This window comes from Citrus clementina, unplaced genomic scaffold (genome assembly GCF_000493195.1).
Source record: "Citrus clementina cultivar Clemenules unplaced genomic scaffold, Citrus_clementina_v1.0 scaffold_2, whole genome shotgun sequence".
Classification (NCBI taxonomy): domain Eukaryota; kingdom Viridiplantae; phylum Streptophyta; class Magnoliopsida; order Sapindales; family Rutaceae; genus Citrus; species Citrus x clementina.
The window spans coordinates 7141354-7211565 of NW_006262688.1; the positions used below are offsets into that span (position 1 = coordinate 7141354).

The following is a 70212-nucleotide window of genomic DNA, read 5'->3' on the forward strand; positions in this document are numbered from 1 at the left end:
CATCTACAAAGTTTTTTATTGTAATCGAATCAAATTTTTAACCCGTTTGAGATTATGGTTGAGAAATTCAAAAATAATTTAAAATTAATTTTATCGTTTTAGAAAATTTTTTAGTGATCATTTTTAGTGAAACTATGTGAACTACTTCATTTTGAAGCAAATTTTAAAAAGTAATAAATGACTAATTTTTTAAATTTGATTTTAAGAGTTCATTTTGTCCTTAATATAATTCCATATAAGTCTACATATATTTTATGTAAACTCAAAATTATCAAAAAGAAAATTAAAAATATGCTCATGATATGAGTTATAGATATTTTTATCATAATAAAAAGAAGAGAGGTCCCGATAATATCAATTATTGATACGCCACAAATGGCCAATTGATCAATTACGAGATTGATTATTGATAAGCCAACTGATCAATTGGCCGTGACATGAATTTTATGCCAGCTTATCCTGCATTATTAATTCGATTATGACTCTTAGACATGTGTTTGTTATACAAATGATCAATTACGAGATGGATCTTTAATTCAAGAAATTAAAGAGAAAAATATAAATAATTAAAAATAATAACAATAATAAAAACTACATTGCAGGATTCAAAAGGACCAAAAACCATATTTTGCCACATAAACCTTAGCTGATAAAAAGCTGAAGCTTATCATCTGGGTATATGGACAGCCTGTATTCATTTGTAGTTCTCATTAATTGCTATAACCACTAGTAGAAATCAAAAACTAAAGAGGAAAGACCATGATATATGAAAGTTACTGTTTGTGATAATACTAAAAAGAAGGAGCTTGTCAAATATAAACTGTAGCCTAAAAGCACTTGAAAAAAATAATAATAATAATCATGTGTTGGAAATCCAAATCTCTTGCCATTTATATTTATGTGAGAGGCAGGGGTGGTTTTAAACATAGGTAATTAGACGGTCATTTAAGGCCCCATATATTAGAAAGGTCTCATTGTAACCACTTAGGCCTCATATGTTAGAAGGCTTTTTTTTTATTTCCTTAATATACTCAAATTAATTTTTTTAACTTACTTAAAACAAGAAAGCCTATTTTTTAAATCTCTCTTTAATTGATAATTATCTTACAATTAAATTTTTTTACATAAATTTTATATTTGATAACATTAATGTCAAAGAGTTATAATTAATAGCATTAATTGTTAATTCATTATTTTTTTCCAAGAAAAATATTAGAAAATTATTTATCTATTTTTAAAAACTTAATTATTTAATATTTTTAAATTTCGTGCACTTTTCTCTACAAAGAAAACTATTACATTTAATATTATATATCTGTTTAAAAAAACCTTAATCATTTAATATTATAAAATTTCTTGAAATAATTGTCTCAGGAAATTTTTTTTTTAAATCTTGATTACTTTTCTTTTTTGAAATTTCTAACTATCTTATTGATTGTTAATTTTATATATAGTTAAAAAAAATTGATTAAATTTGGACTTTTTTAATTTTTTTTAGTTTTGAAGCTAGAAGCTAGTAAATGCAAAGAAGTTTCATAAAGAAATTTTGCCTAAGGCCCCTAATACTCTAGAGCCAGCCCTGGTGAGAGAAGGTTGGAATCCTTATTTTTTATCATACTTTAATAAATTTTATTAGTCTAAAAATATATATTTTATCGGTTAAATTAATTAGTGCCCACAATTCAAAAATATTTTGAGGCAAATTAGTACTCTAATGGTATAAGTATTTATATCTTCACCGCTAAAAAATCAATTTGATCTTTAATTTAAAAAAATAATTCAAAGTGCTAATTAATTAAATTTAGGGCAAGTTTGGTATTGTTAGATTTTAAAATAATTGTTGTTAACTATATCGCATAAATAATAAACTGCAAAGAGAATCAATTAAACGTTTGGTAAAATTTATTTTTAGAATAACCATGAGTTTTAAAGGTAGTCGTTTATATTTAGTAAATCTTATTGTTGAACTAATAAGAATGCAAAACACTAAAATAGATATAATATTGAATAAAATTTATTTACACATTTATAAATATGTATGTATGATATTTTTATTGTGTGTATGATAATGGATAACTAAAAAAAATTATTTTGTTAATTTTTATTTTTATTTTATTATCTCAATATTATTAATAATAATGATAATCTTCAAATTTAATAAGTTTATTTCCTAATTGAATAATGATAATTTTGACTTTTTATAATATATGTGAGGATATATATGAAATTATATTAATTATAAAAACGATCCTCAAAATTTAGATTTTGAAAAGCTACTCTTTCCTTACTTTTCAAAATTTACTGTAAGATAAATGATTTTACACCAAAATTAATTTTTAATTTTTCAAAATCCCAAGTGGCCATGTCTCTGCCCTCAAAAAATCTGCTGCAAGATAAGTGACTTTACACCAAAACTAAATTTTAATTTTTCAGAAATATTTTTGAATCTCTTAAAAGTAATCTCAGGGTCCTTAGAGTAAAAACTAGTTATATGCTTTTATCAAATCAAAAGCAAACTTCAATTTTACCATACCGAAAGAAAAATTACATATAAAATCTGAAATTGACAGAATTCTTCGCGACAAAGCAATGAATGTGTTTGGTCAACTGTCTATCATTCATATTAATCAGCCCACATTTATTTCCTTCACTTGCCACCCATAAGAGTCTGATCTGTTTAAAGTAATACCATTAATTTCTCTCTTCTCTCCTTACATATCCACCATGCTCAACAGCATGACTCTCCATTCATCAAATCATCATTGATAGTTAGTTGTTTGTTGTTTGTTGTTCATGTTCTTCTAACAAAAACCCTAGTCATTGATATTTCATGTTCTTGTTATCCATGTTCTTGTTATCTTAATCATTTTTGAAGTTTCAACTCAAGCTTGTGACATGGACTCTATGGAGATAGAAGGAGCAAGCAGCAATGCTTACAGCAACAGAAATGGTGATAATAAAACTATTTCGTTTGATCGAGCCGCCGCTAGGGGAACATTCTTAGTATGGGAAAATCTATTTGCTGTTCTGCCAAATTTTGGAAACAATAAACCAACAAAGAGATTGCTTCAAGGACTTTATGGCTATGCTGAGCCTGGAAGAATTATGGCTATTATGGGTCCATCTGGTTCTGGAAAATCAACTCTTCTTGACTCACTAGCAGGTTTGTTCTTTTATTACTTCTCATCAAATGTAATTATTTGCAGGTTCTTCTAATGTGTGAACAAGCCGCGAGAGAAATTCTTTTTCTTGTTTTAGAAATTTTGTGGGATGATTCTGTTTTTTCTTTTTCTAAAAAAACTATCGATATATATGGGCTGTTAGGAAAATTAAATTTGAGTTTCCATTTTAGGGTTTTAAGATTGCCTTTGCATCCAAATAAGAGAAATCCCACTTGTGAAGAAATTATTTTGGGATGTGTGAAAAAGTATGGGTAGCTAGCTGTCACTTAATATTATATCACGGACAATTGTTATTTTTCCTTTAAAATCTCTTCTCCTTTTTTCTCCCTCTTTTATACTAACGTAATAAAACAATCAACATCTTAAGTAATAGTGACCCGTTTGATTAGAGAGAAGACTCAGCATGAAAAACTAAGAAGAGAGTCATAGTACGAAGGTGTTTCTTCATTTTTGTTTTTTCTATTCTAGGTGACACTTTGATATATAGGATCAAATGTTGAGAATTTTCGAAGGCTAACGCAATTTGCCGATCTTCTTGCCTAAATTTTAATATTGGTAAAAAAGAAATATAACTTTTCCAACGCTGTGTTTCAAGAACATAATATCAAATGCTTTCCTAATCCTAAACAACATTGCTTGATTTTGTTGCTTATTTCAAAGTAAATTTCTAAAAACAAGTTAGGCCTATATCTCATTGATACTTCAAGCTCAACGGTATGAGATAGACATTTGGCAATTAATGCATTTGATATTGATAGGCAACTAGAAACTACATACATTGGATAAAAACTTATGTGAGGTAGGCATCACCTCAACCTGCTCTAAGTAGTGCCACCACCCATTAAAAGCCTGTTATTTAATAGGTCTATTGGATCCTATAATGAGATCCACAAATTAAATAATATAATTTTATATGCTTTTAAATAAAAATTTATGAATTCCGCTATAAGACTCTTTAAACTTGTTCAATGATGAGTCTTTAAAGAGTACGAGTCTGCTGAGATAATGCATTTGGACAACAAAAAACTTTTTTTTTCCATACATTGAAAATGGGTGGGGCAAAGCAAAGTCATTGTGTCATGTCCAATGGTCCAACAAAGACAAAAAAACTTGATATCAATGACATGTAATAAAATGACTTTAAAAATTAAAATAGGGAAACTAGACTAGTAGGTAGGGACACATTCCATCTCTACGATATTAAATGAGACAGCTGGATTGCTGTTTGAGATAAAATGATTTTAAAAATATTAGCATTATACTATATTTAATTTGACTCCTTAGTAGTTTACACAAGGATAATGTCGTTCAATAAGCCTCATAATATATAAGAAGTTTATAGATTGAATTCTCCTCACAATAACTTCTAGAGAGAGATTAGTGTAATTTTTGTTTATATCGTGAAAGTTTGGAGTAGGGTATGTGACAAAAGAATAATTTTTTTTTAAAAAAAATAACTCTTTAATGGTCTATATTTTATCTCCCTAGTCCCTTCATGGCTACATGCTCCAAATTTCGGATTCAATTATTGAAATCAATTGTTTAATCGGATCACCAATAATTTTGAAAAAAAATAAAACTTTGGTATGAAGAAGTTATTTTTTTTTCTAATTTGTTTATTCTTCTAATATATTATTTTTATTATCCCTCTATTTAAATAAAATTTATATTTATCCCAAGAGACTTGACCGCGTGGTCGAATTCAAATTAAGGAAAGGTAGGAGCTAAAAGTATTTATTTCGAATTTATCAACCAAAAATGTCATTTGTATTTATCATACTTCTATATGAATAAATTTATGTTTATCATACCTCTATCTCAATGTTTTCGTTTATTTAAATTGTCACAGGTAGACTCTCAAGACATGTGATCATGACAGGAAATGTTCTTTTCAATGGGAAAAAGACTAGGGTCGACAGTGGTGTTCTTGTAAGTATTTTGGTTTTTTTTTTTTTGGGAAAAAATTAGTCAGTAATTCTGATATTTTCGAAGTGAAAAAGATAAAGGACTTCCAATTCACTTTTTAAAAAAATTTAACATTGAGTTTTACCTTCCATTTTGTGTTAGACTAATTCCCAATATCATGTATGATTTTTAAAATAATTACTTGAAAATTAATTTGAGTTTAATGGCATAGCTAGCCTTTTCTATCAATAATTACTTGAAATTATAGATTTTTTCTAAGATTTTACTATTTCAGTCTAGTTTATTTTTTTTTAAAAAAAGTTTACTATTTGACTCTGGAGACCTATGCGATATTACAAAACATTTAATTCATAATTTTAAGAATTTAAAGTATAAATAAAATAAAATTTAATAAAATTAAAATTATCGGAGAGGAATGAGGCGACATATATCTTTAGGGTGGCCAAGTTGTTAAATGAAAAAATAATAAAGAAAATAAAATTGAAAATTTTAATTGATCCATTTTATATGAACTTCATCTTTAGCACCCTTTTTCTTTACAAAATTATGTTATAGCCTAAAATTTAATATTTATTCATTATAGCCCCCACTATTGGCAAATTTGACCTCTTGAGTTTTGCAAAAATTTTGTTGTAACTAATCGAAGTTATAGTTTCTCCATTATTACCACCGTTAAACGAAAATCCTGATACTATCGCTGAGTCAAATGAGGTGAATAATGTTACAAATCAAAAAAATGTATCTCGTAAAATTCACTCCAAATCACATGGCCTGTACCGATGCAACAAATATTTTAACCTTTTACGTTTCTGTTATGTAAATTTCAGGCTTATGTGACCCAAGAAAATGTGCTGTTGGGAACTCTAACAGTCAGAGAAACAATAACATATTCAGCTCACTTGAGGCTTCCAAGCTCCATGAGCAAAGAAGATATAAAGAGCCATGTAGATGGAACAATCCTGGAACTAGGTCTCCACGATTGCGCCGATACGGTGATCGGAAACTGGCACTTGAGAGGAATAAGCGGAGGAGAGAAAAAGAGACTTAGTATTGCCCTTGAGATCCTCACAAAGCCGCAGTTATTGTTCCTTGATGAACCTAGCAGCGGTCTTGATAGTGCCTCAGCTTTCTTTGTGATTCAAACACTCAGAAATATCGCCCGCGATGGAAGAACTGTTATCTCTTCAATTCACCAGCCGAGTAGTGAAGTTTTTGCACTCTTTGATGACCTTTTCTTGCTATCTGGTGGTGAAACTGTTTATTTTGGAGAAGCAAAGTTGGCTGTGGAGGTATGTCAAGAAGTTTCCTTCAAGTAATAAGCATGATTTTTAGAATTGATATCTTGATGTCAACATTCAAGTATTGACGCAAAAGTTATTAGAGGGAAAAAACAATAAACAATAAGCCAGGTCTTCTCATTTGCAGTATTAATCATATTAGAACTATTATTAATGAAGTTTCTATTGTTAGAGTATAATTAGACAGAAAACTGTTAGAAGAGACAGAGAGCTGACAAAAATAAGGTAAAATCAATGTCGGTTTAACTTGATTTTAAATTAAATTGGTAAACTGACAACAGATTTAACTTGCTTCTGTCAACATTTTATCAACGTTTTATTAAATATCATCGCTTAATTAATTAGGAAATCTGATTTTGAAAGAGTTGTGACGAGGGGATTCTCACGCTAGTCTTGACCGTGACACCATGTTATTAACCACCTTTAATCCCTTGGGTAAGGATAAGGCTAAGGCCAGCCATAGTAAACATTAATGTTAAAATGTAACAGTTTGAGTTGAATTATTTATTTTAAAGTTCAATTATTTTATAAGCATTGTGATGCCTATTTGAATACTGCGAATGATGGCTAGTCTTGCGCATTTCAATCTGATTGTTTATACGGATTTTTGCAGTTCTTTGCTGAAGCTGGTTTTCCATGCCCAAGTAGAAGGAATCCTTCGGATCACTTCCTGCGTTGTGTAAATTCAGATTTCGATGCTGTAACAACAACATTGAAAGGATCTCAGAGAATTCGAGTAAGTACATATTACCTTTTACTAAAAATGAGATTAAATTTATATTCCTAGTAACCCATCCTAGTCCTTGAATTTAACTTTTCCATTTGTGTAATGAAAGGATGTCCCAAGTTCATCAGACCCTTTCATGAACATGGCAACAGCTGAGATCAAAGCAAGGCTTGTTGAAAGCTATAGGCGTTCTAAATATGCCAAAAGGGCAAGAGCTAGGATTCAAGAGCTATCGGCCATGGTAAGTATTTCTAATCATTCTTGGGCTCTCCAATTTTAATTGCTTCATTAATATTTCACATCTCCGCTAGTTACATTTTCGCTTCTTTTACTCTCTAAGTTTCTAAATTAAGAACACAACAAGAGAGGTTTATAAACATATGAATTGCAGGAAGGGCTGGAAATTGAAATCAAAACTATAAGTAAAGCAAGTTGGTGGAAGCAACTTTCAACATTAACCCGAAGATCATTGGTGAACATGTCAAGAGATGTGGGATATTACTGGGCAAGAATAGCAATCTATCTAGTTGTATCTATTTGTGTTGGCACCATCTTCTTTGATGTTGGCACTGGCTACACTGCAATCCTGGCTAGGATTTCTTGCGGTGCTTTTATTACAGGCTTTATGACTTTTATGTCTATTGGGGGCTTCCCATCTTTCATTGAAGAGATGAAGGTAATCAACGGAAATTAATATATTTTAGAAAAAAATAATTTAGTTTTTTTTTTTGGGAGAATGACACCTTAAGCTATATAACGGTAACAAAATAATCAATTATTAAAGGTAAATGTGTACTTTTCAGGTCTGAGATAATCTGTTTGCATGTGAAAATATTACAATTACCGTTTAATTATGTTTTTTTTAACTGTTCAATGAGAAGTTAAAAATTGATCAGATACCGTAGTAAAATAAGGATGTAAGTATCATTCTTCGTATATATTTTACGCTTTTGATTCATTTTCGTTATTTTCTTGAAACAGATTTTTTATCACGAAAAATTAAATGGGTATTATGGAGTTACGGTTTACATCCTATCAAATTTTCTCTCTTCATTCCCCTTCTTGGTGGCAATTTCTCTAATGAGTTCGAGCATAACGTTCTTTATGGTGAAATTTCGGCCGGGATTTTCATATTTTGCCTTCTTCACTATGAATATTTTCCTCTGCATTTCTGTGATCGAGAGCCTGATGATGGTTGTGGCTTCATTGGTTCCCAACTACCTGATGGGAGTTGTGGTTGGCGCCGGAGTGCTTGTAAGCAATGTTATTAAACATTAAATCTCAAGCATCTTATTATTATTATTATTACTACTATAATTAATTATGTATTTAGTTATAGATGTTAACAATTTTTGCAATTAATGTAGGGAATCATTATGATGACTTCTGGTTTTTTCCGATTGCTGCCTGATCTTCCCAAGCTCTTTTGGCGCTACCCTATTTCGTATCTCAGCTATGGTTCATGGGCAATCCAGGTACTTCTATGAATCCCAATCTTGTTCTGATCCTCTTTTGAGCTAGTTGCTAGTGGAAAGTCTATTGACTTATATATGCGGAAGAGTAGTGCTAGAGAGAGAGAAGCACGAGAGAAAGACGAGAGAATTTTATCCTCTCTCTCTACCCACTCATTCTCTCTCTACCTCTTTCTTCATTGTTTCTCTCATCTTTCTCTCGTGTTTCTCTACACCAAATATTGTTTCTCTCGTCTTTGACTGATTTTGGTGGAGGGGCAAAAATGGAAATATGACGGACTTACGGAGAAAATAATATAAGTACAAACTTAATGGGCTAAACGTAAATTTCAAATGGAAATTGGCAAAATTTCAGTAAGACCCTTAATCTTTGAAAAAAATAAAAATCAACTTGGGACTAAGTATGCCCCTACCCTCAACCTTTCTTTAATGTAATCCTACCCCATTAATACATTAATTTATTACCAAAAAAAGATGACTAAATTAACTATACATAACTCTTGTAACATAAAAAAGACAAAATTGCCGATAAAAACGCTGGCTATGGAAGAATTAAATGGTTATTGTGCAAATTATTGCTCGGTGTTACATTTCTTGATATTTGTAGGGTGCCTACAAGAATGATTTCCTGGGCGTGGAGTTTGATCCCATGTTTCCTGGTGAGCCAAAACTGAAAGGCGAAGATATAATCAAGAACACATTTGGTATCTCAATAGATCGATCAAAGTGGTGGGATCTGTCAGCCATTGTTGTTATTCTTATATCTTATCGGCTTCTTTTCTTCATCATTCTCAAGTTCAAGGAAAGAGCTTGTCCAGTATTCAAGTCAATTTATGCCAAGAAAACTCTTCAGTATCTCGATAAAAGGCCTTCCTTCAGGAACATGCCATCAAGAACTTTCTCTTCAAGGCGGCACCAACCTCCCCATTCACTGTCTTCTCAAGAGGGTCTCAGTTCTCCACTGAATTAGAAAGCAGCTAATTAACAAAAGTGATTATTTTTAAGTTGAAAGCTGCTTATTGCAGCGGTTGCTACTTTATTTGTAATATTCTTCCTTATACAAAAGATACTGCCAAAATTTCAGATTTCCTTGTTGAAGTTTTTATTTACAGGAAATGTTTGAAATTGCTTCTGATTGATGAAAATAACGAACTTATTTGTATATGTAGCATAATGTATGAGACATATCGGTCCACTTGAACTTCCATGAATGTTATGATCTTAAATATCACTTTGTTTGATCGTTTGGTAGCAAGGGTTCAACTTGGTTTCTTTCTTCATTTTGATAATAGACAATAATCAATTTCAATAGCAAAGCTATTTTTTTCAGTTACTTGCACCCCAACCCCTCGCTGCACCCTCAAATTAAGTGTATGATATCCATCTTTGTGGTGATTACAGCGCCATCATCGTCCATCATAGTGATGTTCGTTCACCTTGGGCAGGCTTTTAGTTCCATTAAGGAGCCGCTTAAGATCATTGGCACGAACAATTGGCAAAACTTGAGACTTTGGTTTGATTTATTTTATTGTAGCTTGCCATTGAAAAGATTCTGATAACTGAATCTTTGCTGAATGTGTTTCATTACATCAATCATTAATACATGTTATGTTTTATAAAAGAGCCAAGTCTCAAAGTAAATAACCAGTGAAATAATAGAGATGTGTAAAGACAAAGCCTCATCTTCAAACATCCAGCTTGCTGTGTAAGTGTTTTCTTATGTCACAACGCAATTCAAAGAGCTTCGGTGTTGGCCCTCTTTCGGCGTCACTTCATCTGGGCTTTGTCTTGGGCTGTTGAATGCTATGGACCTTGAAACTATTTCAACCTAAAAAAGTATATATTTCTTTTAAGTTTTTACTTATAAATGCATACAAATCCTAAAATTTTAAATTATTTTCTTCTTATTACATAATCTTTATCTCCATAATTCTTAATTTTTTTAAAAAATTTCTCAAAAAATTTAATTAAAATTCAAAACATAAAGAAATATTACCAAATGGGATGGGTGTAAAGAAATATTAAAAGAATAATTTATTTAAGAGTTTAATTGAATTTTGAATCAAAACAAAAAAAAAGAATTAATTTATTTTTGGTTATTTAGAAAATTTTATAAGAAATTTAGAGGGTGTCAAAAGGCCTACTGTGCATATCAAACTTTGAAAAAAAAAAAAAAAACTAGAGAGAGACACAAAGGAAAAAGGGTTATAGAAGTGCTAAAAGAGAAAGATAATGCGGAAATTTTGTTAATTTCGTATAAGAGTATGATAAGCGCAGAAATAGATTTGTAAGGTGAAATATGAAATTTTAAATTTTCTAATTGAGTTTATTTAAGTAAAATAGGTTTAATGAACATTTTAGTAGTTTCATATAACTCCACATTTTTTTAATATGGAGACATAAGCTTGATATATATGGTAAAGAGCAGCATACTAAGTGCTATAATTTAAAGCATTGTTGTAGCATATTTTCCTTGCCATCATAGTCAATAGCCTTAAATAATGTACCAAACTTGACATATGCAATTGCATCTGTTTCGAAAGAAAGTAAACATTATTTCCAAAAGCAAAAGATGAGTCGTCACCTTTGTCTCGCCATTGGTCATAGCATTTATATTGAGCGAGTGAGCCAGATGCCGAATTTCATGACCAATTAAACTGATCATTTCACATGATTGAAATGATTATACGAGAAATTTGAGGCCACATTTGAGTTCCCTTACTAGAGCATAGAGACATGAAATAAATGCTATACCAGCTTCCTCATAATGTTGTTGGCTTTATTTATTTATACCTAAACTATTTTTTTCTTTGAAAATTATATTATTAAATTAATGTTTAGGACTTGTCGTAGTCAGTACCGAACCCAACATGTTTTATTATCCTAAGCTAATTTACAAATTTACTGTAAATATTTGTTTAAATGTCAGTACATGTAAAAAAGTAAAAATAACACATATATTCAGTAAACTAATATCAAAACTCTTAGTATATATATTTAGTAAAAAATAATAATAATAACAATACAACAATAAGTTTATAATACAAATCATTAAAATTATACTTAAAAATATTATTTATGAAATTCATTTTAATGTGAAATTCTTGAATAATTAAATTTAATGAAAAGAAAAAGGATAGTATATATGATTGTAAAGGAAATAAACTATGAAATTATAAATTATTGTTAAATGATACGTGTTTCATTTTGTAACTTTCTATTATTAGTGATGGCGTTGTAATATATTGACATACATTTTTTTTTAATTAAACCTAACCGTAACATTTTCTTAATAATAAGTTAAAGCTGTATTAATTATTTTCCCTCATAATGATTTCAATTGATTTAATAAACATATAATTTAATCATTTTATAAAATAATTTTTTAATTCAAATTAAACAAATGAACTGGGGACATGCTTGAAAATAAAATAATAACTCTATTATTATTTGAAGAATTATAGAAAAAAGGGATATCGATGAAATTTTCCTGGTCCGGCTGGCCCTGGCTCCATGGTTAGCCCAAGATTACTCTCAATATTATTTTAGAAAATCTTCTGTCCCGAATAAACATCTAGAGACTTGAATGCCCTATTGCCCTCCAATATAGAAATGATTATGGGAATAAAATATAACGTGCGATGTTAGAAAAAAGAAAAAAGAAAGATAAATTACCATTTAAATTAATGCTATAACACCACACAATTTTATAATTTATTTTATCAATACTTTATCAGTTTTTAATCTCTTGAATATTTTTTATGATTATGATAACATATGACCCAAATAGTAGTTACAGATTTTACACTGCAGCATATGAAAATATACTAATATGAAACTGTAATAAACAGAAGCTGGTATGAAAATAATATATCGTAATCTGAAGTTCTATTTGAACAAATACAGCGTCGTGATTAATGATCGATTAAGAAAATAATACAATAATAGATCTTGATCATGCATATTATACACAGTTGAATGGAGCCGGTTGTTACATTTTCCGCCTTTGAGTTGACGTCGGAGGCGGAGCAGCAGAGGGCTGGTAGTCCCTGCAAAATCTCCTTTACACCACTGATTTTTCAGTTTATTAAAATATAACTATACAAATTACAAATAATTTTTTTTTTCTTCTAGTGCATTTTGCTTCCTTATAAGTTATAATCCTTGCTCTGTATTTAAACATTGTACAATGATCTGGACAACAAATATTCTCTTCTTTTCAGAAGCATGAAGTCACAAACCACACAAATGTCTACTGTTCTTGCTTTATTCTTTTTCATTATATTATTATAGGTAGATGTGTAATAAGCTTAAGTCGGTTTAATATTATCTAACCCTAGCATGTGCCACTCTGATCTAAAAAGGTCTAAAATTCAAAGGAACATATAAAATAACTGACATAATTAATAAGCATATACGTTGGTCTGCTACAATAATTAATACGTATAAAGAAAGCTCCAATTTCAACTATACTTCCAAAACATTCAAACAGAAAAAAAACAAAAAAACAAAAAAAGGCAAGTACATTACACGAAACATATAATACTTATATGTTTACTTTTAAGGATGGCAATGGTTGGGTGGTTGAGTTTGCCATAATGTGTTCCATAACTTATATATATACTTTTTAAGGAAAGAATGACCACAACTTCCCGTAATTTTATGAAATTTTTATGAAGACTTCTTTATTTTTAAAATAATTTATAAAAATCATTGCCATCCTTATTTTTACATTTATATTTTACAGTCTAATAAATATTCAGTACATTTAATATGTTGTTGTCTTTGTAGGTAGGTCACTGTTAATATAGTTGAAATCCTCGGCAATAAAAATTTGTAAATTTTTATGAAGACTTCTTTATTTTTAGAGAATGCACACTAAAAATCACCCTATTAATTACTTTTGTGGATAAAATTTAGATGAAGTAAAGTTGGTTAATTATAATTAAAGAACATATATAATTGTCTTATATGAGGTTTACATGACATTTTTTTTTAAATAAAAGCGTTTTTATAATTATTTTACTAATTCATATGAGTGCTGCTGTCCAATTTCTAATTTTTTAAATGAAAAATTACTCTTAAATCAAAATGGAAAATTATCAATAAGCGCGTAAATCAGTTGCCATGGGGTTGTTCTAACTTAACTAAGATCTTTGGTTCGAGACTTAGGAATACAACTGCGTTAAATACTTGTTGGGAGAGTTTTGCCGCCCTAATAGTCTTACCCAGCTCAAATCTGGATTAGTCAAGACCCAATATAATCTTCGGATACCAGATGGTAAGATGGTTTAATACACCCAAAAATGGAAAATTAGTTTTGTCCTCTCACTCTCATCTTCTTCCCTACACAAATATTAATCAAAGCATTGAATGGCAGGTTTTAATGCCTAACTGGCTTTGCTACTAACCTCTGACAGTATTCACTTCAATCTCTGAAAATCCTAGATGAAAGAAACCCACCATCTCATCTTTCATTATTTTCCTATATATAAAGTCTCCAGCTTCCTACTCCTACTCAGAACTTTTGCTAACTTTGGCAGCAAGAGCTCGAAGGATTCTTTCCTAGACCACTTGAACAGTTATTATATAGCAGGCCAAGAGTCACCACCATTTTGATTTGCTTTTTCAAAATCAAAACTTCTTGTTGCTAGTTATGGAGATTGAGCATGTTACCAGTGGTGGTGTTGAAAATGGTGGTGGTGCTGTGGAAACCGAGGAAGGGGCCGGTGCCGGGGCCAGGGCTGGAGGAGGGATGTATTTGGTGTGGGAAGAAGTGACGGTGGTGGTGCCAAATTTTGGAAGTGGACCAACTCGGAGATTGCTCAATGGACTCACTGGTTATGCTGAACCTGCCAGGATTTTGGCTGTTATGGGTCCTTCTGGCTCTGGAAAATCAACACTACTTGATGCTCTAGCAGGTTTGAATATCATAATTATTATCATCATTATCATTATTTCAAAGATTGAAATTGTTGGCTCATCTTTCAAGTTTGATAATCAAATCACGCTCATATAATATAATTTAGGATAAAAGAATGAAAAATAAAACTCAAATGTCTGATGTTGTATTTGCAAGTGGTGTTTTTCAGAATTTGTTTTGGAAATAAATTTCATAATGAGGTTTCGGAACTATATAATATGCAAGTAAAATATTTAAAAAAAAACGAGTTTAGTATAAAATATTTTAAAAGAGAATTATGAGATCAATTTTCTTTTTAAAAAAATAGTGAAATGATATTTTCATTTTTCATTTTCGTAATATATAATGCTATATTATATATAATAGCAAACAAGTTTTCATCGTTTTTATTTTCAAAAACAGAAAATCGCCTTTGAAAAATTACACCAAACAACCATGTTTAGCTTCACAACTCACTGCCGTGCACTTTATTTACTTCTTCAACTAAAAAAATTGTTAAACGATAAAATAATTCGGACGTCTTTGAAGTCCAAAATCTTTTATATACATAATTTTGAAGTTCTTTTTTTTTTTTCCAATAACTGTGATATAAAAATTCTCATTTCAAATCGACTTTCTTCTTTCTTCTTTCTTCTAACCCTAATAAATATAAGCTTCCTAATTTAGTATAGCTCTACATTGTACCTGAAACATAATAATAGCGATATGAGAGAAGCTCCCATAGAGACCCTAAACAAAATTAGGATCTCCTCTTAATCTAAAAATACATAAATTTTAAATAATCTTACTTAAGTAATTAAATCACTTCTTGATTATTTAATCTAAAAATACTTAAATTTCAAATAATCTTACTTAAGTAATTAAATCACTTTTTTTTATTATTTCGGTTTTTGCTATGCACAAGCTTTAATTGGTCCCAAGTATTGTAGAAGGAAGAAAAAAAGAAATTGGCTTGTATGAGCTTTGATTCACCATCTTCTTTAGTCAACAAGAAGTAAAGATGCTGGACCTTTGAGACAAGCAATAAATGACTTTGTGATTGTCTTATAATTTCTTTGTTTTCTCAGGTTTTTAAACAGTTACATTATTTGACAAGATGGCAACATCATAACAATAAACGGTACGAATAGAATATAGGACAGAATGCAAAAGCATCAGTGTCAAGTCTCAACTACCGCCAACAAACCTGTATGGGCAATAATAACAGAATTTAATTTAATGAACTTGGACACTTAAGAAATATTGGTAAATAGGATCCGAATCCTGGTAAAAGCGTCTTCAATTGCGCAACTACACATGCGGTGCGGCGAGTGTTTATTGGCAGAGAGCTGTGGGTTCCGCAGCACAGTTCTACTAATAATAAATTATCACAATATAGTCCCTTTCTAGTGTAAGGTTCTGCATTTTTTTTTATTCTGACATATTTTTAAATTATGAAATTTAATAAAGTTATTTTTTAATTTTTTTAAACTATACAGTTAAAGAGTGTATCCGTATTAAAAAAAAATGAAGGTATTCACGCTTAATCTGAAGATAAGTTGGAGAGAGAATAGGTAGATAGAGTCTGACATGTGTAATTACATTTCATGTTTTGACATATTATGAGTGTATTTGAGAGTGAAGTGCTGTATTTTTTAAGATACAGATGTTGTAGAGTAAAAGTTATAATTGTAAAATAGAAGTTAATAAAGAAAAATGCTAATGAGACTGAGGTCTAACGTAGCACTGACAAAAGCAACGTTACATAAATATATTGAGGCAGGTTTACCTTATTAATCGATTTTTTTTTTCAAATAATAAGATAAATCGAGTGCAGTACTGTATTATTGTTTTTATCAACGGGCTGCCAGATTTTTCTGTCCAAATATTTTTTCTAATTCCATTTATAACATGCAACCTAGACATCATATCAAATTATGTAAATCTTCTACTAACTGATAATTATTAAATCATTAGAGTAACATAAACTTAACGAATCATTTACCGTACCCGCACCATTCCTCGTGTGTATTAAGTTCTGCACATTATATGTAATTGTAACAATCAAAGAAAATTAAATTTTTGGTTTAATGATCATTGTTGATTTTGGGATTTGATGCAGGTAGACTCTCAGGAAATGTTGTCATGACAGGAAATGTTCTCCTTAATGGGAAGAAGAGAAGACTGGATTATGGTGGAGTTGTAAGTAACCTGTAAATCTTTGTTAAATGGTTTCAAGTCCAGCAATAAAAGCTAAGCCAAATTACTCAAATTCAAGCATTTATATTTGCATTTGGAACCATATTCAAGGAAGAATTCCATCTGATCATGTTCTAATTGATATCTCAGGCCTACGTAACCCAAGAAAATATAATGCTGGGAACTCTGACAGTGAGAGAAACAATAGCTTACTCTGCCCATTTGAGGCTTCCAAGCAATATGAACAATGAAGAAATCACTGACGTTATAGAAGAAGCAATCACAGAAATGGGTCTGGAGGATTGTGCTGATCGGCTGATTGGAAACTGGCATTGGAGAGGAATCAGTGGTGGTGAAAAGAAGAGATTAAGCATTGCACTTGAAATTCTCACCAGACCTCAGCTTCTGTTTCTTGATGAACCAACCAGTGGCCTGGACAGTGCCGCAGCTTTTTTCGTGGTTAAGATCCTGAAAAATATAGCTCATGATGGTAGAACAATCATCTCTTCAATCCACCAGCCGAGTAGTGAAGTCTTTGCTCTGTTTGATGACTTATTTCTTCTATCCGGTGGTGAAACTGTTTATTTCGGAGAAGCCAAATCAGCTCCCACGGTATATAACTCTTCATATTTCTTGCATAAACATGGCCCCGCAGTTCGAATCTCTCATCAAAACAGAACCTGAAATTTCAAATAAGTTGAACATCTAGTTCTGCAAGTAGAAATCTCAAACACTTTCAAAATACAGGACTTTAGTTACCAAAATGTTTGTGTTCCAACCGCATAAAGCAGCTTTTTTGTAACCAAAACAACTTTTTCATATCCATGTCATTAACATATCCATGAGGTGATGAAAGATTTACATGGATGCAACTCTGACGGTAAAATTAAATCTACTTAACAGAGAATATACTAAATCTTATCCTAATCTAATAATTTTGTATTATTAATTTTGCAGTTCTTTGCAGAAGCAGGGTTTCCATGCCCAACGCGAAGAAATCCTTCTGATCACTTCCTTCAGTGTATTAATTCAGACTTCGATGTTGTCACAGAGGTTCTGATGGAATCTCAAAGAATATGTGTATGTATATGGTTAATACATATTGTTATAATTTCCTATCAAATTCTTGCATTGATTTTTACTATGTTTCTCTTTTACAGTCTGTGATTGATATTGATTGCAGTTATATGCAGATTTACATGAAACATAGAAGTAGCAAATGCGGCTTGGCGTCACTTTTATTCTTTTATACTTTTACAGAAGCCATTGTATTTACAAGAAAGATAAAATCTGATCAAATACAATCACGCATCCATTCCAAAACGGGCATAAAGCTGCTAAATTTTATCAAGGAAAATGACTTGACTAAAACATAAGCATGTCACTTTCAAAATGCTACAACCAGTGTGAAAGCATTCGTTTCAGTTTATATTTTCAGCTTCCAATTCTTCAATTCAAATTTGGACTGTCGTTTCATAAAATTTATGTTTGTTTATTTGCTGACTCCAGGAAACTCAAAACCCTTTAGGTCCTATAAGAAACTTACCGACATCAGAGATCAAAGGGATTCTAATTAAGAAATACCGGTGCTCAGAGTATGCAACAAGAGCAAGAAGTAGGATTCAAGGAATTTCAAGCATTGTAAGCATTTCAAACCCAAGTTTTGTTTTAATCTACCTTTTTCCTTCAAAATAACTCCAGTCATTATGTAGATTTGTAGCTGCCCTCAAATACAATATTTGTGAGGTATTGTACAACTAGGTGTTGCAAAATCCTAAGTTGTAGTGATGAATGCCTAACCCAGCATAAGTTCATGTATAAGCAAGGCACAACAGTTTTCCACCAAGAATATTTGAAAAGCATTTATTGATATTGCAGGAAGGGCTTGAATTCAAAAGAAAGAATGGAAGCCAAGCAAAATGGTGGAAGCAACTCTCTATATTGACACAGAGATCTTCACTGAACATGTCTAGAGATTTTGGATATTACTGGTTAAGGATAGCAATCTACATAATCCTGTCAGTTTGTGTTGGTAGCATCTTTTATGATGTTGGAACAAACTATACCGCAATCTATGCACGTGGTTCTTGTGCAGCTTTTATATCTGGTTTTATGACATTCATGTCCATTGGAGGATTTCCATCTTTCATTGAAGAAATGAGGGTAAATACTCCCATCTCAGCATTTAGACAATTCTATTGTGTAGCTGTTAGTAACCTAACCATGGTGGCAATGGTTTTTAGGCTTTTACTGATACATTTTTCCTCCTCTAAAATAGGTCTTTTCTCGTGAAAGGCTTAATGGGCATTATGGGGTAGCTGTGTATATTCTATCTAATTTCCTATCTTCACTCCCGTTCTTGACTGCGATGTCCTTCGCTACCACATCAATTACTTATTACATGGTGAAATTTAGGCCAGGAATTTCACATTTCATTTATGCTGGCCTTGATCTTACTAGCTCCATTGCGGTAATAGAGAGCTGCATGATGATGATAGCTTCAATGGTTCCAAACTACTTGACAGGAATCATTATAGGAGCTGGATATCTTGTAAGAATATTAAGATCATTGAATTTTTCAGTCCCCCCCCCCCCCCCCCCCACAACAAAAGTAGGCTTATGTTTGACACTGATTAATGAAATTTTTCTTAGGGAATCATGATGATGACATCAGGGTACTTCCGATTGATTCCTGATATACCCAAGGTCTTCTGGCGTTACCCAATTGCTTATATCAATTATGGTGCATGGGCATTACAGGTAAGATTCATTGAAATTGCCTATCCCTATTGTTAACCAAAATGCCTTCTAAAAACCAGAAAACTAAACCGAATAGTTGTGCAGGTAATTCTAAATATATGGGACTCAAGAGACTGTTACTATTTACCCAGTCAAACATAAATAACAAATTTATCTCTAGTCTTGACATGTGAAAACCGAGATATCATTAAGGAAGGTTTCTCCAGATGAAGTCTTCCACAAGGCATCCTACTAGATTATATCAGAATAAAGCATTAGCACCAAGATTCATGTAAAGGCAATAATTTTCAGATCAAAATAGTTAAATTCACTGTTCTTATGATGCACAATGTAGGGAGCTTACAAGAACGACCTGATTGGGCTTGAGTTTGATGCTATCGATAGGGATGGGCTGAAACTTAAAGGCGATGTGATCCTTAAAACAATGCTTGGCATGAACCTGGACCGTTCAAAGTGGTGGGATTTAGCTGTTGTTGTTGCCATTCTCATTTCTTACAGAGTTATTTTCTTTGCTATTCTAAAGTTCAGAGAAAAAGCTTCACCTGTTTTCCATTCGGTTTATGCCAAAAGAACTCTCCATCATCTTCAGAAAAGACCTTCATTCCGAAAAATGCCACCTTTTCCTTCCAAGAGGCATCAAGTTCTGCATTCATTGTCTTCTCAAGAGGGTCTAAACTCTCCTATCCACTAGAAGCAGCAGCAAATTATTTTTACACAAATACTTTGATTATGTTTGGACATCAACTGTGGCAGGAAAGAAAAAGAGATCATAAAAGTACACTTTTATCTTCCAAATAGGTAACAGATGATACATGCTAATGTTCTCATATAAGAGTTTATTAAAGTTCTCTGTAGCAGAATCATATTGTATGCAATTATTGCTTTAGAACCTACATCAGGCATTGCCCAAGCTTGAAATAATATATGATATATTGCTACTCTAAAACTAGTAAAGAGTATATTCAAGACTCTCCAGGCCATACTCTCTGTTTCTGATTTACGCTTAGTGGACAAACGGTACACTCAGTTTTGATTTTTCTCCTTTAATACATTTTTGAGTTTCAAATCACTTTAAAAAAGAAAAAAGAAAAAAAGACTCACCAGGATATACTGAAGCAATTATCAATATTCACTTGTCTGTAATATTTTGCTTTTGAAACTTTTCGAGTTCAAGGTTGCAGAGCAGTTAACCATTCCCATCGTTCCATGGAGTCTATTTCTGTTTGTAGACAACAAAAACCAGATTCCGCATAGTTAAGACAATGGAAAAGTAAGCAATATTGACTCTCAAAATGGAAGTGTTAGTGGCATTTTTGTCTCAAATTATCTCCAAAGTCTACCATGTTAGCCAAGGTTCAGCTCCAGATTTTATCATGTCTGCTCGAGCCACAACCATAACAGTTCCTTCAATTGATCATACTTCACAGTTAGATATATTAAGCTTTATCGCTGATATAAGCTTGAGATTTAGCTCAAAATGGTTGATATAGCTCGACATCTTATTGATAGAATTCCACTAAAGTTTAAACTTTACTTTGTCCTACAGACTCATCTCATGTTTTCTTTTCATTTTTGGAGCTACATCAATATGCCAAATAATTGATTCAGCTAAGTCCACTTGCATTCCTAAAAACCATGAGTGCTAGTCTAGGAGCAATTAGCAGACAACCAACCTAACAAGACTCGGGAATGGGAAGTGCATTTCTAGCTTCATAATCTGCCCCTATACGCACAAACCTGAAGATCCCCGGAATAATAAATATTTCCACACGGAGCACCATGGATTTCAATCCCCAAATAGATTAATGTATCACAATAGAATACTAAAGTGTAACTTTCAAATGTTTGAAAAGACAGTGTGTCCTTTTCAACTCGCAAGCATTTCACATCAATGCATATAAGAAGAATCCCAGTAGCCAAAAAAAGCAGCTAGTGGACAAAAAGACAAGTAGCTTAATCATATGTCTGAAAGCAATAACACCAGCCTCACCACTTTCTTCATTATGAATCCAACCCTGTTGCTGCCTCCGCACCAGCTGCCCTCTACTAATGTCAACAAATTAGTCAGCGACCTTGAAAATCACAAATAACCTGTCAATGGAAATGGAAGGGCTCTATTTTAATTATATAACATCACAGAAAATTAAAGAAGAAAGAAAAAGGGTAAATACTATCCATCTGCTCTCAAAGAGCTACATAATATACAAACAAGCATCATCAACAAGATGGTTGTTTTAGAAGCAGAAGATCATGTTATTATTTAGACCAAATGCAGCAACATAGACCAAAATTGCAGACAAGGTGTTGAATTTTTTATTATCATTTTCGATTCAATGCCGAGAAAGAAATACAGAAACATAGAACAACAGATAATCAGTTGCTAGTGCTTCTTCAGGACAAAGGAAGCCTACTGTGCCAGACTGTAAAAAACTGCAATAAAATTTCAGTAGATCCAAGAACATTGCCAAATCAAATACCATTTTTCCGCATCCAATGGAGTTGGGCAATAGATTTATAGAAAGATGAACCCAAGAACCTTTTCTTTTTTTTTTTTGTGTGTGTGTGTGTGAGAGAGAGAGAGAGAGAGAGAGAGAGAGGGAAGGAGAATAGCAGCAGACAGATCATACCAAGAAGCCAAATGCATGTTTTCTTCCACTTCAGGTTTGCTGGAGGAGTGAAAAATAACTCATGTATGATTGCTCTCTCCCTTAGTAGACAAAATTGAAATTATGAAACTATACGCCACCATTTCTGGAAGTATAACTTTTATCCTTAGTAGACAAAATAAAAACTAGAAATGTGGACAAATATCACAACAACAAAACCAGAAATTTCATTAAAAGAAATCATCTAAGAAACATAAGAGATCAATGGATTCATAAATAGATTCACACTCACAATCAGAATCATTTCTAGAAAATTCAAATCTTCAGAAAATACCAATTCATTTGTTAGTCTCAATGTACAATAGTCAAAGTACAATAGAATGCTCTCAACTAAGAATAATTTCCCGACTTTGCATACACTCAACAGTTAAGGTTGAAAAATGCTCCTGCTGGCTAATGTTTCTTCTCATTGGGAACGCCATTTTCAACTCGGCTGTCAAACCCATGATAAGGAACTTCAGCCATGGGACTAGGCACAGGACGCTCACCAAAGTCGTCAGGAAAGCATTCAAAATCAGGGCCAAAGTTGAACTTGACAACACAATTGGGTTGATTAGGAAGAGAATACATTGAAGCAGCAGGGTAGTATCGACCACCATATAAATCCTTGAAAGCCACCCCTTGGCATACCCCATTTTTGAAAAAAGATATCTCACTTCCTGCAGGGAAGCAATAAACATTTTATACAGTCAACAAAAAGACTCAAATGAACCAAATAAAAATAAATGAAATATGCCAAGTTAAGAGAGACCGACTATACCAACAGTAAACAATGATTTAAAACACACTCATCAAACATGGAAACTGTATACTTAATAGTAAGCAGCAATTCCATTCAATGCATGACATGGCACACAGCTGTATCTCCTCTGGAAAGAAATGAAAGCAGAATATCTCAAAGCAAGGTGAAATACTTATTTTTATGATGGTCACACCCAAGAAAAATTTGGGCAGCTTAACTGCAGAACACAGTCCGAAGTCGCCAACTCTTTTTCAAATTTATACCCAATTTACTAAATCATAATTATAACTTACAAATAGGCTGGGTTCAACTCAGTTCCTATGTAACATAACCATAGGAGCAATAATGACTTCCAACTCAAAGTGTTAGCTGATAGACACATGTTATATTTTTCAAAAAAATAAAATGAATAATTTTGAAGAAGGAATTAGTTGTGTATAATGACTTATATTTCATTTCACTAGGTATTGAATGAAGAAAAAAAATTTGATACTTGAATCACATAGTCAAATCCATGATATGTGATATAAACTGACAACTGCTCAGACCTTGATTAACACCCTACTCTAACCCCATAGTAAACACCTTATGCAAACATTGATAAGTAAATGATCAACGCCTTAAGTAATAACAATAAGTACAAGGCAAAACATCAAACAACTCCTAAACACAACCACTTTTCCAGTATACATTAGAAAACTCCATACTTATGATTAGTTTATTCAATGCACAGTTGTTGACTCTAAGAGAATGGGCATGGACACAGACAACCACTTTCTTAGCCTTCTTATTATCACTTCAAAAAGAGAGAAGAAAATAATTATAAAGCTTCAATTAAGGTATTCAAAGAATTAACAAGGGAAATTTTCTCCCACCCACCTCAAGAACATTAAAAGTGCAAGTAGCCTCCACGAGTTTCTAATAATATCTCAAAATCACCTCAAGTCCTAATCTTACATCAACCAGCCACTTTCCTGCTAACTCTGTTATCCACCACTAAATAATTTAAGATAAAACACTGTTGTGCCCCTTGAGCCTCCTAAAACAATGTTTTACCTTCTTAAATGAATCCAGAGGCAAAATAGACTTTTACCTTAGATTCTTTAATGGTGGTTGATGCAGTTAACAGAAAAGTGACTCGTTGATACAAAAGAAAAACTTGAGGTGGTTCTCAGATATTATCAAAAGCTGATGGTGGCTACTTGCACTTTTGATATTCTTGAAGTGGTTGGGAGACAATTTCCCAGTTAACAAAGACAAATATTGTATTTCAAAGTTCAGACCAAGCATTGTTCAGGCCAAAATTAATTTCAAATAGTCTTGCTAGATGTTATAACAGATGTACAATTCTATAACCTTCCTAAGGAATGAACCACAATAAATGGAGATATCTCTCTCAACTTTATAATAAATTGACTTTTCCATTGCTCACAGGATTTATCTCGCATTTCTCCTTGACTCCAGCTTCTGCACAACTATACATTTCCAACTTCATTACAAACTTCCACTACAGAACACAAAATCCTGGACCCGTATAAGAATGTACGATCCTTATCTACCCAAAGAAACAAATAAACAAAAATAAGAATTTATTCAATTTGTGAAATTAGATTATCTACATACAGGTATTCTCATTAAGCTTCATGAGTTATCATTATCAGTGTCATCTTTTATGAACAGCACTCTAGCACATAATGAAATTTATGTTAACCATTGTAAAATGAAAACATCAATAAATAAATTAGCCTATTAGACAAGACCAGATTCTAATAAATTAGCCTTCAAAGAGAAGGTAATCAGCAGGAAAGTTGCAATCATTCATAACAAGAACACTTTTAGAAAGATGTATGAAATTTTATGTTGACCATTGTAAAATGAAAGCTCAAATGCAGAGGTGCAACAAACCAGAAAGGTTCCATTATCTAAACAACATTTTACAGAGACAAAGTCGTCTTGATTATGCACATTTTAATCAGCAAAATTTCATCCTAAAAAATTATCCATGCACAAAATTGAAGACGTACAACAAAGTGTGCACTACTAATCCCAATATCAATCTTGAAGATACAAGTAAATCATATGTATAGCAAATGATGCAAACAGAAAAAAATCATAAATATTTCCTAGATAAAAACATCAACAAATAAATTAGTTTAACTTGGTTTGGCCTCTTGCAATAGAAGCAAGAGGTAAAGAGTTCAATCCCCCTCACATCAACTTTCGAGGGGAATCAGTTTAAATCAGGGTGGGGACATGAAGTGAGGTAGGGTTGGGATCAGTGTAAGTCCAGCGCAATGCAATTTTTATTCTCCACAATTCAATGCAACAACAAGATCAAAACAAACCAAATGTACATCAATGCTTGCTAATAATCAATAACATAACCAAAATTACATAAACCGATAATAAACTCACCAGGAACCACTTTAGGTGGATCTTCCTTGGAATCGGGTGCACAAACATACCTCTGCCCCTTGTACCAAACAAAATGGGGTGGCTTAGGTGCATATTGTCCTCCCTCTGGCAAATTGATATAAAAACCAATAACATCACCCTCCTTATACCCTTCCTCCCCATACTTCTCCCTCAAGGCCTTGTGCACCTTACTCCCATCAATATCCCTATACCCAAAACTGTTTCCATCGTACCCAACTGGCGCCTGCAAGTCTCCCTTCTCTGTAGACCACCCTAACCGTGTATGCCCCGTCTCACCCAATGCTACAACCTTTAATTAAAAGAACTTTTTTAAATTCCAATAATTTATTTCAATAAACCAGAAGAAAAAGGAAAATTTTGAAAATTGAGTTAAGACTTTGTACACTGCAAAAGAGTAGAACTCAACTCCACAAGTAGCACAAAACCTTTATCTTAGCCATAAGAAGGAAAGGAAAATTAAAAAATCTACCCCATCGATGACGTCAAAATAAATGATTTTCCTTTAACATCATGCATTTGAATGCTATATTATTTTAGAGCAACAATTTGGGATTTTGGTTTTCAACCATGAATACAATTTACAATGTAATTGGTTTATAAATTGTTTCCGAATATACATATGCATAGATATAAAGTTCAATAGCTGATTGGAAGCCAAGTAAAGAAAAATTACAAGATTCTTATTATACAACGAACAAAGAAAAAGCAATGCATCAAAACGTTACCTTTATTTCATAATACCATGCTCCTTCTACAACCCCTCTTGTGGCTCTCACCATTCTATAACCTTTAGTGCTACCAGCAGTCAGCCTATCATCACTTAACTCCACTTTCTCTGCTTTATAAACCTTCCAATAAACATAAAATATTTTTAAAAATTAGAAACAGAAAAAAAAGAAAAAGAAAAAAGTGTATGACAATTGTCTTTAAAACAATACATAAAATAAACCTTTGATAAGCAGATTTTCATTTCTGGGTTATCATCGCCTTTGTCAGGGAATCTTGGAACTGGCGTTATTAACACAGTATCCTCAGGGGATACTTCTTTCTGAGTGTTTGTTTTGTTCTTCTTTTTTCCCTTTCGTGTAGTTCGTGAAACCCACACATTGTTGTTCTTCTTCTTCGATTTCTTAGCTGCAGTTCCAGATGACGGTGCCAAATTTGCTTTTGAGATTGAATTGTTATTAGTAACCGGGGTTTGCTGCTGTTGTTCTAGCGCTTGTTGTTCATGAAGAGTCGTTAATGAAGAAAGTGGCTTTTGTTTCTTAGGTGGCGGGTCGTCATCCTCGTCGTCTTCTTCTTCGACGTCATCGTTTTGGGCGGCAATGCTGTCACGCTTTGGGGACTTTTGAGTGTCGTCTGAGGCTGTTGGGTCGTCTTCGGACACCGATTCGGAGATCATAGGCTCGGGTTGAATATCAGGTTGGGCTTCTTGTACGGCGCCGTTATGTGTTTCAGCTTCCTCAGCCTCTTCTTCGGATACAGAATCGTTAACCATGGGCTCAGCTTCAGGTAGAGCCTCCCGTGCGACGTCGTTCGGGGGCTCACGTCCCTGTGCTGCGGCGTTTTCAGTGATAGAATCAGAGACCACGGGGTCGCGCTGAGCTTCGACTTCCAATGCGACGTCGTTTCCAGAGGCAGGTTCCTGTGCGGCGTTCTCGGTGACGGAATCGCGCACCATGGGCTCAGGCTGAGGTAACGGTTCGTGATTAGCTTCTTCCGCGGAGTCGTCTAGTGATTCCGGTTCCCGTACGGCGTCGGCTTTCGGGGATGGTTCCGGTTCCTTTGCCACGTCGTCAGTTTCGGCTTGGGTTTCTTGTGCGCCGTCGTTTTGGGGCGGAGTTGATGGCAATTGAGGTGGTTCTTCTTCATCGTCATCCTCTCTGTAACTGGCTTGGAGAGAATCCATTATTACAGAGATCGATTAACTACTGGAACTAACTAACTAACTAACTAACAAAAAAGATATGACTTTTGAGTCAAGGGAGTTTTGTTAATTAGGGCATTTTGAATGGGGAATTGAATTGAATTGAATTGAATTTGGGGAAAGAAGAAAACAAGAGAGTGCGCGTACTTTGGTTTTTGGGGGAACTGACAACAAACTGCCGGGGACTTGAGAGTAACTGAACTGAAGGTCTCCTCTCCTACTACTCTCGTCCTTTTTAGTCTTTTTACTCCCATTATATTTGTTTTTATTTATTTATTTATAGGACAATTCACAGATTGCCTAATGGGCTTTGCATTGAAATTCGGGTGGCCTTTTTTCCTTTCAACCCTCATTTTTTTTAATCAAATTAACCCAATTATTTACAAAATTACCCTTATAAAAATTTAAAAAAAATTATGATTGCTTTTATTTTTTTATTTTTCTCTCATATGCTCTTTCTCAAGCATCGCTATCACCCCCACAACCTGTTTTCATCGCACCAATCAATGACCACCTGCAACTCATAATGTGTTTTGTTAAATTTTGTGAATAAGTTGTGGGTTTTATTGGTATTAAACTATTAATAATAGTGAATAATTAATTCACTTATTTTCTTTACCACCTGCAACACAAAATGGGCTTTGTTCGTGAATAAGTGGTGTGTTTTGTTATTGATGATGATAGTGATCTTGTTATGAGGAAAGCCTGAAAGGTTTTCAAGATTTAAAAGAGAATTTTTGCAACCCATATAAAAAAGCAATTTGAATTTTGTCTTAGTCAGGCCCAAATCCAAACTTTGAAAAAAAAAATACTATGAGAAACACGCGAATGGTTTCAAGTTTTAAAAGAAAATTGCCACAACATATATACAAAACAATCCGAATTTTGCCAAGAAATGTTCGAAAAATTCTACTAGGAATGCGTGAAATGTTTACGAGTTTTAAAAGAAATTTTCTGCAACGTGTATAAAAAAAGTACCCGAAATTCTAACCAGACTGGCCCAAACCTATAGTTCGAAAAATTCAACGAGGAATACGAGAAATGTTTTCAAAGTTTAATAGAAATTTTCAGCAACACACATATATAAAAGTATCCGAATTTTGCCTAGACAAACCCAAATCCAAAGTTCAAAAAATGTTACCAAGGACAAACCGGTTTTTTTTTTTTTTTTTTGTGAACAAATTTATGAATTTAGCTCCCTTCATGTGGAACTATAGTGCGTGCCCATCGGCGGACCCAATTAAGGCCAAGGAGGGGCTTAAGCCCCCTCTGAGCCTTAAAATTTTTTTAAATTTAGCCCGTAAAGCCCCTACTAATTATTAAGTCCAACACTAATATATTAAATAATTTGGACTTTTCTCAACAAAAACAAAGTATTTTGGGCTTTTAAATTAAATCCATTTAAATAATAAAAACTTTTTAATTTAATCAAATTCTAATTTAAAACTAACTTACAAAACTCATCGTTTTATATTAATAATAAAAAAATTAAAGAAATAAAAAAACAAATCCCAAAATCATGAAACTGTGAATCACCAAATCACAAACACTGGCCGCCGCCACCGACGAACGTTTCCATTCCTGCTGTTAGTCTGCCACCAACTCGTTGTTATCTGTCGCCGCGATCGATGAGCCTTTCCCTTGCTAGATCAGCCATAGATTGAAACATGTATTGTGCTTGAATGTTGTTTTGAAGTTTGACTAATGATTTTGGCCGAATGAATGTGCTGCATCTCTCTAACTTCGTTCATCAATTCTTATTCTGATAGCTATATACAAAATTCCAAAAGTAAAAGTGGATTTGTGAAAAGTGAGCAATTCTTTAATATTCAAATTGAAAGGGAAAGTGGTGGGATAGTGGGTGCTCTGTGAAATGATGAAAGTGGTGTATAATTTATTATATAAATTATAAAAGCAATCACTTTGTTAATGCAAATAAATGAGCAATTGAAAAAGTAAAATTTGCAATCATGTATCTTTCCCGTGAGCCCCATTGAGTGTGTTGTCAAATAATATTTTTATAATATCAAATTTGTATTAAATTAATTATTCTTGTTCGTTATTTTATTAGGATTTAGCTTTATTGTGAAATTTAAGTTGATGTTATTGAAGTTGATGCAATCATTTGATTTCGTATTTTGTTTATTCTTAATGAAAAATATTCTTGGCTATGCAAATGACTTGTCACGAGCACTACAAAGGAAAGATCAAGATATTTTAAATGTTGTAAAATTAGTTGAAGTTTATAAGCATAACTTTCAGAAGTTGAAAGATAGTGGATGAGATTCTTTATTTGGTCAAGTTTCTACTTTCTGTAGCGAGCACGATATCGATGTTTTAGATATGGATGATTTGTTTTTAATTCCAGGGCGATCACGCCGTAAAGCTCGAGAGATCACAAATTTACATCGGTATCGAGTTGAGTTATTTTATGCTGTCTTAGACATGCAACTTCAAGAGCTAAAAAATCGTTTCAATGAGTCAAATACTGAGTTGCTTATTTGTTTGGCTTGTCTATGTCCAAATGATTTGTTTGCAGCTTTTGACAAGGAAAAATTACTGAGACTTGCTGAATTTTATCTTAAAGATTTTTCTACAATAAATCTTATAGCACTTGAGATGCAACTTGATGTATACATTACAGATTTACGATCTAGTGCAGAATTTTCAGAATTGAAAGGGGTTGGTGAACTTGTAAGGACAATGGTTAAGACTAAAAATGATAAGGTGTACCCGTTAGTTTACCAATTGGTTACATTGACTTTAATTCTACATGTAGCTTCAGCCATGAATTTTGTGAAGAATTGACTTCAAAACCGGATGAGTGATCAATGGCTGAATGATAACTTAGTTGTATACATAGAAAAAAATGTATTTGCTTGTATTGACAATGAAGATATTATTCAACGTTTTCAAAATATGAAAACACGTCGAGAACAGTTGAAGAAGTTTTAAAAATGATTATGTCAATAAAAGTGAATATTTTACTTATTATTTTTTCAGTTGGCTTTTATTATCTTGTCGATTTCTTTTATTAATTTATATTAAGCCCCTTCTGAATTTATTTCCTGAGTCCGCCACTGATGGTGCCAGTTAATTCAATCGATTTAAAAATATATATATATATATATTTTGAATAAAAATAAAAAGTTTAAAGTTTGACGCACTCACATGGATTAATAAAAAAAAAGAAATTTGACGAATATATTAATTGACTCCGAACTAATTTTTGTTTGACTTTATAACATGTGATAATAAGAAACAAAAATAACTTAAAAATTTAAAGACACCTAAATGGGTCCGGTTACGATGCAACGATGGTACGGTACCACCGTTGCATCCAGCTGTTTGATTCACTTGGATGAACGGATTCATTGAGATCTAGCAGCTGGATGCAACCATAGTTTTCTCCCACCTAAATAATTATTGCAATTAACCTTCATATAAATTGAGATTGACTTGAGTATTAGCTGAGCCCATGCACGTACATGCATGCTTCCACTTGTTGGACTTTAATCAATATTGAGGCCATTGCTATCTTTACCTTCACATGTATTTGCATCAATATCATGATCATAAACAAACTTTACTTTCATTTGATGAGTATTAATGTTTAATTACATTTAAATTTTAAATCTAAAAACTATCGATGACAGTCCCGTAACAATTAAAGCAAAATCATATAAACATTGAATCGAAATCTTAAAAGCAACATGATGCATGGCAGAATATCGGCCACTTTTATTTAGGAACTTTATTGAAAATTTTAAAACGTAAAAATATTGATGCCGAGAATCTGATCTCGATTGTGCAAAAGGCGTACAAAGCGACACAAATTAAACATGAAGTATGACAATGTTCCATATGTATTCATGTCAATATCCCTAAAGAAAAAGGTTATCCTAAAAAATTTATCGAGATGTAAAGCCAAAAATAATTATATGTATAAACCCTAAACATCTGAAAACATAAAAAAAAAATAATAATAATAAATAAAAATCTTACCTTCATGGGTCATTGGGAGTAGTACGTAATTGTTCCCATGCCATGGCTACCTTCTTCTCTTGTACTATCATCTTCAAGGTTCTTAATATTCTTATCTTCACGAGCTTTTATTATCTCTTCCATTATTACGATCAACCAGTACAAGTACAAAACAAAGTTCTTAATTGGTGATCTGAACTTCCACAGTTGAATTTCATCATCAAATTCGAGCTTATTTCTATTTTTAACATTGATCCATTCTTTTATAAACACATAACAAAGGCAACACGCTATCTCCTTCTTATTCGCATCAAACTTGGACATCCTCCGCAGCTTAAAAATCATGCTATCATATTCTTGAAGCAAAGGGTCAATGAACTTCACTTTCATCTCTCCTTTATTTTCTAGGTGCCTCTTCTCAGTATCAGTCAAGAAGTCGGGTGACTTTATTTGATTCATTGGAATTGACAGGCGACGCTGACGATCACATAAGTGCGCCTGATACAAATGCTTCTGTATTACCAAACCAATCTTTGAACCATTCAGTTGTTCGATTCTTTCCCTGAATTGTTCGGGCAGATCATCTGGAGTCACATTTAGAACATTTTCTTTTTCCCTCTTCAGTTTCCTTTTGGATTTTGAACCCTTTTGTTCGCTTTCAGCAACCCAAATTCTTGCCTTCATAGCATCACCAAGAAGTTTATTCGGAGTATTGTCGGAAAACTGTAGTCCTTTCTTAGAATACAAGTCAACAAAATCTAAGTTATAATAAGTAACAGGTTTCTTGAGAGCCTTTTCTCTTTCTTTTGCTGTCTCATCAGAAACCCTAGCCAGCATTGTCCGAGAATCATTACATGACCTTGAAGAGCTTCCACATTCAAAAACTCTTCCTTGATCCAAACAACTCGCAGTAGACTTTTCTTTTTCTTTGTGAATTATACTTTCCTGCTCAAGTTTGTCAGAAGCCAAACTTGCAACAGCCATTAGAGCTTCAAGACGAGTCCATTTTCTTCCAATATCGATTCCTCTTTCTTCAAAATCCTTCAAGGTCAACAAAGAGAAAAACTCTTCTTCTTCAGCCATCTCCGATTTCTTTCTCAAAATTCAAACTATGAATGACAGATTTAAAAATAGAAGAATGACAGAAGAGAAAGTATACATACCAGTATACGTATCTTAATGTTATGATTTAATTCATAGTTTTTACTGACATGGACCTAATTATTTCTTTAAAAAAAAAAAAAAAGAGAGAACAAGTTCGAAGAGGAGATAACTTGAAGTTTTAATAACAGAAGCGCAATTTTAGGAGGAGAATTGATATGAGATTTATTGACACTGCACTAACTTTTTATTATTTAATTGGATAAGGAAAGCACTAAATTAACCATCAAGATTTGATTAGAATTCACATAAAAATCATATTAGACAAATTCTAATCATTGATTTGGTGACTTTTTCTATCTAAATTTATATAGAAATTATGAATTGGTCAGTCAGTATACTGAAAATTACAATTAAAGTGTGTTTGAAAATGATGGATTAGTAATCCTAATTTTGCCGGGATTCCTTCTTCTCCCATCATAGGAAAACTTTGTTATTCTATATATTAACGTCCCTTCTTTCACTAGCGCTGTAACAAATTTTGTGCGCAAAAATTTGTGAACAGGTTATTGCGTTTTTTTTTTCCTTTTTCTTTCTTCAAAAATCGTGAATAAATGGAGAAATACACATTGATGAAGCAAATTGGAGAGGGATCATTCGGAAAAGTCTGGCAAGCTATAAAGAAACAGTCCGGAGAATATGTTGCAATCAAAGCATTAAAACAAAGAATCTATTCTTGGGAAGAATGCTTGAATTTGAAAGAAGTGAAGTGTTTGCGGAAGATAAATAATCATCCAAACATTGTAAAGCTTCAAGAACTCGCCAGCGAAAACTACAGATTATACTTTGTGTTTGAGTACATGGACTGTAACCTGCACCAACTTATGTCAAACAGAAAGCAATGCTTCTCGGAAGCCGAAGTCAAAAATTGGTGCTTCCAAATTCTCCAGGGCCTAAATTACATGCACCGGCAGGGTTACTTTCACCGAGACCTGATTCCGAAAAACTTGCTTGTTTCTAATGACACGATTAAAATTGCTGATTTCGGACTTGCTTGGGAGGTTGATTCTTGTCCTCCGTATACCGAATATATAACAACATTACAGTATCGAGCTCCGGAGATGCTGTTAATGTCAGGCCAATATAACTCAAAAGTTGATATGTGGGCACTGGGGCTTATAATGGCCGAGTTGATTACATTTCATCCTCTGTTTCCGGGTACTTGCGAAGATGATCAGCTCTACAAAATCTGCAATGCAATTGGGAGTCCAACAGAGGAATCTTGGGCTGAAGGACTCGAGCTCGCAAAGGCTCATGGCTACAAATTTCCGAAGTTACAAGGAAACAATCTCTCTTTGTTGATCCCATCAGCTAATGACGATGAAATGAGCCTGATTGAATTGTTATGTTCCTGGGATCCCTGCAAAAGGCCGACGGCCGCTGAAGCGTTGTAGCATCCTCTTTTCCAAGGTTGCCTTCAGGTTCCGAGGCCTGTTTTTGGAGATTCAGAGACAGATGCAGTAAATGATGAAAACTTGGCAAGCATGAGCATTGATTCCTGCAAGATGAGGCTGACGCCTTCAGCTAAGAAGAGTGGATGGAAGGCTAAATTAATAGACTGGTTTCTCAGATGGGAACCCTTTTCAAGTCTCCTTTTATTTGTGGCTTGCATTTTGCACATGATTTACTTTATGATTTGGTATCTGTGAGCATTCTTGTGGGTTTTTTAATTTGCATTAGGATTGTAAAAGTTGTAAAAGGCAACGAGAGTTAAGTAAACATTACATACAAAATAATAATAATAATAATAATAATGTTAAGTTCCAAATGATTCTTAAAAATGCGTAATGATTATTTATGTAATTTTTAGTTCTCATATCTTCACAAGCCTCAACCAAAATTTTGATTTTATATGCTTCTAGAGGGTGTTAGAAACAGTGTAAAATAAATCGAAACCCGATTTAGATTAAAATTTAATGTTGATTTGATTTTATGCTTACTTTAATCGTACAACCATATACATGTACATAGAAAATTATTATGCAAAAATGAGCCCAGATCCACTATTTTATATGTGTTTTTAAATTAGTTCATTTTGATTCACTTCATAAGGGAGGATTGATACTTAAGCCTCTTAGGAATTTATAATTTCAATTTGGTTTAATTGATCACTTACAATTTGAAATCTAATCACATTTATTATTACTTGTAATATAGTCCATAGGTCTAGCAAGTATCAAAACTAACTTATAATTTTACTTCCACTGTTATTAGATAGCCCTATTGCAAGTCTTATCAAAATCAAAGGTAAATAATATGTTATCGGCTGTTATTGAAAACATCAATTTATTTATTTTGTGTTTTCACCGAGAATTATATATAGTTTGGGAGAGAATTAATCAAGTGGATTCTTTAATTAACCACCTATGATTGATTAGAGGTTTGTTTGGTTCATAAATTTAATGCGTTCGAAAACAATCTAAATAAAGAAACATTAGAGGCAAGCGCCACCCCGGCTTGCCATTGTATATCAGAAAAAATTTTAATGTACTCTTTGGTTGTAATAAAATTTAAGAGAGATCGTATGAGTTCCTAGATCAGTTAAATTTTTATGTTTTCTACTCGAATTTCCTTTTTATTTTTTAAATTTGGTGTAGAATTTAATGTGTTCAAGCACACTATATTGACTACTATATTTATAATATTAGTACCTTATTATCACTTATCCTTATTTTATTTTTGCTACTAACTCCTTGATCGGGTTGGTTGCACCTCTTTCCTTAAATCTAAAGTAAAGGGTTCGAGTCTCTATAATATGGTTGTGGGAGTTTATTACTATGCCAGGGAATGAAAAAATGTAAATTAATGGGAAAAAATAATGAAGATGCATATATGAAAGAATATTATTATATCTTGATTTATATGAATATTTTTTCCTCAATTTAATTATAAACGACATGTCGTCTAGTGTAGTGTTTTTGCGGGCGCATACTAATTAAATGTCACCTATTTATTTTTTAACGAGATGACATGTCATCCAATAGGCGTGAAAATCTTAGCCCATTTGTTTGTTTGTTTGGGGCTCTACAAGAGACGGGGCATATGCATGTAACTTATTATGTCGATTGCCAATATCCTCAGCAGTAAGAATATTTGAGTAATATGCAGGCATACACCCTCATTTATTTCATTTATACCACACACACCTTTTAATTAATTTATTATTATTATTAAAAGGTGTATGTGGTATAAACGAAATAAATGAGGGTGTATACCTAGAGATTATTATTATTATTATTATTATTATTATTTAGCCCAAGTGCCTAACGCAACCTAATCTCGTTTCCATCCATGTGAATGGAGTTCGTATCTCACACCTTTTGTAAATTTCATCTTTCAGGCAAATCTGGAATAATGCACACATCAATTTCTTGCCATGTAGGAATATACACAATCGATTCCTTCCTGAAAAAATTAACCGGATATTATAACTTAAATAATAGCTTTTCTCAGATTCCACGCTGCCAAATAGCAGCAGTTCTTACAACAGGGGATCAGTTAGCTGCTTGATCTCCATTTAGCCAACAAGAAACTAGCTCGGCACAAGACTAGTACAACAGACATTTGGTGCCAAAAAGTCTAGTTCTCTTTCTGATCTCTATCTGGTGCACTCTGGTGAATATCGATCCATTCATCGCCTTGGAAGTTAAACATGATGGAAATCTTGACTTCGATTCCCTCCCAAAATTTGATGAAGAGCATCATCCCTAAAGAATCTCCGAAGCTAACTTGAAATTGATCTTCTTGTCCAAATGAATAATGCAGCCAAGTCCTATAATTGGGCCCTTTAAAAGATTTTTCAAGAGAAAAAAGTTGTACCACAAGTAGGAATTTTATTATTGGAAGTTTGTTTGATAGCATAGAGCATACTTTTAATAAAAAATTTCAGAAAATTGACTTGCAATTGATGAAGCATATCAAAATAATAATAATAATAATAATAATAATAATAATAATTGAAGAACGAGAGCTGAATAACAAACCAGCAAGGGGAATATTCCTGTTGGTTGTATTGGCCGAAGTTCATCTAGCTTGCATCAGCTGTAGCAGAGGATGCCTTCTTTTTCCGCTTGTGCTTTGGCTTCACAGCATCTTTCAATGTTTTCTCTCCCCCTTTATGTACTCCAGTTTCAGAAATGTCCATCGCAGAAGTTGTTGGAATAACATCTCCAGGTGATTCCTCTGGCTTTGATTCATTGGGCTTTCTTTCACCTGTTGGGTCTTGCTGTTTCTTCTTTGGTGTTAATGTTCCTGTAAGTTGTAAGCTTCACACAGATCAGTTTCTCAGTGAATCTTGTGTGTCCCCAGTACATGCTCACTCTATAGACTAAATGCACCACTGGCCATCTGCCCCAGTGGCTGCTCCTCTCCCCAAATTTTGCCACCCGTAATAGCAATTGGTAAAGAAAGTTTATAATTCAAAGAATACATGTTCACAAAATATATGCAGCAAGATGCCAATGTAATTTCTTATGCTTCTAATAGTAATTTCAAAAAGTACCTCGTGAAGCTAGAGAAGCTTTCAGGAAATCTGAATCAACACCCCTCGAGTAAGGATCCCTAAGAGGAGAAGGTAAAATATCTAAGAAATAATAATCAGCAAATCAAAGCAAATACAGAAATAATAATCAGCAAATCAAAGCAAATACAGTAATATCATGTGTTAATACAAGTTACACTACCAGAACAAGACAGAAAGAAAAACAAATTCAAAAATTCTTGCAAAGACAACAACTGTCCAATAATCATTCATAATTGCATCTTAAAAAATATTCAAATATTGCAAGAAGCTAAACAAAGAGTTGCTGCTGTGGAAAAGATGGATCATTTATTCAGACAGATAATGTCCAGCTAGAGTACTCAGAGAAAAAAGGTCTCTCCTTTGGTAAAGCTAAAGGAGTGTCTTAAATTCCAAGAGAATTTTTTCAAGCATAGTAAAAAGTAAAAATAAAACTAAGTTTGTTATGCCGTTATAGGATTAAAAAAGGATCTACTTAGACATTAGTAAGAATTTTTCAAATGAAATGAGTTCAATGACATCATTTAAATTGCACTCATCACTTTTGGAGAAGGTTCTTTTGGAGAAGATTCATTTTTTCCAAATCTGAATTCATGTTTGCCTCAAGAGGCAAGATTCAAACTTGAAGGTGTTGAGCACCCTAGAATCCGCACTAACACCACCGTCACATGAATAACAAGTATGGGAAAGGAAATATAAGGTCCTTTATTGATTAGAAGACAAATGCAAAAGAAAATAATCAGAAATGTAATAGTTTCACCAAACAACAACAGTATGGATTAAAACTTGTAAATGATTGAAACCTCAGAAGAGATTAGCTATTTCACAAACGTAATAAAACCAGCTGATCCTGAAATGGACATCCTGATCCCCTATTCAGTTTAAATTTTAACCAGATGGAGATAATATGAGACAAAAAATTGAAACCAAAAGCACAGAGCAGAGAAATGAGCTTTGAACCAATAAAAATGAACTTTTCAGGCATCAAGAGGTTGTTCTGCATAAACTTAATTTGATGGAGTTAAAAAAAAAAATCTCTTTTATCTCTTAAGAATAGTGGTGAAGCTAGCAAAAGTTTTTGGGCCGGGCTGGATTTTTTTCTAACTAAATGCTTTTCTATTTTATGAGAGAACTTATTAATAAGAAATTAAAGATACACCTTATAAGGGACATAATAAGCCTTGCTCCCCAAAATATTATATTTGTTCTATAAAAACGAAATCATTGAAATTTGTAATTGCTGTTTATTTTTATTTTTTTAAAGCTTAACTTTGACACGGAGACATGAAAAGATGAGAGCTTGAAGTTGAAAGAGAGATGAACTCTAACAAGAATTTGACAATAGTTGAAGAGGCGGTATAACTAAACAATATTAAAATTCTAATACAGGTTCCAATAAGGGCTCTAACTAAAATTCTAATATAGGTTCCAATAAGGACGCTTTTGTAATTTAATTAAAATCTTTCAACTTCCCCACTGCTTACGTATAAAGGTCATTTTACTCAAATGTGAGGTCTTCCATCAATACAGAAAGCTGAGTGCTTCCATAAAACGTGTCTGCCTAAAATTATGATGCAAAACGTAATAGGAACTTAGAAAGGCAAACACCTTACCAACTTGCAGCACCACCAACAAAATTAGAAGTGGCACCATCTCTCCTGCTACTTCTGCCAAAATTTGATGATTTGGATTCACCTTCACCATTGTTACCTGGACTAGCATTTTCCTCAGATGCAAGCCTTGGCTTCTCCAAATGTTTCCTTGACAACTCATTCACAACATTATGGCCTGATGGTTCATTTAGTTTTTCTTTCAAATTAACACTGCCATCCAAAGTAATGGAAGTAGGATGACGCTTGATCTTACGTAATGCTCTTTCTGTGTTGTATGTTTCAACCTGCAGATATCAATAGAAAATTTCCGGAAGCAAAAAATTGTTAGTTTGATGTGCCAAAAATTTAGCAAAAGTTACCGGCAAGGCAAAAGAAAAAAAAAAATAAATAATGAAATCAGGGGAAAAGTCCCCTGTTGAGCTGTTGAAGACTACAATCACTCTACAAAACAGCCTCATTCAGTTCCCAAAATATAAAAGTCAAATTGTCAACATTTGATCCTCTGATTCCGGCCCTTTACTTAAAGCTGATCAAATGTCTATAGGAAAAGTCAACACAGCAAACATTCCTAGACTCGTTTAAGAGTGATAATTTTGGTTTCATTAGACTCATTTAAAATCCATAACGAGATATTTAAAATGCAGGGAAGACATAGAAAAGGATTAAGGCCAATTTTAAGGCAGAATCAACAAGTAATGATAAATAGTTCAAATATACATCTTCTAAAAATGGAATATAGCAATGAGAAAAGACATGAATACAGTTAGAAAGGGATGGCTCATTAAATGCAGACATCAGTACCCTAAAGACCTGTATATAGCACTTCTGTACATGCATCAAAGTCAACCAATAATGGAATTAGTAGGACTTAGCTCTATGTATTCAAACAATAAAACAAATAAGGATCAAAGTTCACCTGTCTATCACTTCAAAAAGAATTGGTAGTGTGTCAATCCTAGAGGTAGAACAACAGTTGAAACTCTACACAGCTTGCCTATTACCATTTCCGATCCTAATTGCCGAGATTCAATCAGCAATAACTAGAGCATATTCATGCATACAATAGAATGGTTAGAAGGATACAACCTCCGTTTTCAAAAGACTGTTTAGAACAGCAGAAACTCACAGCATCTTTTATCTTCTTTGTAATGTCGCTAGCCATCCTGGATGCAAGCCGTAAACATTGCATGATAACACTCTGCAGAACACCCTCCCCTCCAGGTTTCTGAATAGCACAAACATCACCATTTGCATTAAGTGTAGCAGTCATTTTTCCCATCATAACAGCTTCTTCGTGGTGAGTTGGATCAATCACCTACACGGTATTTTGTCTCATTAGCTGCATGAATATGCATAATTGAAGATTACAGAAAGAATTTACAGGATAAAAGTTTGCGTACCAATAAGCTCTCACTACTGAAAAATCCAAAAGTAACTGCAATAGGAAGATGATGTATTATCAACGGCAGTGGCTCTCTCTCCTGTCAATAACCAATACTGATAAACAAGTTAATAAATAATAAAAAGTGAAACAACTATCAGAAAGAATAACATATTGCACCCAGGTGTGACATGGTCGCGTAGATGCAGACTAATATCCATTTAAGGTACAGATCAGCACATTTCAAGGACAGTTCTCCATGAATATTGATATTTTATTATTTGACCAAAATGCTTTTCCAACAATATCCAAGGGAAAGATTAAACAGCTGAATTTTGGAAAGGCTGGACAGTGGACCAGGCAGAAGAGTAATTGTCTAATAATTCATGATATGATCATATCTTTTTCTAGCTACATTGAAAGATTAATCCTTCACTACTATATAACCCTCTTCAGCAGTTGAAAGTGTTGTTCCTCATTATCCTTCAAAACAACAAAAAATCATATCTCACTACCTCATTTTGAAGGTAAAATAGCAAGACAAAATATATTCCTTAGATATTCAACTCCCAATCAGGAATTCCCACATTTATTAAACAAATATGTCAGCCATAGAAGCATCAATACAGTGGAACTCAAAGCTTTAACGAACGCTTCCCTAAGTCTGAATGATGCTTACATACAGTTGCTCAACAATAACATTTAAATTTCAATCAACGGTATCACTAACCTCGGGTGGATGTACTATCACTTCGAGACCATCTTCTCCTCCTAGTGAGCATTCAGGCCTCCTAAACGTCAGGAGAGAAGCCAAAGCAGCAATATTGGCAGCATCAACAAGATTTCTGTTCCCACACAATGATTAAAAATTAACAAGAACACGACATTTAACATTGGTTAAATAAAATAACAATACAAATGTGCACACAAAACATATGGACAGAGGCAGGCCTATGCCCGGTCTACCACTGGAAAATTTGGCTTATACCCCTTAACTTTTAAAAAAATTTCATAAAACAATTAAATGTTTATTTTATTTTCAAGTATATCCCACTTCAACCCTTTTTTTCCCAATTTGAGGTAGAGACCTATTTTTTTATAAAATGATTCAGTTACATATTTATTGAATAAATTGAAATCATTAGGAGGCTAAAATGTTAGTACTGCTTTATCTTATTACAAAAAAGGTTATGATTTGGTCTAATTGGGGGAAAAAAATGTCAATATATTATAACATTGCCACTGGGAGTAATTTTACAATAAGGAAATATCTTACTTGTGCTAAAGTTCTTATGAGTCTCAACTTTAATCCCAATACTATGTGTCACTCATCTACTAGACAATAAAGGTAAAATTACTTATTACCTATTCTACCAACCAATCGATAAATGTCACATTAGTCGGAACTCGAATTGGGACTCAAATATTGGGATCCCTAGGATTACTCGATGATATAGTAACAATTAATATTTTCATAATTTCATGGTTCACCCACACACACACACACACATATATACATGAACCAACATTCACACAAAAATTTACCATAAATTTATAAATTAGCCCGAGATAACAAAAAGTCTTGGGTCCGCCCCTGTACATGGATACTCACCCCCCATTGTCTAGAATGTGGAGATCAATACGTATAGCCCAAACTAACTTCCCAGCTAGAACACAAAGTGATTCCGTATCCACCGCCCTGCTTTCTCTGCAAGATTCCACAAAACCTTCAAAATTTTTATTTGAACGGATGACTGCAATGCAAAACTTGTGTTTTCATCAAAAGGGTTATAAAAGATAGGTTTAATAGGCAGCCCTCACTCTTTGCTTAGTCCCACCAACAAGACTTTCCAAAATTTCAGAAAACCTTAGTGTTTTAAGAATTATGAATAACTTTTTCATACAAAATTGGGAAGAGAGAGATCACAAGATTGTTTTGTACCGCTCAAATTCATTGAAGAAGCATACATCATGTAAGTTTATGACCTAAGGTGACTAACGTAAACTCAATTTCAAAAATACAGGTTAATGAAGACAAAAGTTCTGGAAAACAATAATAATGATAACAATGACAATAGTAGATTTTGAGAAGCATGTATAAATTATCACCTTAGACCACGATCTACTATTCGTCCCAACTCCACAGCAGATTCACTAGGGCGACCTGGCTCAAATGAAGGATCAGCCATTGGAGAGAATTCAGTAAAGATTGACAATGTCCCTTCATTAGGTCGGTCCCGATAAGGTTGAACCAGTTGGCTGGTTACAAAACCCATTATATGAGTCTGACCTAGCTGAACTTCTGATGAACCATCTTCCCTGCACATTCATCATACCATCAACACAAAAGGAAAATACTACATTAGACCATCTGTTCACTGAACCAATAAAACAACAATATTGCAATCATGCAAGGAAAGAGAATCCACCTGGAAAATTAAAGCACTAACAGTAGAATATAGTTTGAGCTTATCCTATACATGTAACTAAACATAATTAAAACACCTATTCAGTTCCTATGAACAATCCTCACAACAAGCAAAAAAAAAATCTGGGAAAAATATAAAAAAGCACACACTCACGGTACAAGATCACATCAACCCAAACAAGAAAAACAGAAAATAGTATTTGATTACAGAACTGGCATAAAGCTAACCATGACTGGAGTAAAAAATTAACGTCAACATATCATTTAAGGCCATAAACCCTCAGTATAACCTGGAAACTAAGTGCAGCAGGGCAAAAGCACATATTGAGCCAAAAAGAATCAGTATACGAAATGGAAGCAATTACATATTATCACCTAAACCAAGAAACACATTTGTGTGCGTGTATGCAAGAGCGTGTCTCTCGCCTCTATCTAGGAGAGAGCTAATACTTGCCTGCCAAACTTGATGGATAGTTTACGATATTCAAAAGGGTTGCGACCATCAATTCTGATACCAGAATTAAGCGCAGTCTCTATAAATCTCTTCTCATTCACAGTCAACCTCCACGTATTTGCTAATCTCGCATCCATTTGTTGTCTCGCTTCTGCCACAAAAGTAACAAAATAAAAATGGTTAGCTTCTCTTAGGCATTTCCACAAACAATTTTAAGCAAAGAAACAAATTCAAAAATATTAAACCTTTACACGCAACTTTTCCGCTGTCTAAACTTCTGGGCAATCAATCAAAGCATGAAACTGAAACAAATTAAATTAACAAAGAAGAATTATACGAGAACAGTTCGGGTAACCCGGAATCATATTGGGTATTTGAAAATAGCCGATAAATTCGAATTTAAATCACGTGATTTAGTGCAAGGGAGCAAGCAACTCATAAAAGTACACAACTCAAGTAAAACCCTAATCTACTACAAAACTCACAAGTGAACAGTGACGATTTGTGGCGCGAGTCAGTGAGCTTTCCCAAAACCCTAAGCAGCGAGCTTGGAGTGGTAGTTTAGGGTTTTCCAATATTTCATTTCTTTCGAATTTGGGATAATAGCTCCTGGACCCCTATCGTGGGCTTTGCCCGCTAGCGAACCACTCTCAAAATTAAGTAGGATTACTAGCGTAATAGTTAGATTCTTTATAAATTCAACCTCCTTTAATTAAGTAAAAAATTATGTTGCGTTAAGTTATAAATTCAACCTCCTTTAATTAAGTAAAAAATTATGTTGCGTTAAGTTATAAATTTTTCTATCTTACAAAATATGAGTGGAAAAAAGATATCTCTCGTTTGTGAGGGTCATATATTTGGGCATGTACTTTATAAAATGAATGTCTGGACATGTACTTTATAGAATGAATGTCTGGACATGTACTTTATAGAATTAATTGTAATAATATGTCTCAATTATATATTTGATTGTAAATATCAGCATAATGTCTGCTCTAATAGAAGTTGTAAATATCTGTGTAATACAGTAATCTAAAGTATAATCAGTATTAAAAAAAAAAAAGCTCTTGAACCCCTATCCTCTTTTAATTTTTACGTTCACGGCGTAATTTATCCATTTGCACCAAATAAGTTACTATATATTAATAAATTCTTAATTGGCTAAATTTTTTTCATACAAAATTGATAAAGAGACAAAATATTGACAAAGTGCTTACAAAAGCAATGTTAAGCTAAACATTTTTTCTATTTTTTTAAAACATTAAACTAAACTTGATTGATTGTGTTTGATACTAAGTGAGTAAATCAAGCCTAGTTAATTTACTATTGTTTTTGTCTGTAAATTTTTTTTTGTCTAAATATTAGTGCTTTTTTAATTGATTTATCTGGTCATAAGCTATTCAACTATGATCCATCTCTCTTCATCAAATTTCATTTCTCTATCTCATTATTATTGTAATATGGACTTATTTGTTGTAATTATAGGTATACTAAATCCAATCTTTACACTAAATACATATACATAAGGTAATAATATTTGCATGAAGTGATGCACATGAGGTTCTACATAATATTGTATATGTGACTTCACAAATGAGGTAGGCACACTTATACATGGAGATAAAATTAATATATTGAATAAATTTATCTTATAGTCAAATATTTTTTTAATTTTAGTGGCCTATGCAAATATCATCACACATTATCATTGTCCCTATCATAAATTATAAATCATACTTTTCCAAATAAGCCATGTATGATGTACCACGTTTATTGCTTTTGAATTAGGAAGAAACCTCACTAGCTATTTATTTTGGTGCCTATAAGTAGACATAAAATCAAATCTTACTCGTTTGTTAATTTTTTCATTTGATTTTAATTTATAATTCATTAAAGATCAAATCCACAATATGGATGAGTGGTTAAAGGAAGCTAATGAAACAAAGTTTCACCATAAGATTGTAGTTGTAGCATTAGTTTTTGCATCCCTTTTTCTCATATACAAATTTGATTTTTTGAGTTCGGTTTTATCTCCAAACATTAATTCAAGGATATTTTGAGAATTGGGATATTAAAAATCATGTGATAAATCTTGGACCACAATAACAAGCTTGGTGGAATTTGAAAGCTAGGATTTTGTTGATGTTACTTACTATAAATGTAAGTTTTATGCAGTAAATTCTAATGATAGAATTTATAGTTGCTTGTGATTTCATAGGTGATGATCCTGCCACAGTGACAGTCTTGGCAAGTTTGCCCAAAGAGCTTGTTTCAATGAAATTTGAGCGACTGTATTTAGTAGAATCAACCATATCATAAATAGTGGTTGCAAAATTTATAGAAGAAATCAAACATGTAGATTTGAAGTTTTTGAAACTAAGTTACTCTCACATTCACAAAGTTGAAGGATTTGGACAGAAGAGTTGTCCTATTTGGTTAGGTTATAATTATATTTCCTTGTCTACTGAAGCATGACATAATTTTGAAAGCGAGCCAAAATGTATTATTTCTGTTACGAAAATAAATAGTCACAAGCCTTGAATCAACTAAGGACAAATTAAGAGAGGCTAAAAATAAATTCTGACCAAAAGAATCAAGAATAAAAAAGAAAGAATCAACGTATAGAAATAACATGGTTCAGTACTAAAGCACTTACATCCATGGCTGAAGAAACCCAGCAAGGCTTGAAGCTTTTTTTTTATTAATTTGGTTAATTATAATGAAACTTTAGAATACAAGGATTAAATCCCTTGCATTGAGAATTTTCTATCTCTCTCTCTAAGCCACTTAAAATTTGATCTTAGATGCTGCACCAATCATCTTGTCCCTTTTATATCCATCTCTAGAAACTAGTTGTTTACCGTAACAGCTTTACCAGCTGGTCCCACACACGCTAACTCTGCTTGCCACCTCAACAATGAGTGATAGAATGTAACTAACTACTTCATAAATCTGCATCTTAGTTTTATATTGTTATAGCTATACCATCTTTACTCTAGCACCTATTAACTTGACTTACAAGCTAACAACCCTAATCAAGTTCAATGAGTTTTTGAACTTGACTGCTAGCAATAGTTTTGTTAACATATTTGTTGGATTGATTTCATATGGGACCTTAATCACATCAACCACTCCACTACTAATTTCCTCCCTTGTAAAGTGCACCCTTACATCAATGTACTTAGTTTTCTCTTGATATTTGAGATTTTTACTTATTTATATAGCACTTGAGCTATCATAGCTTATAGGAATTGATCCTTACTTAAACCTCAATTCAGACACTAAGTCTTTCAACCATAATATTTTTTTACAGCCTCTGTAAGAGTAATGTATTCTACCTCTATAGTTAATAGAGCAACAACTAATTGCAAAAATACTTTCCAGCTCACTGCACCACCATATATAGTGAAATCAAAATTAACGACAAGCTTTTTCTTGTCTAAATCTTCTGCAAAGTCTGAATCTACAAATCCAGTAACCTTACTCATATAGCTTCACCAAATCCTTCAAATAGAATACCAAGCTCTACAATACCTTCAAGGTATCTTAGAATCCATTTGACAACATTCTAGTGTTCTTTACTTGAATTCCTCATAAATCTGATAGAACAAATCAAAGCATACATAATGATACCAATAACATTAAAATAAGGAGTCTTCTTCATACACTCAATATCTACATTAACTGTAGGTTATTGCGGTTTTGATAGTTTGAAGTGCGCAGCCAAAGGTCTAGAAACAAGCTTAAATTTGTTTATAGCAAACTTACTCATAACCTTATTTACATAACCAGCCTGTGTCAGAAAAAAAGTCTTAACATGTTTGTCTCTTATAATGTCTTCCCCAGAAGTCTAGTTGGAGTGCCCATGTCCTTTATTTCAAATTCAATGCTTAATTCTACCTTAAGTTTCTCTATTTTCTTCTCTTTGCTCATATTCTATAAGCATGTCATCAAAATAAAGAAGAAGATAGATGCCACCACCAGAAGCAAAAGTTTTATAATATACACAACTGTCATATTGACTTCTGCAGTATCCATGTTTGATCATAAACTTATCAAATCTCAAATATCATTATCTAGGTGGCTGGTTCAAACCATATAAACTATCCTTTAGCAAACATACCATATATTTAGTCTTTTCTTCAATAAAACCCTCTGGTTGAGCCATTAGTATCTCTTCATCAAGGTACTATGCAAGAAGGCAAGTTTAACATCAATTTGCTCTAACTATACACCATAGAATGTTGTAATGGCCAACAAAACCCTTATAGAGCTATGTTTAACCACAACTGAAGCATCTCATCAAAGTCTACCATCTCCCTTTATGTAACTTTGTATATAAGTAGTTCAACACTAGATATTCTTTCTTTGAGTTTAAAGATCCATTTACAACCAACCAACCTTTTATTTGAAGGTTGCTTGACCAAGATTCAGATATTATTCTTCTTAAGTAAAGTTTTTTCTTCTTTCATTGTGGCCATCCATCTTGATTTATCACTGTTGTTCAGAGCTTCCTTAAAGTTTTTAGGTTTTTCACCATTCACTTCATCAGTAATTGCAAGTACATATGATACTATATTAACAATGCCATATCTTTTTGACATTTTGGTGACTCTTTTTTCTCTATCCCTTGCAAGTTGATAGTTATACAACTTTAGTGACTTGTGCATTTTCTGAGAATGTATTATTCTTTGACTATTAGTAGACTTCATTCCTAACTCAGCATTATTTCTTGCATTAGCATTAGTAGATCTCCATTTCTACTTTTGTTTGCAACATTGACCCTTTATTAAATACTATGTCCTTATCGACAACTGTTATTGAAGGCTTGCCACCAATGCACAAAGTATTGTACCCTTTGACACCTTCTAGATATTTAATGAAGTACATCTTCACAACCTTAGGTTCTAGTTTAGCGTGACTTATATGAGCATATGCATGGTAACCAAATGTTTTGAGATTAATTAAATCTTGTGGTTTTCTTAACTAGACTTTTTGGGATGTTTAGAAATCTAAAGTTGATAAGGGATTCTACTTATCAAATAAACAGTTTTCGACTGTCCTGAGTCTAAAATTACTGTCTGTTTTGCTATATGATCTCTCATTCATTGTGAAATGACCATAATGCCCCATAAAATACATAATTATAATAAAACACACATAATTAAATTACAAGGGACTTAAATACATAAAAATATGGATGTCAGTAAGACTTGGAGTGTAAAATGATGACTTTCTCCTTTATAAATATACAATTTCTAACACTCAACAATAATCAACAAGAAAGAAGAAAGAATCAACATGCAGAACTAACATAGTTTGATACCAAAGCACCTATATCCATGGCTAAAGAAACCCAGAAGATTTGAAGCTTTTGTTATTGATCAAATTGATTACAATGAAACTTTAGAGTACAAGGATTAAATCTCTCACAGTGAGAACTTTCTATCTCTCTCTCTCTCTCTCTCTCCCTCTAAGCTTTTTAAAATTTGATCTTAGATGCTACACCAATCAACTTGCCCCCCTTTGTATCCCGCTCCAAAAACCAACTGTTTGTTGTAATAGCTTTAACCACCAGCTTGTCCCATAAATGTTGATTGTATTTGCCACCTCAACAATGAGTAAGAGAATATAACTAACTGCTTTACAACTTCACCTATCATAATTTTATTCAGGGTGCTGATCCTTGGACAAATATGATGAAAATTTGTAACATGCAAAGAGTGAGCATTGTCTGACAAGTTTGTGGCATGTTTCTCATATGTGTAAATATATATATATATATATATATATGAATATATGTATGTATGTATGTATGTATGCATGCATGCATGTATGCATGTATGTATTTTGATTTTTGATTGATCTTATTTAATTTTATGAGTCAAACTTGTCCATGTGCATGCGTGATAAATAAATAAAATAAAATGAATAAATGAACAAATTAATGTTAGGAAATTAAGGATCGTAGCAATTTTGTAACGAAAGAAAAATTGAAAACAAATAAAGATAAATGAGACAAAAATTTTATGTGAAAAACAGCAGAAAGATTAGGGTAAAAATCATGGATAAAAGTAGAAGAATTTTACTATTAAAATGAGGATTACAACACTTTTCTCTAAATATAAGAAGATAATAATTACATTCTTTCTTATATTAAGAGAAAACAACTTTGTCATTCAAAATTGAGAAAAAATAACAATTATAAATGAGAAACTAATTTTTCTCTCTTCACCAAGCTCACAACTCTTTTTTCAAATATTAAATGGGATGCTTTGCTCTCAAACAAGAGCTCCCTTTCATAGCTAACCGGTGGCTTAGATTGTCAATAAAAGCATAACAAAATATGTTGAAATGGCCGCGTTTCTCAGCTTGATAATCTAAACAAAAGTAACAAGTAGTATTGAACTATTCTCATATTCCACCAGGTGAGAAATTCAATCCTCACCCACTTTCACTTGCATGGCATTAAATTCCCATTCAAACTTGTCAACAAAATGAAATTAAATCCAACATCATAATCATTTGATGGAGAAAATTTTCGAAACTTTAATATAACTAGTTTTCATTTAATGTTGATCTTAGGGCCCGTTTGGGAGAGTGGTGATATGACAACCAAATAGGTGGATTACCACAACTGCTTGCACTCTCTAAATTTACTTGAAATCGACCTGAGAACGCTACCAATCAGTTTAATTGTGGCAGCTTTCCACTGTTTGGCAGCGATTCCAATCGGACTCTCGGAATATTACCTAAATTGATCGATAGTAATATCAAATTAAACCGGCCGCGGCTCCACCAAAACTACCCATTTTTATGTTTTGCCTGCCCGAGCAAAATTTGATGTTAGATTATACGAATGTTTAATTGCTGGGGCTAAATAGCATGACTGTTAGATTATGAGAGAATTCCCACTATAGCCTTGGGGCTTCGAGGGACTAGAGCAGAGCAATTAGTCCTCTCAAATCTACAGTTAACAGAATTCTTTAGTCTTAATTTGCACTTTTGCATTAATACAACCTTAGAAGTAGTTTATTTGGGAATTTATAACACACAAATATAAATCCCTCTACTTGGGTTAGTTTTGACAGATTCAGGTAGAAAATACAATTAAAGTACATATTATAAAACGATCTTATACAAAAATTCTTGTAATTGTATTATTTTGGTTTTTGACTTTTTGATATTCTTCATAACTATATAAGCGTACGAGGATTGAATTTTGAACCCCGAATTTCTTTGAATTTATCAACCAAACTAATTGACTCCTACAAAGAATTAAGTAGTTTTCTTGACGCGATATATTTTTAATTAGTATTTAAAAATTTAATTTTCGCCGCTATCATTAATAATTAACAAAGTTAATTTTTTGGCATCATCAAACGCCCATCTAACAACGACTAGGCACAGGTGAAGTGTCACAATTAATGAATTATAAAGCCCAAATTAACTTTTCCACAAGAAATTAAAGTCGTAAGCGTGCATTATCATGGGGAATGAATTTATTTGAGCATGTCCCCCACGACCCACTATTATTTATGTTATATTATTATCACGTAGATCACTTTAATGAATGAAATTGTATATTATCTAGCTAAGCCAGTCTCTATCATGTAGTGATCGTTAATAATTGCAATCGGTGTGCAATTCATAATTTATCCCCATGTGTTGGAAGCTCTGTTTTTGAAATTCAATTATGGCCGACCATGCTTTCATTTTCTTCTTCATAAATTTTCGACCAATCACCATACCTCTTGCAGGAAAATTTCACCGGCACTTTATTGGGATTTGTTGAAAAGTTAGCTTAATTAATCATGTAAAACCTGTTCAAGCTTAATTAATCATGTGAAACCTGTTCAACACACAAAAATTATTGGGGGTAAGAATTAAAACCATAGCAATGTTCTATTGAAAATAGTTACAGATAAAAATATGTAAATATAATATTTTTAATTGTGTATTATAATAATTTTTATTAAAAATAAAATTTATAATATATTAATTTTTTTATATTAAAACAATTGATAATTAAATTTATAATACAGTGAAACAAATTTAATAATAATTCGACCAATAAATTGATATTAATAAATTTATATTGATGAACTATAATAAAAATTTATTAAAATATTGATTTTGTTTCCAATTTGAATAAGAATAATTTTGGATTTAAATAATAATTGTAAGGATATTTATGAAATTGTAGTAAATGATAAAATTGATTCTCAAAATCAAAATCAAAATCTAAAAGTCTCTCATTCTCTATCTTTCAAAATCAGCTGTAGGAGGGGCTAATTTTGACAAAAGTGATTTTAATTTTTTTTTTACTAAACACTAAAATTATCTTTCAGATTTTTAAAATCACTTTTAAGTCTCGCAAAAACAATCTCAATCGGACCCTAAGTACTACTCGAACTATCTAATTAATAAATGAATGACATCTCATTTATTAGACAAATTGAGTATATTCTTTAAAAAGTATATTATTATTCATTTTTTGAAAAAATAAAAAGGTAAAATTCAGAAATACTTTTTTTTTCCCTTCAATTATTTTGCAAAAACAACCTCCTACTCCTACACCTCTCCTCATTTATATTTCTAGTTATACATCTCAAACGCTAACCAATTTCTCTCCGGCGGCAAAAATTGATTTTCAAGATCTTTAAAACCACGAATTAACTGACAATTTTAACAAACATATAAATCTTATCATTAAAATTTTAAAACACGTTTCAGAAATTGTCTTTCTCCATTGGCAGGCAATTTTGGGGGCTCGTTTAGTTTTAATGCCACAAACACAAAAAGTCAATTAACGTCTTTGTTTTTTTAAAATTTTTTTAATATCACACCACTAGTTAAGATTTTTGGAATCTCGTTTAAGAACCACATAAAATAGGCGAAGATTCGATCGGCCGATCCACGTGGCCGACCTCAAGATTCTAAAATTGCGACTAGTGGACACTCCCACTTGTCTTTGGCAGCAAATCATAGGCCACTCATCATCCTCTTTGGGCCCCACCCATCAAAACCAAATCAAGACCGTTGAAGAGGAGTCGTGATGATGATTAATAATAATAGCCTTTAAATGGGCCAACCAATCCAATCGAGCCGATGACTAGATACTCATAAATCCTGGTGTGCAACTGCAATAAAAGTCATCAAGGGGGTCATCCAATCTCAATGGAATCTTTTTAATCGATTTTTTTATTTTTTTTTATGAGAACCTTTTTAATCATTTAGTTAATGAATTTTAAATTAAAAAAGTACTGAATAGATGATGGGTTAAAGATGATAATAATTAATGATACATAATCTGATCATGATCTTCTATTTATTAGCTTATAAATATAAAATCTACTGATATAAATATAAAAATTCTTAATATGATATAATTAAAAGAGTATATATTCATGTAAAGTTATTTATTCAATGAAATGATTTTTTTAAAAAAAAAAGAGGAAAGAAAAAGTCTTGCGTGAGACAATCTCACAATCGCATCATATTAGGCTTTAAAATTTATACTAAAATATAAAAATTTATATATATATCAAAATTTTAATGGACGGCACGGCACACACGTGAGACGGAACTCCTAATATTGAAAATAAAAATCAAAACAGCGTTGTTCAATCATTTTCATTTACCAAAGAGTAAACTAAGAAGAAAAATGGAGACACCTTACCTCAACCTCAGCCCACACACCCCTTTTTTTCTTGCACACTACAGTGGAAATATCAACTGACCCATTGAAGAAGGCAATCAAGTCTTGCATGATTTTCCATCAAAATGGAGCCCACAAAGGTTGATCAGAGACTGTTGCCATTGAAGTCTTTGATTATCAAAGGTAGGTGAAACTCACCTGAATGCAACACACCTCATAGTGAAATATTTTTTCCCATTCAGGATGCCCAATAAAAATATTTACTTGAGAAAAACCAAAGCAACAACTTCCCCCAAAACAAATAAAATATTTACCATATTGGTGGAAGATTGACAAAAAAGGCCATGAGAAGTAGGTAAGACAAACAAACTTTACCACCTCCAAAGAAATGAAAAAGCAGTCATATATTGGAAAGGAAGTTCAGCAACCCCATTAATTGTATTATTTTACCCACTGCCTTTGTCATTGATTGTCACTAGAGTTGACAAATACAAAAAGCTCAGCTATTATTTAGAGGTATTTATAATCACAGAAACTATAAACTACCTTCTTCTCTAAATGGACCACCACAAGCAACAAACTCTTTTCTCTCTCTTTCATGGCTTTGTTTAGGCCATGAAAGCAGGTTGTGTTGATTCAAAAATGATCAGTACTCATGTGAGTGGTCAGCTCACTGTGGCCTTTTCTGATATATGCGCCATCTGGGTCACCACATATGGCACACAAAACCAACTAAAAAATTTGTCACTAGACACCACATGCATATCTTAGTTTTTAAGTGATTCTAATATATATATCCGGCCCTCTTCTTTTGTTTCCCTTTCTTCCTTTTCAGTGATTCTTTCAGCAGTTACCATGTCCATGTTCCATTTAATATTTTTCATCCGGGTCCTTCTATCGGTAAGTTATTTAGTTTTTCTTGATTCTGCTTCATGGTGCCCACATCAATATGTTCAACAAAGCAGTCAACAGTTTGAGCAGAAAACCGATCGGTTCTGGGAGTTCAGAGAGGAAACAAACAGCTGGATTGAAGTAGAACTCCCATATGATCTTGTATCTTGTGTTAATGATAACTGTTCAAAGGTGGGTTCAATTGATCAAACCGGAGCAACCAAAGAAGGACACTTAGAAGAAGTAAAAACTAAACAAAAGGAAACCTTGAAAAAGAAGGATGGTGATGGAGGAGTTGATGAAAGTTCTGATATTGTTCTGCCTCTGAGAAAAAGAATTTCTCTTACAAAAATGTCGGAGACATCCATTTGGGTAACTGGTGTTAGTGGTTCCGTATATGAAAGGTTCTGGAATGGAGTACAGTGGGTCATAGCACCCCATGATTTGCCCATATCAGCAGGTCCTGCCATCTCCGTTTTCATTGTCAACCAGAGAATTCTAGCACTGGCAGAAGCAGGAGTTTTGTACCAGGTACTAGTTGCTTCAAATTTTCTAATAGATCAAAGTCTATGCTATATTTAACTGTGATTTAGAAATTTTGTAAACAGTAAGCCAGAGCAACTTATATGATTGACTACTGAATTCTAAGTTCAAACAACAAACTTATCCAATTTACCAAGAGCATATGAACTTCAATCAATCCGCACCAAATATTTACCTTAGTTTTTCATCATTCATTTCCACACTCTTGTACCAACACTCTATTCCAGTTGTTCCTTAATCTCTTGTAGATGCAACTTGGTGACAACTCACAGCCAATTTGGGTAGAGTTCATACCTGCAATCGATCAAAGCATAAACGGAGAAGCAGAACAAAGATCAGTAATCCAAATAAAGTCTGGTGTTGTTTCGCAAGACGGGGAGTGAGTACATATACTTAGAATTAAGTGAATTATGTACAGAAAACTTCCATGTTATTACCTACATATTGATTTTACTTTACCGCCTACCAGGAGAGTTTATTTCTGCACAAAGAATGGATTGCTGTTAGAACTTAGTGAGGTTGAGCCTCCAAGGTAAAACTCATTATACAAGTGAGAGCTTTTATAGCTAATGCTAGTGCCTTCAACTCTGAATTCCAGTCTATTTATATTGTAGATTGTAATGAGGAGACTCTAATGTTCACGACGTTTGTGCTATAAACCTACAACAGATGGCTAAATCATGGCCGACCACCGGGTGCAAATGTTGCAGCCATAGCTGATGCTGGTAATGTTAGACCAGAAGTTTTGTATACTATAAGGTAGCCTCTCTCTCTCTCTCTCTCCTTCTCCCTCTGTGTGTATATGGGATTCACAAATTAACTAAATAAGAATCTATTAAATACAGCTCTACAGGTGACCTTTATGAGTATGATAGAATCTCAAAGCCTTCATGGAGGAAGCATATATGGAGCAAAGGAACAGCAGCCAATGCTTCTCTGATACCATCAATGGCATGTACCTTACATGGCTTGATTGGAGATCACTCTACCTCTCTGTTTCTTTTAACTAAGGTAGTCTTTGTCCCCACAAGTACCACTAATGTTTCAAGCAAATTCTACTTCCAATAAAATTCGACATATTTCCTGTTCAAATTACACAGATATACAGAAAATACCAATAATGCCAACAATTTTGTTTAAGGGCTATGACATAATGTACAGATAACGTGTGCATCTCAGGAAGACCTTGCTGAGTCTATTGCAAATATTATATTTCTAGGTCATATCCTCACAAGATCTCGCAAATATACAGGGTGGTAATTTAGTTGAGAGACGTATACAACAAAGGAAGTGGAAATGGATAATCCATGGAAGTCCAGAGAACACACATCTGACATCTATCACCCCAGTTCAGCAAGATGAATCAAATGAGAAGTTCTTCTCATTGTTTGTGACAACATCTGCTGGAGCTGTCTTTGAATATCAAATACCAAAATATTCAGGTGAGTTATGCAGATATATAATAAATAATTTTCACGATGGGAGGCAGTTTTTAAGTGGATATTAAAATATACACACATACATATAATTTCTATGGACAGGTCATGTGTTATCTTAGCTACAGTTGCAATGTTCACTATGTTTTGTTTTTTTTTTTAAAAAAAAGGCAATGTTCATTATGTTTAATACTGTGATGAGTGAGTATATTTCCATGAATTTTCTGGCTCTAAGACACCATGCCATCTCATAACAAAACAGTCTAGTCAATTTCTAGAAAGCATAGCCTAGTCACTCTTGTTCTCTTGCCAACTCAAATTTTACAAGGACTTCTAGTGAAATTGGACTATCTTCTCCATTACTCACGAATCTAACTAAAACCAAATTTGTCTGCTTCTTTTCTGTTCATTTTTTCACAAAAGAAAGACCCCCTCTTTAAAGACAAAAAAGACTGCAGGATGTGCCAAATACAGAAAGTAGCTTCTAGATAATCATTCTTTAAGTACTTTTCTATGCAACTGATACGAAGCATTTCCAGGTTCAAAATGAGAATTCAATCAAAACATTTTTAGATAAACCTTACTTCTGCATAATGCATAACATGTGTTAGTTTGTCATGTGAAAACAGGCACTTCTTACTTCTGCATAATGCATAACATTTGTTAGTTTGTCATGTGGAAACAGGCACTTCTCAAGAGAATCAATTTTCTGGAGGATGGATATCTCACTTGCATCCCCCACATGCAAGAGCGGCCAGAGGGGCTGTCGGGCTACCATTTCAAGTTGGCAGGACAATCTTTCCACTGGATGATGGTAGACTTGCTGAACTGCATCCATCCGGACTAGGTGGAGAAAATTCAGGGCCAACTAATCAACTTAGTGTTCGAAGAAAAGTATCTATTAAATACGTATGGTCTATACTAGATGCCCCAGAGACCGAAGGATGGAATGCAGAGTACTGCACTGAAGAACGTAGCCCTCTGAATTGCATGGCAGGCACAAAAGATGAACCAAATGATTTAGGTATTACAAGAACAGCAAGAAGGCGAAAGGGGAGCCAAGCACAGTATGATTACCTATTTCCGAGTATCTCAGGTGGTAGAGCACAAAATCCTATAGAAGAATACAGTTTACCAGATAATTGGATTAACAATTACTTCCGTCTGAGAGTGATGCATGGAAGCAGATCATTTTTCCTCATCACAGATGGTGGTTTTACTTTTGAATATCTTTATGCTGAAAGTGTATGGCTTTGGCTAAGGCATGACCATTCAACACCTATGAGAGGGGTACTGGGAAACTACAATGGAAGCTTATATATGGTTGACTTATATGGTAGTTTGCTTATCAGAGAAAGAAGCAGCAATGAGCTGGCATGGATAAATTGTACGGCTATGAGGAAAGGAAGGCAAGTAATAGGAGGTCCTCCATGGGACGGAATAACAGGTAAAGCTATGAAAGTTACAGCAGAAGACGCACTCTTCTTTGTGAGCAAAAATGGAAGATTACTACAATTCACAGTAAGTAGCAGATGCCAAATAAAATATCTCTACTAGGTCAAGCATTTACAAAGTAAGTAAATTAAAAAGATAATGAGATTGACTATGCTTCTCTGTTTTCATAGAGCAGATTCTTATAAAATCAGGGAAAATTTCTTATATGCATAAGTTGATGTTTAGTCGTTAAATTCACTCATTCTCTCCTATTATAGTTACATCAGAAATCCTAAGAAGGAAGCAAGAAAGTTTCACCAGTCAGTATTATATAAACCAAAATTGAAACTGCAAGAGAAAAAATGTTTATCTCCATCCACATACACAACACCGTGCACAGTGAGGTAAACAAGAGAAGCTTTGTTCTGTATTATAGAAAATATAATTTGATTCAAACATATAAGAAAAGGTTCCAAACCTTAATACGGAGACAATAGGAACTCAATCAATACAGGGGAGATAAACAATATTCTGTAATTTCCTTAAAAAATAATTCAGAATGATAGTAACAAAAACTCCCAATTGTTCTGCAGGTGGCTCTAAGGAAGTTTAAATGGAAAGATTGCCGACACCCTCTAGATACTAAAGTTGCATGCATAGTTGATCAGGAACTTTTCAGGGAAAATATAGTATTTGTTGTTGGAAGAAATGGTCGGTTATATCAGTATAACAAAGTGACTGAACTGTGGCACGAGCACTATCAATCTCAGCATTTGGTTTTATCCATACTTCCAGGGACTGCAATGAGGCCACCATCAGCATCACTAACAGGCTCACTTTTCATGCTTTCCGAAGATGGAGGACTAGTTGAATATCACTGGAACACCTGGGATGGGTGGAACTGGGTGGAACACGGCACACCTGGTAAAGGTGTAACCTTGGTTGGTTCACCAGGACCATGCCTTCATGGAAATCAACTGCTCTTGATTGGGTCAGATGGGAAAGTGTACCTGAGATACATGGACCAAATGACATGGAGATGGAAAAATTGTGGTTTCCCGCATAAAGCAAAAGAGAACTCTGAGGATGAAACACAAATTGGGGCCAGAGAAACTACAGAAGAAGTTTGTAATGATGAAAATTTTGAAGCTAGCATGGACAAGGATGCAGATGACCTTAATGATCTTAAAAGCCACTGCGACCCGAAGGTGATGTTAGTGACTCGCAGAATATTAGTTATGCTTATAACTTATTACTCATGCGAGTTCAACTCTATGCAGGTGGCAGCTACAAGACCAATTCCATTTTCTGAAGATTCAGTAATCTTTGACCTAAGAGATGGCAGAGTAAGCAATCACTATCACTATAAGAGAGCCTCAACACTGGTTATCCACTGGCTCTAAAATGGATGTAGTACTACTTTCTATACAGTTCTTTTCATTTGTTCCAAGCCTCTAGTCTTAAGATGTATCCCAAACAAACTAGTCAAGAAAATATGAAAAAATTGATAATAAAAACTACTTAAATTCAAAATTTTCTAACATAATTATCCACTTAACTGCAGCTGGGAGAAATGCGACGAGTAGAGGACACGCATTGGGTATGGTCGCGTACCATCAACACTCCAACAAGTTCGTGCTTTGCAAATTATTGGACTGCTGTGGCATCATGAAATCAAGTACAAGATTTCAATTAGAAATCACACATCAGAAACAGAAGAATGTACAAAAAGACACATATACATATACAAACTGCATAGTGAACAGAGGAAACCAAGTAATAGAAAGCTTTATACGCTTTATAGTATGTTCTCTTGATAGAGGAAGAGGTAAAAGAGAGATTAGCTCTACTTGTAGAATGCAAGAGTTCAATGTTAAAAGGTTAACAGAGATGTAAACCAGAGTCACAAAATAGATTATTCAAAATACACATAGGTAATGTTATGCTTACAAAATTGAGATATAAATTTGTCTCTTAAATGATACGGCACGTAATATATCAATTATTTATTCATTAGTATTATGAAATCATGTCATTAATGATATTATAAAAAGTCAACTACTATTACTAAATATACAACAATTACTAAGTAGTGACTCGTCATTGGGAATACAACTTTATATCCCAATTTTTTATGAATATCATTACGCAACACATAATTTTCTGTTAAATTTTGACCAAAACACAGATAAAAATAGGCATGCTTCGAAAAAGGGTTCGACAAATCCTCTAAAGAGTACTAAAAATCTTTGAATTGTTTACATTTCAATTTAATCTAAAGTTCTTAGCGGATTGATAATTTGATATGATAGCAAGCCTACAGCCTGACCCAGCTAAAAGTGTGTGATTTGGATTCTAATTTTAGGGAAAAAATAAAATTTAGTTCGCAATTTTACAAGAGTGACCAATATTTGAATCTAGTTTTGACAGAAAGAAATCGATACAACCGATAGCTTACAAAATCAAATTTAAATAAGTTATTTTTATCTTTATTAAAAAATTTAAAATTTAAGTTTTGGGAATAGAGATTGTAATTTTTAAAAAAAAAATTAAATTATTTAAAATATCTTCTATTTATTTTGCAATCTAATTTAATTCATTTTATATCATAATTTTAAGAAACTTATCTATTAAAATAATTTCATAATTTTTAATAAAAATTTTCATTGATAACCAAACAACTAAAACTTATTTGGTAATTCTTGCCTACGAAAAATCACTTAAACTATCGGAACACGTCGGAAAGCTTCGAAAACTCTGAACTCCAAGAAAACCCTAACTTGTTGAAAGCGATTCCACTGCCGCTGCATGAGGATTGGTTCACCAAGAAGGCTCATTTTCGAAGCCATGGCACCGACGAGGACAACCCACCGCCGATATCCTTCAAGGATGCACTTGTGGCTCCTAGCCATGAAAGAAATTTTGCTGATACTGAGATGGAAGACGAATGAGATTTTGAACCTGGAGATGTGACAGTCGGAGATGATGGTACCATGCCAACTATCCAATTCTCTAAACGGATTCATGATAAGCTGACTAAACCTTGGCAGAACTCTGTGGTCGTGAAATTGTTGGGGAGAAACATTGGGTACAAGGTTCTATGTAATCGGTTGAAGGTAATGTGGCATATGATACAAGATTTTTCATTGATTGATCTTGAAAACAATTATTTTTTAGTTCGCCTACACTCACCAGAGGATGCTGTCTATGCACTAACTGAGGGGCCATGGGTAATCTTTGGGCACTATTTAACAGTACAACCTTAGACTCCATATTTTGACAGCACCTTAACAGATATCGATTCTGCAATTGTCTGGATTCGTTTGCCTGGTATGACTTTTCATTTATACGACAAGTGTATACTACGAAAGGTTGGACAACTGGTGGGCACGGTGATCAAGATTGATTATCTTACCGAATTACGGGAGAGGGGAAAATTTGCTAGGATTAATGTTCGCATTTCTTTGGCTCAACCTTTGGTGTCTCAATTTAACTAGGATGGAAAAGTCCAGAAGGTGGAATACGAAGGCTTGCCAATTACCTGTTTCCAATGTGGCAAATATGGCCACCATAGCACCGCTTACCCTGACAAACAAAACCCACAAAGGGCTAACGATGGTAACTCCATGAGCATTCCTCCAACTAATGTGGCTGTTGATAAAGAGGGTTCTCCAGTTGTGGCAAATAAGAGTAGGGAGAATTTGGCCCATGGATGGTTGTGACACGGAAAGGGAGAGCTAAAGTAGTAGTGGACAGGGAGAATATTTCTGATTTGGAAAGGAACCAACAGAATAATTTTAGTACAGCCTCTCATTTTGCTGCCTTAGCTGATGATCCCTACACAAATGCTGCGGTGGAAGTCGTTGTTCAGAACCCTATCTTTGTCCCTCCCCAACGACCAACTACATCCATTACTGACCACTTTAATATTCGAAAGAATTTTACTTTGAAAACCTCTACCACTCTAAAACTTCATAACCACCTTGCTAAAGGTAAACAAGTAGCTAAAGCTCAACTCTCACGACCTAGGCAACCAAACTCCAAAACTTTCGCTTTCATGCATGCAAGCCTACGCCACCATATTCCTCGAACTCTCTCCCACAATACACACGTCCCTATACCGAACCCCTTAGAACATACTCCTTGCTTACCCGTTGAACCTACTTTCACTTTGACAACCCTTGACCCCCACAACCATACCGCAGTGATCTTTCCCATAAAAAAACCATGCGATGGTGGGCAACCAGTCAGGCTGCTCAAGTGAAAAAGATTCTGCCAACTCTGAGCAGCAACGTTACCCGCAGAAGCTAGCTAATACTCCTAATGAAAAGGATGAAAGGGAAGTTAATATAATGGCTAATTATGCTGGTGACCCTCAACTTGCATCCAACCAAGTCAGTGAGGACATTATGTCTGATGATGAAAATGCGGTCGTTAATGAAACTCCTGGCATGCATGAAGGAGCGGCCTTAGGAGTCAATATGTAAGCTGGTCATACTCATCCTCTTTGTATATATATTTTTATGACGATTTCAATTTTTTTCTAGAATGTCCAAGGGGCGGGGTCCCCAAACTTTCGACGTGTTTTTGCTACTTTAGTTAAAAACTACAATCCTACAATTGTTGCAGTTTTAGAACCCATAATTAGTCATAAGAAAGCAGATGATTTCATTAAAAAAAAAAAAGTGGCTTTGAACACTCACATCGAGTGGAAGCTACTGGATTCTCTGGATGCATTTGGATCTTATGGAGGAATTTTTTTTATGTTGAGATTGTCTTGAATCATAATCAATTTATTCACTTGAAAATCAGTGTTCAGAATGTTATCCAATCCTGAGTCACAACAGTCTATGCGAGCTCCAATTTAATTGGACGTGGGGATCTTTGGCACTATTTGAATTGTATTGCAGATTCGATGCATGATCCTTGAATTGTGGGGGGTGATTTCAATTCGATATTGTATGCTGAGGAAAAATGTGGGGGTTCTCTTTTGAGCATGGGTGTGTGTCTAAACTTCAAATCATGGTATCATGCTAAACAAATGATTGACCTGCAGTTCAGTGGTCCCCGATTCACTTGATCACGTAGAAATCTTTCGAAGCGTCTGGATCGTGCTATGAGTAATCAGGAGTGGATTCTCAAGTTTGATAGTTATTCGGTTACTCACTTGCCGCGAATTACATCTTACCACATACCGGTTTTGGTTCGTTTTGAGCGTAATTCTAGATGCATGTGGAACGCCAAGCCTTTTCGTTTTCTAGCTGCTTGGATGACGAACAAACGGTTTGGGTCTTTTATACAGGATAGCTAGCAAAAAAATACTCCTTATTCCCAGGCAGCCTCTAACTTTACAAATAAAGTGGCTACTTGGAATAGAGAAGTTTTTCGCAATATCTTCAAACGGAAAAAAGAATTATTGGCTCGAATGGGTGAGATTCAGCATGCTTTGGAGCGCCAACCTTTCCATAGTCTTTATCGTCTTGAGGCAAATTTAAAAAAGAAGTTGGAAGAAGTTTTGTCTCAAAAGGAGTTATTATGGTATCAAAAATCCCGCAGAGATTGGATTACTTACGAGAATCAGAATACATCTTTTTTTCATCAGAAAACCATTACTAGAAGGGCTCGTAACCGCATCACTGCTATTAAGGATGAGGGAGATACTTGAATTTATGATACATAGGATATTAAATCTCATGTCGTGGCTTTCTTATCTAATTTGCATAAATCCGATCAAGGCACCTACTGTCTGTATCATGTGCGAGGGGGTTTTCCTCCAATTGATCAGCTTTGCTTAACAAATCTTGCTTCTCCGATTGATAATGAGGAAATTCGGCAAGTTGTTTTTCAGATGAGCCCTCTCAAAGCCCCTAGAGTTGATGGCTTTCCTGCTGGATTTTATCAATCTCAATGGCATATTGTTGGTGACTCTTTCTGTGTTGGCATAAAGAAAGTTTTCACTTAGAAATGTATCCTTAAAGAAGTTAATAAAACCCTCATCGTCCTCATCCCAAAGACTGATCACCCTATGTCCTTTAAGTTGTATCGCCCTATCAGTCTATGCACAATGTTCTATAAAACAGTGACTAAGATTATTGTGAATAGACTTCAAGTTCTACTCCCTGATCTAATTGGCCCCCATCAAACAAGCTTTGTCCCTGGCCAACATATCACTGAGAACATCATTATTGCTCAAGAGGTTGTTCATTCTATGAGAAGAAAGATGGGTAAAAAATGTTTCATGGCTATAAAGGTTGATTTGGAGAAGGCATATGATAGATTGAGCTAAAACTTTATCCATGAAACTTTAATGGAGCTCTCTTTGCCATTAGACCTTGTTTGATTAATAATGGAATGCCTTACTTTTAATTGTATGAACATTTTATGGAATGGTGAATTAATTGATGATTTTTCTCCTAGCAGAGGTGTACGACAGGGAGATCCCTTATCCCCTTATATTTTTGTGCTTTGTATCGAACGACTAAGCTATGGGATTTATCGCTCAGTTCAGCAAGATCAATGGAAGCCTATTCGGTTATCTCGGCTAGGTACTCCTTTAAGCCACTTATTTTTTGCCAATGATCTTTTACACCTTGCCGAGGCATCTAGTGAGCAAGCTTTTTTCATCAATTCGGTTTTGGAAGATATTTGTTTGAGCTCTGTCGCAAAGGTGAATAAATCTAAAACCCAGGTTTATTTTTCCAAAAATGTTTCTGTTGATGTGGTTGGCAAATTGGGGCGCAAGTTGGGGTATACAGTTACAAAAGATTTGGGCAAGTATTTAGGCATGCCACTGCTACACATAGGGGTGGGCAAATCGGATTTTGGTTCGGGTTTCAACCCGTTCGGGTTGGAGAATTGAACCCAATCGGGTTGAAAACGCCAACCCGAACCAAACCGAACTTAATTTAATTTGGTTCGGTTCGGTTTGGGTTGGCAATTCGAATCGGATTGGGTTGATAATTCGGGTTAAAATTTTGGTTCGGGTTAGTTTGGGTTAGAATAATTCGGGTTAGTTCGGGTTATAATGGTTTGGAACAATTTAATCTAAAAATTCTAACAACAACCACTTAAAATCCAAAAATCTCAATTCCAAACATTCTTAACAACAAATATCAACTACAAATCATCCTTAATAACATTTCAACAATTTAAAAATCTCAATTCCAAACATTCCAAACATCCTTAAGGAACAATTTAATCCAAAAATTATAACAACCACTTAAAATCCAAAAATCTCAATTCCAAACATCTTTAATAACAAATATCAACTACAAATCATCCTTAATAACATTTCAACAATTTAAAACTCTCAATTCCAAATATTTCAAACATCCTTAAGGAACAATTTAATCTAAAAATTCTAACAACAATCACTTAAAATCCAAAAATCTCAATTCCAAACATCCTTAACAACAAATATCAACTACAAATCATCCTTAATAACATTTCAACAAGTCTTTTTAAAGTTAACAAAACATAAAACATGTAGTCAAGTACAATAAAGCTACAAAAATTACAAATCTAAAAATTAAAATGGAAAATGGCAAGCATGATTAAACATCTCCACATGACAAATAAGGCTAATAATCCATCTCCAACACCATCAATACTCTACACAACATCTCCAAATTAGCAATAATTAACCACCACCATAGGGATTTTTTTTGTTTAATGTATATATATTTTTAATTTTTAAAAGCTGAATCTTAAAAAAAAAAAAGCTTCAACCCGAACGGGTTGAAGCTTTGAATCCATTCGGGCTTCACCGGTTAACCCGAACCCGAAATAAATTTCGGGTTCGATTCGGTTCGGGTTAACCCGATCCGAACGCCCACCCCTAGCTGCACAGCCGTGTTACGAAGCAAACTTACCGGGGGATTCTAGATAAAGTGGATCAAAGGCTTTCGGGATGGGCTGCTTCTTAACTATCTCTTGCAGGACAGATTACTCTCACTCAATATGTCCTCCAAGCAATTCCCGTTTATGCTATGTAAACTACGAATTTTCCGGTTAGTATCAAATCTAAAATTGATCAAATTTGTAGACAGTTCTTGTGGAGTAGAAATGATGATCTGCGGAAAATGAGTTTAATAAGTTGGCATAATATATGCCAACCAAAATTGGCTGGTGGCCTAGGTTTCAACAGGCTGGACATTATGAATGAAGCTCTGTTGTTGAAGATTGCTTGGGATTTAATTACTGAACCTGAAAAGCCTTGTGTCCAAGTGCTAGCTATAAAATACGGGGTTTCTTGCTCGGATATTCCATATTCTATTCTCACTTGATACGGCTCTCACTTGTGGAAATCTGTGGGTAGAGTTTGAGACCATGCTAAGTGGGGATTACGTTGGAATGTTGGCAATGGTAGGAAAATAAATTTTTGGTGGGACTGTTGGGCAGCGACTTCTCACCCTCTCGCGGCTTTTGCCTTGCAGCCGATTCCTCTTGACCTCAGTGAATCGTATGTTGCTGATTTTGTGTCCACAGACAGGTCTTGGAATTGGCCAAAATTCAGTCACCTTCTACCCCATAATGCAGTGATGCGAATTGCTTCAATCCATCCCCCTTCGGCTAGAAATGGTGTAGACCAAGTTTACTGGGCAGCTTCAATACATGGGAATTTTACAGTTAAATCAGCGTATGATTTCTTGGATCAGTCGTAGGGAAATGAAAAGGACAAGTTCTGGAGTTTGGCTTGGTCATGAAAGGGCCCGCAGAGTGTGAAGATTTTCATTTGGTTGGTGCTCCACAATCGCCTAAAGACTCGAGCAGAATTAGCGTCTCACCACTTAAACATTGATCCAGCTTGTGAGAGGTGTGGATATGGAATAGAAAATACGACTCATGTCCTCTGCGACTGCCCTTTCTCTAGAGCGGTTTGGTTTCAATTGCTTCGGGGCCACAATCGTCATCAGTTCTTTGAGGCTAACCTTGCGGACTGGATGTCAACAAATTTACAGAATTCGAACAATGGTATAGGTGGTGATCTTTGGCGTGTCATCTTTGGCGTTGCTATTTGGCGGCTTTAGTTTTGGCGCAATCAATTTATCTTCACCAAAGCTTCCTGGGAAAACAATAATATTGCAATGGACATCAAAGTTAGGGCAACTGAAATTCAAAGAAGCAATTTGTGTTTGCTCACTATTGGCTTGATCCGTGTCCAGAAATGGATCCGCTGGACTACTCCTCTTTGGTCGTGGGTGAAGTTAAATACATATGGTGCCAAGAAATCTTCAGGACATGCAAGAGCTGGTGGAATAATCCGAGACTACAGAGGTATATGGCTGGCAGGGTACAATGTTAACATGGGTGTGTGCTCAGTGACTTCAGAAGAATTATGGGGTTTATTTCACGGGCTTTCCATTGCTTGGCATCATGGTTTCCGTCGGGTTCATGTGGAAGTTGATAGTAAGTGTGTTTTGCAGTTAGTCTCTAACCTGAACACTCCTGTCAACGAACACTTTACTCTCATTCAAGCCATCAAGAATCTCCTCCGTCGTGATTGGTTGATTAAAGTGGAGCATATCTACAGGGAAGCCAATGCAGCAGTAGATTTCCTTGCGTCCTACAGTTTCTCTTTTCTTTTGGGTTTACGTTGCTTTCAAGCTATCCCTTCTAAGATAATTAGCATATTAAACAATGATGTTTATGGGGGTTGCGCACTCTCGCTTGGTGTCGCTTTAGCTCTCTTAAAAGCCCTTTTATGATTAAAAAAAAAAAACTTCTTTGGTAAAGTGTTACCTATAAACTCTATTAATACAAATTCTGTTTGATAAGTTTTTTTTAACTGAGTGATTATTAATTTCAAGAAGTTTCTAACCATCTTAAGGCTCTATTTGGGATTGCTTTTAATAGACTAAAGAATAATTTTAAAAAGTTAAAAGTTGATTTTAATGTTTGGTAGATTTAAAAAAAAAAATCATTTTTTTACAAAATTACCCATCTTACAACAAGTTTTGGAGAGTAAGGAAAAAGTAGCTTCTTAAAATTTAATTTTGAAAATCAGTTTTATGATTAATATAATTTTTTTATATATCCTCACATATATTATAAAAATTTAAAAAATTTTATTCAATTAAGAAACAAAATTATTAAATTTAAAGAATTTATTATTATCATCAATTATACTGTTATAAAAAATAAAAAATAAAAAAAATTTCAATCATCAATTATTATATATGCAAATAAAAGAAATATTATATATAAATATTTATAAATATATATATAAATTTTATTCAATATTATGTCTATTTTAATCCTTTATATTCTTTCAATATTTTTAAATATAAATTTTATTAAATATTTAACTAATTCTCTCCACAACTAAATATTTTATAATATAATTAAAATTAATTTTTGTAAAGGTTATAATATTATCAAATTGCTCCTAAATATGTACAAAAATTAATTTGAACTTAGTATAGGTCCCGCCTTTCTAAAAAATAATAAAAATAGAATAAAATAAAATGCTCGTTTAATTTGAAATAAATGAAACATTGAATGTGGTGTTTTAAAATTCGAAACAAAGATTTGCCATCCAATGATAAATTTCATCCATTCTTTCTGATCGTTAACGAGAAAAATCAGTCCATCTTAAAACTGGCATTCAAGCGTAAGAGCCAACTATTACACAGTTCGCACACACCAAAAAATCTCTCCCAAAAACCCGATAACAAATCTACAGCCTCCATGTTAGAAATTATCATACTTGAAAATTAAAAAACATTCCAGGTAGCGCAACAAATCTAATAAACTGCGATTTAGAGTCAATTGAAAACATCACTTAATACAACCATATGATATAGTCATATAGAAAGGCAGATTCCGCAAACAGAGACAAGTTCATATAATGCTGCAAATCACAAGCATCGACTCCAATCCTTCAAGAAAGATGTGAATACTGAAAAAAAAAAACCCATATTTGAAATAACCATTTGTCCTCGCTCGGCATCAGTATCTTCTCCTGGGACTCCTTGAGCGATGTGTCCGTCCAGGCCTGGAATTTTAAGGTAAAAACAATGTTATTGAAAATTCAAAACTTCAGAAATATGTTAACATACTAGCACTAATCAATGGGAAGTCCCCACATAGAATTAGGATGCACTAAAATGCACTGTAATTTGTCTCTTCTAAATTAATCCAGAAACAAGCTTTTTTCATGCAATGGGGGATTACTGTGGTGCCTGTGGTCCCTCACATGGTAGAGACATGATAACAAGAGCAGCACCTCTCTATGTAGTTCACAGGACACCTCTCCTTTATGTATGATAAGCCCATATCTAATGCCAATAGATTTGCACTTTGCAGAAAATAGCAATCAGAGACAAACCTCATGTTCTTTCTTTTGAAGGGTCCAGTACTAGGCCCATTGCTGAAGGCCCAATCAACAGTCAGGGTCTGTGTAAGAAGTTCACCTCCATTCATTGCAGTTATGGCATTCTGTGCTTCCTCAAAATTCTCATATTCAATCAGCGCATACCCCTGGCAAAATATCTCGTATTAAAGTACTTAAGGAAAAAGAGAGAGAGTGGTGGTGGTGGTGGGGAGAGAAAAATCCTAAACACAAACCTTTCAAAGCAGAGATGTAATTCATGATATGTTAATAATACATATCAAATAAATAGCTGCTTTAAAAGAAAATTGTGAAATTAGACACTGATTTTTACACAGCCATAGAATAAGAAAACTGAATGTCCATACCCAAATTTGTCAGGAACTAGTTATGACAAAATCAACTGTTCTCAAGCCTACCTCAGAATCAGATATACCAAAGATTTTCTGCACCGATGTTACTTCATATTTACTCAATTCAAGCCACTAAAATAAGCAAATATTGAGCACTCCAACCAGATCCATTTACACTAGCAGCAAGCAGGCAATCTAGAAAATGCACCATACTTGTAGTTTAACTAAAGTGTCAATTCTATATACCAGCAATAACGAGCTGATCTCTTATTTATAAAATACCAAGAGAATCATTCTTCCAAACAAAATGGTAAAACCAGTCAATTTTTAAGGATTAAGATCTTCTTAAATACCATTGTGTTTTCAACAACGAAAAGATTTAGAATACCAAATTAAGGCCTTTCCTTCTAAAGAAAATCATATCGTTATAAAATCCTATGTAGCAAAACCCATCTAGCAAAAACCAGTGGAAGCCTATAACAATCAGCCATTGCATGACTGGTAAGAACACACTCTTTAAAGGTGAAACCTAACAAAGAGTACAAATGAAATTTCATGTATGGACCTTTCCAGATCCATCAGTCATCAATCAACCAGTATAAAACACTAAAAGCAACACGCAACTATTCTAGGTGTTACAAGCATCCCAGCTTGATGTTGACAAAGAATTCCAAAAAAAAAAAATTTCAATTTTATAAGGATAACAAGATGCTTTACAATTTTGGCTAGTGAAAGATAGGCTATACGCACTAAAGCTATGGAAACTTTGAAGAGCTACAATGTAAGATTATTTTAGTTTAGAAGCTTCTATACCACAAGAAGATGTGACATGTTGAATATTGGAGACAACTTTTGAAATCAGTAGAAGTTAAGCATCACCTCAAATTTTCCCCTTTTCCTCATAATTCTATTCAGAACTATAGTAGATATTTTAATCCCTATCCTCATCCAACTAAATTTCAATTTTCTCTTCATAATCCTATGGACTGATTCTAATCTTACATGCAAGAAATCATATTTTTAAAGACCCTGAAAATATAAAAATCCTCAGGTCCTCCAAGACAGTCCTAAATCAAAAGACTAATCAATAAAATTGACCTGAATAGTTGTGGCGCATAGTGGATATGTTTTTCAACAATGCTGAATGCTTTGGATGGTTTGAGTAAAACTAAGTAATTATACAACTCTCTAAGACGGTACTCCACTGCTTAAACAGATCCCAAAAATTGATTCCAACTTTTTTTGAGTCAAATTTATATATATTAAACTGATCCTTAAGCTGAGAAATGCAACAAGAGAAACTAGAATTATAGCACACATGCATAAAAGACAAAAAGAAAACATCAAATCATATATACATGTCAATTTGCAATACAGTAAACAGAAATTTTCTCCAGCAGAAACCAATAGCATAAAACAGGTCATAGATATGACTTACAAAGAGACCCAAAGCGTGAATAAGAAAATGAATGTCTACAATCACACTTACTAAAAGAGAAGAATGAGAGTAAAAGCATACCTTCACAAAACCTGTACGACGATCAAGATTCAAATGCAAGTTTCTGATCTCCCCATATTCACCAAATACATTTTGTAAATCATCTTCTTGTGCCTCTTCATGCACACCAGTAACCAAAATTATCCATCCCTCAATAGCTGCACAATTGTTTTTGCAACAATGAGGAATATGGCAGCTACTACAACAAAAGGGTAAGTAATATAGAAAGAAATATCCCCTTTAATCAATGCACGAACTCACCATCATTGGGCTTTTTCTATAAGTAA

The 70212-nt window shown here is 33.6% G+C and overlaps 8 protein-coding genes across 17 annotated transcripts in view; 5 read left to right on the forward strand and 3 right to left on the reverse strand.

The window, feature by feature from the left end:
- The first annotated feature begins 2647 nt into the window (after positions 1-2647).
- Positions 2648-9833, forward strand: LOC18053067 (ABC transporter G family member 15). Its single transcript, XM_006446102.2, has 9 exons — positions 2648-3163; positions 5032-5111; positions 5936-6397; positions 7020-7142; positions 7243-7374; positions 7525-7809; positions 8115-8387; positions 8501-8608; positions 9213-9833. Exons 1-9 carry the CDS (start codon positions 2896-2898, stop codon positions 9573-9575), a joined length of 2094 nt encoding a protein of 697 aa, XP_006446165.1. The 5' UTR covers positions 2648-2895; the 3' UTR covers positions 9576-9833.
- Positions 9834-13935: 4102 nt separating this feature from the next.
- On the forward strand, positions 13936-20441 carry LOC18053068 (ABC transporter G family member 13). Of its 3 annotated transcripts, XM_024190346.1 has the most exons (10): positions 14441-14526; positions 15596-15918; positions 16630-16709; positions 16857-17318; positions 17664-17786; positions 18216-18347; positions 18585-18869; positions 18985-19257; positions 19359-19466; positions 19801-20441. In XM_024190346.1, exons 3-10 carry the CDS (start codon positions 16653-16655, stop codon positions 20155-20157), a joined length of 1797 nt encoding a protein of 598 aa, XP_024046114.1. In that variant the 5' UTR covers positions 14441-14526; positions 15596-15918; positions 16630-16652; the 3' UTR covers positions 20158-20441. The 3 variants fall into 3 exon arrangements, with proteins under 3 accessions (XP_024046115.1, XP_006446166.2, XP_024046114.1); XM_024190347.1 differs by lacking the exons at positions 15596-15918; positions 19801-20441 and adding an exon at positions 19551-19794 and having other exon boundaries at positions 13936-14526; XM_006446103.2 differs by lacking the exon at positions 15596-15918 and having other exon boundaries at positions 13941-14526.
- Positions 20442-22321: 1880 nt separating this feature from the next.
- Positions 22322-27470, reverse strand: LOC18053069 (protein TRAUCO). Its single transcript, XM_006446104.2, has 4 exons — positions 26260-27470; positions 26036-26158; positions 25290-25599; positions 22322-22791 (listed from the first exon to the last, which is right to left on the reverse strand). Exons 1-4 carry the CDS (start codon positions 27217-27219, stop codon positions 22526-22528), a joined length of 1659 nt encoding a protein of 552 aa, XP_006446167.1. The 5' UTR covers positions 27220-27470; the 3' UTR covers positions 22322-22525.
- Positions 27471-32936: 5466 nt separating this feature from the next.
- On the forward strand, positions 32937-33776 carry LOC18053072 (cyclin-dependent kinase F-4). The gene has a single exon (XM_006446107.2). The coding sequence runs from the start codon at positions 32937-32939 to the stop codon at positions 33774-33776; it is 840 nt and encodes a 279-aa protein (XP_006446170.2).
- A 1987-nt stretch (positions 33777-35763) lies between these two features.
- On the reverse strand, positions 35764-43406 carry LOC18053073 (exosome complex component RRP45A). Of its 7 annotated transcripts, none has more exons than XM_024191290.1 (12): positions 43263-43406; positions 43036-43079; positions 42778-42928; positions 42005-42214; positions 41508-41603; positions 40626-40740; positions 39915-39995; positions 39641-39829; positions 38515-38798; positions 36884-36942; positions 36366-36633; positions 35764-36167 (listed from the first exon to the last, which is right to left on the reverse strand). In XM_024191290.1, exons 3-11 carry the CDS (start codon positions 42912-42914, stop codon positions 36410-36412), a joined length of 1395 nt encoding a protein of 464 aa, XP_024047058.1. In that variant the 5' UTR covers positions 42915-42928; positions 43036-43079; positions 43263-43406; the 3' UTR covers positions 35764-36167; positions 36366-36409. The 7 variants fall into 7 exon arrangements, with proteins under 7 accessions (XP_024047058.1, XP_024047057.1, XP_006446171.1 ...); XM_024191289.1 differs by having other exon boundaries at positions 43029-43079; XM_006446108.2 differs by having other exon boundaries at positions 35764-36154; positions 43023-43079.
- A 9508-nt stretch (positions 43407-52914) lies between these two features.
- On the forward strand, positions 52915-58683 carry LOC18053074. 2 transcript variants are annotated; one of them, XM_024192088.1, is made up of 10 exons: positions 52915-53860; positions 54121-54251; positions 54342-54404; positions 54542-54631; positions 54718-54883; positions 55125-55314; positions 55994-56829; positions 57336-57950; positions 58023-58088; positions 58307-58683. In XM_024192088.1, exons 1-10 carry the CDS (start codon positions 53294-53296, stop codon positions 58412-58414), a joined length of 2832 nt encoding a protein of 943 aa, XP_024047856.1. In that variant the 5' UTR covers positions 52915-53293; the 3' UTR covers positions 58415-58683. The 2 variants fall into 2 exon arrangements, with proteins under 2 accessions (XP_024047856.1, XP_024047857.1); XM_024192089.1 differs by having other exon boundaries at positions 53829-53860; positions 54100-54251.
- A 2291-nt stretch (positions 58684-60974) lies between these two features.
- On the forward strand, positions 60975-63601 carry LOC112100850. The gene is made up of 2 exons (XM_024190699.1): positions 60975-61225; positions 63163-63601. Exons 1-2 carry the CDS (start codon positions 60975-60977, stop codon positions 63599-63601), a joined length of 690 nt encoding a protein of 229 aa, XP_024046467.1.
- A 3711-nt stretch (positions 63602-67312) lies between these two features.
- LOC18053075 (RNA-binding protein Y14) overlaps positions 67313-70212 on the reverse strand; it is a 3696-nt gene continuing 796 nt past the window's right edge. The window contains exons 2-4 of the mRNA XM_006446112.2: positions 69947-70083; positions 68072-68223; positions 67313-67738 (exon numbers count right to left, since the gene is read on the reverse strand). Of these exons, the coding sequence (XP_006446175.1) occupies positions 67693-67738; positions 68072-68223; positions 69947-70083 (335 nt within the window). The 3' untranslated portion in view covers positions 67313-67692. The remainder of the gene's footprint in view (positions 67739-68071; positions 68224-69946; positions 70084-70212) is intronic.

Bases quoted from the DNA above. Each gene is read 5' to 3' on its own strand.
- LOC18053067 (XM_006446102.2), top strand. From the start codon at position 2,896: ATGGACTCTATGGAGATAGAAGGAGCAAGCAGCAATGCTTACAGCAAC. The intron at 7,810-8,114 runs GTAATCAACGGA...TTCTTGAAACAG, and splicing joins CTTTCATTGAAGAGATGAAG to ATTTTTTATCACGAAAAATT. The intron at 8,388-8,500 runs GTAAGCAATGTT...CAATTAATGTAG, and splicing joins TGGTTGGCGCCGGAGTGCTT to GGAATCATTATGATGACTTC.
- LOC18053068 (XM_006446103.2), top strand. From the start codon at position 14,262: ATGGAGATTGAGCATGTTACCAGTGGTGGTGTTGAAAATGGTGGTGGT. The intron at 14,527-16,629 runs GTTTGAATATCA...GATTTGATGCAG, and splicing joins ACTACTTGATGCTCTAGCAG to GTAGACTCTCAGGAAATGTT. The intron at 19,467-19,800 runs GTAAGATTCATT...TGCACAATGTAG, and splicing joins ATGGTGCATGGGCATTACAG to GGAGCTTACAAGAACGACCT.
- LOC18053069 (XM_006446104.2), bottom strand. From the start codon at position 27,219: ATGGATTCTCTCCAAGCCAGTTACAGAGAGGATGACGATGAAGAAGAA. The intron at 26,159-26,259 runs GTTTATTTTATG...GTTTATTGGAAG, and splicing joins TGAAAATCTGCTTATCAAAG to GTTTATAAAGCAGAGAAAGT. The intron at 22,792-25,289 runs GTGAGTTTATTA...GCTTCCCTGCAG, and splicing joins TCCACCTAAAGTGGTTCCTG to GAAGTGAGATATCTTTTTTC.
- LOC18053072 (XM_006446107.2), top strand. From the start codon at position 32,937: ATGGAGAAATACACATTGATGAAGCAAATTGGAGAGGGATCATTCGGA.
- LOC18053073 (XM_024191290.1), bottom strand. From the start codon at position 42,914: ATGGATGCGAGATTAGCAAATACGTGGAGGTTGACTGTGAATGAGAAG. The intron at 40,741-41,507 runs GTGAGTATCCAT...GTGTGGGAACAG, and splicing joins CACATTCTAGACAATGGGGG to AAATCTTGTTGATGCTGCCA. The intron at 38,799-39,640 runs GTGAGTTTCTGC...TGATATCTGCAG, and splicing joins CAAAGAAGATAAAAGATGCT to GTTGAAACATACAACACAGA.
- LOC18053074 (XM_024192088.1), top strand. From the start codon at position 53,294: ATGTCCATGTTCCATTTAATATTTTTCATCCGGGTCCTTCTATCGGTA. The intron at 54,632-54,717 runs GTAGCCTCTCTC...TATTAAATACAG, and splicing joins GAAGTTTTGTATACTATAAG to CTCTACAGGTGACCTTTATG. The intron at 54,884-55,124 runs GTAGTCTTTGTC...GCAAATATACAG, and splicing joins CTCTGTTTCTTTTAACTAAG to GGTGGTAATTTAGTTGAGAG.
- LOC112100850 (XM_024190699.1), top strand. From the start codon at position 60,975: ATGGTGGGCAACCAGTCAGGCTGCTCAAGTGAAAAAGATTCTGCCAAC. The intron at 61,226-63,162 runs GTAAGCTGGTCA...TTCTCCTAGCAG, and splicing joins GCGGCCTTAGGAGTCAATAT to AGGTGTACGACAGGGAGATC.